The sequence below is a fragment of the Gossypium hirsutum genome, chromosome A05 (assembly GCF_007990345.1).
Source record: "Gossypium hirsutum isolate 1008001.06 chromosome A05, Gossypium_hirsutum_v2.1, whole genome shotgun sequence".
Lineage (NCBI taxonomy): Eukaryota > Viridiplantae > Streptophyta > Magnoliopsida > Malvales > Malvaceae > Gossypium > Gossypium hirsutum.
In genome coordinates, this window is record NC_053428.1 from 74944817 (window position 1) to 75016905 (window position 72089).

Genomic DNA, 72089 nt, shown 5'->3' on the forward strand with positions numbered 1-72089 from the left:
CGTTCTATGGCCGAGTATGAGGCCAAATTTTTGCGATTGAGCCGCTATGCGCGAGGTATGGTGGCAGCTGAGTATGAGCGGTGTGTCCACTTCGAGGATGGCCTCAGAGATGATTTGAGGGTTCTGATAGCTCCACAGAGGAAGCAATATTTTTTTGCCTTGGTTGAGAAGGCAAAGATTACTGAGGAGGTTAAGTGCGTTGAGCGCCAGAATCGCGACAGAGAGAGAGGTAGGAACAAGAGGGAGTAGGGGCCCTTGAGTTCCGTACAGAGGCCTAAAAAAAGGTCAGAACTGATGGACCGAGCAGAGTTGGGGATCCTATTACTACTAGTAGATAGCTGCCGTGTACTGATTGTGGTAGACTCCATCTGGGCGAGTGTTGGAAAAGAACTGGGGCTTGTTTGAGGTGCGTTCATTAGAGCACCGTATTAGAGGGTGTCCGCGGAGGTCTAATCAGATGTAAGCTCCGGTAACTGGTACTACCCCACCACCGAGAGCAGTTCAGCAACCATTGAGAGGCTGTGGGCAGATAGCATCGAGCTGAGATGCTAGTCATGCTGAGGGGAGGCAATCAGCTCTAGTTTATGCTGTTCATCGTCGTGAGGAGGTAGATGCTCCGGATGTCATCACGGGTACGTTTTTTATTTATGATGTGCCATATACTACATTGATAGATATAGGATCCACTCATTCGTATACAGCCTTAGTTGAGAGCACTACGAGTGAGGTTACTGTACTGAATTCGTTGGGGTAGTCGATAAGGGTTGACAAACTATTTAGGGATGTCCCTCTAGAGGTCCAAGGGACTATCTTTCTGGCTGATCTGATGGAACTTCATTTTGGAGAGTTCAATTTAATACTGGGAATGGACTGGCTGGTTAAACACCAAGTGAACTTGGATTGTGCCACTAAACAGGTTGTACTGAGAACTGAGGAGGACAACAAGGTAGTTGTAATTGGGGAACGTTGGAATTACTTATCAAATATGATTTCTGCATTAAGGGCTGAAAGGTTGGTTTGTAAGGGATGTAAAGCGTATTTGGCCTACATCAGTATTTCAGATTCTGGGAATTCTTCAGTTAAGGATATCAGAACGGTTAAAGACTTTCCAGACATGTTTTTCGAAGAGTTACCGGGGTTACCTCCTAACAGAGAAGTGGAGTTTGAGATTGAGCTTCTTCCTGGTACAGCTCCTGTGTCCATCGCTCCCTATAGAATGGCACCGAAAGAGCTTGTGGAGCTTAAAGCTCAAATTCAAGAATTACTCGATCGCGGATTCATTTGTCCTAGTGTATCTTCATGGGGAGCACCAGTTCTGTTTGTGAAAAAGAAGGATGGATCTATGCGTATGTGTATCGACTATCGGCAACTGAATAAGCTGGCCATCAAGAATAAGTACCCTCTACCGAGGATAGGCGATCTGTTTGACTAGTTTCGAGGTGCTTCAATTTTCTCTAACATTGATCTTCGATCAGGGTATCACTAGTTGAGAGTTAAGGAGGCTGATGTGCATAAGATATCATTTAGGACTCGATACAAACATTATGAGCTCTTAGTAATACCATTTGGACTGACGAATGCACCAGTAGGTTTTATGGATCTGATGAACCAAGTGTTCCAGCCCTATGTGGAACGGTTTGTGGTGGCATTTATTGATGATATACTGGTGTATTCAAAGACTGAGGATGAGCATGATGAACATCTCAGAGTGGTTTTACAGATTCTGCGAGAGAAATGACTGTACGCCAAGTTCAGTAAATGTGAGTTCTGGTTACGTAAAGTAACATTTCTGGAACATGTGTTTTCTGCTGAGGGGATTAGAGTTGATCCTCAAAAGATTGAAGCTGTCTTGGGTTGGAAGCAGCTTAAAATTGTATTTAAGATATGTAGTTTTTTGGAACTGGCAGGGTATTATCGGCGATTTGTGGAGGGGGTTTCACTGATTGCGGCACCTTTGACTAAGTTGCTATGCAAGATTGTGTCATTTAACTGGACTGATTCACAGCAAGAGAGCTTTGAGATGCTTAAGACTGTACTAACTAGGGCCCTTATTTTGATACAGCCAGAATCTGGAAAAGAGTTCGCTGTCTACAGCGATGCATCACATGTTGATTTGGGATGTGGCTGATGCAAGAGGGTAAGGTGGTAGCATATGCGTCTCGTCAGCTTAATACTCATGAGGTGAATTATCCGACGCATGACCTAGAGTTGGCCGCGGTGGTGTTCGCAGTGAAGGCATTACTTATACGGTGAAAAGTGTATTATCTACATTGATCACAAGAGCCTCAATATCTCCTCACTCAGAAATAGTTAATCTTAGGCAGCGTAGATGGATTGAGCTACTTAAGGACTACGATTTTATGATTGAATACCATCCTAGTAAGGCTAATGTGGTGGCTAATGCATTGAGCCGTAGGGCTGTGACTGATCTTAGGGCGATGTTTGCTCGCCTTAGTTTATTTGATTATGGTAGTCTGTTGGCCGAACTCCAGGTTAAACCAATGTGGATTTAGCAGATTAAGGGTAAACAGTTGGAGGATGAGTACTGGGTCTTCGATTTCGAAAGATTGAGAGTTGTAACACTTCAAAATTTTGAATTAAATAACAAAGGGGTACTCTATTTCCATGGGAGAGTCTGTGTACCGAAGGATACCGAGTTGAGGCAGTCTATACTGCGAAAGGCACATAGTAGCCCTTGGCTATGCATCCTGGCGGGAATAAGATGTATCGTGACCTTTGTGAGTTATACTGATGGTCAAGACTTAAACGGGAGGTTACCGATTTCGTGGATAAATCTCTGACATGCCAGCAGGTTAAGGCTAAGAATCAGTTACCTTCGGGGTTGCTTCAGCCAGTTAAGATTCCACTTTGGAAGTGGGAGCGAGTGACTATGGGCTTTGTTAGTGGGCTGCCCCTAATGTCAACTAAGAAGGATTCTGTATGGGTCATCGTGGATCGATTGACCAAGTTTACCCATTTCATACCGGTTCGTACAAACTACTCGCTGCAGAAGCTTGCTAAATTGTATGTGTTTGAGATAGTGAGACTGCATGAGGTACCGGTTTTGATAATATCTAATAGAAATCCTTGTTTCACATCTCGATTCTGGAAAAAGTTGCATAAAGCTCTAGGTACTAGATTGAACTTCAGTACTGCGTTCCATCTTCAAATGGACGGTCAGTCAGAGAGGGTGATTCAGATACTGGAGGATATGTTACGAAGTTGTGTAATTGATTTCTGTAGTAGCTGGGAGGAGTACTTGTCGCTTGCAGAGTTTGCTTATAATAACAGCTTCCAGTCGAGTATACAGATAGCACCTTGTAACACCTCTATCCCGTAACCGTCGCCAGAATAGGTAAGGGGCATTACCGGACTTGTAACTCATGTCAGAACAGTAAAATTTTAAACTTTTTTTGAAATAAAGATCATTCATTTAAATAAGTACTAAGCACAGCCAGAGATAAAATTTAAACTTCACTAAGTAAACATTCAAAAGATGCCATTTTCGCATGGCTTATATACATTAACCAAAAATATTCTTCCGCCACTAGTCTATTCTATACATGCCATAAAATAGTTCTAAACATAACAGTAACAAGCAGTGGATAGTGATAGTGTGACTAGTTGCTGACGATCCCCGAGCCTGTAGCTTCACAATGAGATCTATAAAACAGAGGAAACAGAGTAAACGGAGTAAGCATTACAATGCTTAGTAAGTTTTAAGCAGTGTCAACAGATAACAATCAAATTATAACATAGTTGTTCGTATTTTTATTTCACTCTTCCTTCGGGCATACCATCCCTTTACCGAATATGCACATCTCATCATATACAATAGGCAGATAAACTTTCACATAAAAGTGAGCTCATGTGACATAGATATATCGTATGATTTCACATAACCTCTCACACTGATCCGATGTCACATAATCATAGGAATAGTCTCATAGATTGCTCTCGTATGCATCACATAACTACCTTATGATTTAGTGCAAATCAAGCTCACATATAAACTTGGAGTACATACCTGTTTAACCTTTCGCATTGAATATATTTATAAGCAATTCTTATTACGAAGTCTTACCCGGACATAATCTCCACACGAAGTTATCGGGTCTTACCCGGACAAAATCCCCACACGTAGTCATCGGGTCTTTAGAGCTCGGATATAGTACGAGCACGAAGCTTACGGACATTAATCAGTGATAATATTCTCGCATAAAGCCTGCGGGGTTTTAACCCGGATATAGTACTGACACAAATGCCCTTCGGGACTTATCACATTTATACACTTTCACATCCATCACGTTGGCCACTCGGCCCTGTCACATATATACATTTTCACATTCATCACATCGGCCATTAGGCCTTATCACATATATACACTTTCACATTCATCACATCGGCCATTAGGCCTTATCACATATATACACTTTCACATTCATCACATCGACTATTAGGCCTTATCACATATATACACTTTCACATTCATCACATCAGCCATTAGGCCTTATCACATATATATACACTTTCACATTCATCACATCGGCCATTAGGCCTTATCACATATATATACACTTTCACATTCATCACATTGGCCATTAGGCCTTATCACATATATACACTTTCACATTCATCACATCGGCCATTAGGCCTTATCACATATATACACTTTCACATTCATCACATCGGCCATTAGGCCTTATCACATATATACACTTTCACATTCATCACATCAGCCATTAGGCCTTATCTCATATATGCATGTTCACATCCATCACATAGAATCCTAAATCAAAATATAGATTTTCATGTATTCACATCACAATTATCCAAATATACTTCACATACCACATATACTTTCACGTATACACACTGTCTTGGCTGAATCTACATCTATCATTTTCCAATATCACAATTTAGAATTGACGTATGGTTTTAATCAATAGCTTATGAGCAACTAAAACAAGTTTATCAAGGTTTACAACACAATCTCAAATTCAGCACAAGCTGTTTTTCCTGAGCAATAGTCACTAAATTATTTATAACTGGAGCTACAAAACTCCAAATCACTTTCCGTTAATTTTTCCTGAATATAGACTCGTATATCTTCCATCCATAAAATTTCCAGAATTTTAGGTTTGGCCAATCAATACCATATTTTTCTTAAAGTTTCCCCTATTTCACTGTTTGACTAATCTGACCACTCTTCACTACAAATCAAATTTCTCATTTTACAGAATTCAAAATGTGTTGTATTTGATTTCATTTGAAACTAGACTTATTAAGGAGTCTAAGCATATAAATTTTATCTTATAACCATTTTTTTACAATTTATAATGATTTTCTAAAAATAGAACAGAGGATTACAGTGTCATTCTGCGCTGTCTCACACAACTTTAAGTATCTCATTATCGGAAATTCCTTTGCTTACACGGTTTCTTTTATAAGAAACTAGACTCATTAAGATTTAATTTCATGTCTTATTCAGACTCTAATTCAAATCCATAAATTTATGGTGATTTTATAAAGTCACGTTACTGCTGCTGTCCTAAGCAGACTATTTCAAATTACCCTTAAATTCCCAAGCTCAAACACTTAAGAACTTACCATTTGAGCTTAGAACATATCATGGCCACATCATATCTTATTAAATCAACTCATCATGTCCTATTGTAATTGAATTTACTCAACGTTTAATCACTTAAAACTTACCTCGGATGTTGTTGAACGATTTCGGCGGCTATTCGATCATTTTTTCCTTTCCTTTATCCAACTTTGGTCCTCTAAGCTCTTGAGCTAATTCAAACAAATTTAACTTATTAAAGTCTCATTATGCTAGCTTATGGCCGAATATGACAATGAATTTGATAGGTCATATGGCCACCTTTAGCTCAAATACAAAATGGTCATACGCATTTTTAATCACATTAAGCAATTTAGTACAATTAATCAAACATTTCCTCATGTGCACCTTTAGGACCAAATACACACATCATTAACCTAATATCAATTAACTAAGCACTTAACAAATTCTCCTTGAGCCGATTGTCTAAGTCAAGATAGGATCATCATTATGCTTACCTATAGCCGAATGTACAACATCAATCTATGCATTCATTCGTGTGGCCGAACATGCATGTCTATGTTGAGGCCGATTGCATACTTAATACATTCTACAAGTATGGTCACTTGTATTGACCAAATACCATTTTGTTTCAAGTTCAAAACTTGGCTAATACACATATATGCACTATTAAAACATCCTCTCCATTCCATCAATTCAACACATGCATTACTCATTAATATACAAAATTATATTCGGCCTTAGCACACCTCTTGCTGGCCGAATTTTTTCTCCATCTAGCAACATTTTATGTACTATGCCGAACCAAAAAGATCAAACACCTAGCTTAATCATTTCCAAAACACTTAACCGGCCTTTGACCAAGACTTTAAACAAAGTCTATGTTCGGCTATCACACATATGGGCAATCACATAATCAAACACTAAACCTTAACTTCCAAGCCAAAACAACTAGCAAATTCAACACATCCAACATAAATTTCCATGCTAATGACATCAAAACAACTACTAAGAATTTCAAGCTCCTTGGCCAAATTTCAATCTTCCAAAATAACAAAAATTTGAACCATGAAATAGGTAGAATTCAAACTAACCGTTCAATTTATGCATGAATTTCCAAGAGTAGCATTGTACATACCTTAATCTAGCAATCTCCTTAGCCGAAAATTTTAACAACAAAAGGAAATTTCTTCTCCACCCTTTCCTAGCTACGGCAATGGAGGAATAAACCAACTTTGGTTTCTCCTCCCACTAACACATTATTTTTATTACCCATACTCTTTTATTCATCTTTAATTCATTTAATACATTTTTTTATTACATATTTCTCACCACTAATAAATATAATAATATTAAACCATGCATATAATGCCCATACTTATGAGCTTGGCCGGCCACTAGCATTAAAAGTGGCAAATTGGCATGCAAACCCACTTATTTGCATCATTCAATAATTAATCACTTAAAATAAGCCACACATATATTCAAAGCTTCTCACATAAGTCCTTTTTATTTAGAAACACATTCAAATTGACAAAAATCAAAGCATTCAAATTTCACACATGCATGATCACATATTTTAGACATAAAATATTATATTCAATTATTTCTGCAACTCGGTTTAGCGGTCCCGAAACCACTTCCCGACTAGGGTCAAATTAGGGGTGTCACACACCTTATGAGGCTCTGTATGGTCGTAAGTGTCGTACTCCTTTGTGCTGGACTGAACTAGGTGAGGGACTAGTATTGTGTCCTTAGTTGGTTTTCGAGACTGGGGATAAGGTTTGACTGATTAGGGACCGTCTAAAGGATGCTTCCAATAGGAAAAAGTCGTATGAAGACTTAAAGTAACGCGAGATTGAGTATTCTGTGGGAGACTTTGTGTTTCTTAAGGTCTCACCATAGAAGAAGGTACTGAGATTTAGTCGGATGGGCAAGCTGAGCCCTAGGTTTATTGGGTCATACTGCATACTAAAATGAGTGGGACCAGTTGCCTACTGGTTGGAGCTACCCCTAGAGTTAGATCGGATCCATAACGTGTTTCACGTCTCTATGTTGAGGCGCTATCGCTCTGATCCATCGCATATTGTTCCAGTTGAGGAGATTGAGGTTAGGTCAGACCTGACCTTCGAGTAGGAGCCGATACAGATATTGGATAGGGATGTAAAGGTTCTGAGGAGGAAGTTGATTCCTCTGGTTAAGGTTCTCTAGTGTAATCATAGCACTAAGGAGGCAACGTGGGAGCCTGAGGATACGATGCGTCAGCAGTACCCTCACCTATTCTAACCAGGTAAATTTCGAGGATGAAATTTTCTTTTAGGGGGTAGAGTTGTAATACTAAAAAATCCCATATATTTATTTTCGTATGTGTGACACAAATCTATATCTGCTTCAGTGATTAAGTGTTCTGGGTGTGTGTGAGAGGTCCCAAGTTCAAGCCTTGTCTTGGGGAAATTTTTGTATTTTTCTGAGTAAAGCCTTAACCTGGCTCAGTAGGCTTAAGTTTAATTGTTAAAAAGAATATATCAGAATAGGCTTGTTGGTTTGGTGGTTAAGATGTGTGTTGGTGTGATTTAGGTTTGGTGTTCGAATCTTTGTGTATGTGATAGAATTTATTTTTGCCTCAGTTGACTTTAATGGAGTGTGGTGGACGGTTGTTGGGGAATTTGAGGGGTAGTGGGAGTGTTTTGGGGCATTTGGGTAGTTTTGATAGTCTATCTGAATTCTATTTTCAAAAAAATTTTGTTTTCTCTTCCTTTGCAAGTTCCTGATGCCAACTTCATTTCATCCCTTTTCGGTTTTTTTCATTTCTCGTTTGGTGTCTTCCTGTTGGTTCACTCGATCGATCGTTTTTGCGGTTGTGGTTAATTTCATCCGGTAAGTAATCTTTTCATTCTTCTTCGGTTGGAATTGAGGCCTAGTGATGTTGGTTTATGGTAGTTGACAATGTATGCTGTGTTTAGGAGAAGAGCGAGGTGCTGGAGTCGTTTTATCGATGTTGTAACGATCGAATCTTTGCAACTTGTCTTAAGGTAAAGGTTTTAGTTGTTTCAAGTGGTTTGTCTATCACTTTTGATTTGGACTAATCTCATTCTAAGCACTTTTCTTAGGGTTCGTTTGGTCGATTATAGGTTCTAGAGTGCTCGGGAGTGATTACGCGTCAAAATCAAACCAGGTGTGTACTCGGAAGCACAAAAAATGAGGTTTCGATAAAAGCCAAAAACCATTCTGTTGATGCCTCACGGGTGTGTGGTCGCCCGTGTGGTAGGCCGTGTGACTGAACATAGGCGTGTGGTCAATGACCCAGGCCGTGCGCACATGTCACGACCGTGTGATGGCCAAGTAGGCTGTGTGTGAAACACGGGCTTAACCAATTTGGGCCGTATGGGCCACACGGGTGTGTGGGCCCACACGGACAGATCACTGGGGCGTGTAAGCCCAATTTACTTATTTGTTTGCTAAGGTTGAACAGGTCGCCCGAGACGACTGTGAATCTTCTGTGGGGTCGGTAAGCAATGCTTTGATCCCTAATTGGTTGAATGATGTATGCGTAACTGTTTACTGAGCATGATTATAATACCGTACTGATTATATGAATGACAATATGTGATAGCATGCCATAACTGTATGTTGCATTGCATAAGGATGGGATGATATATGTGGAGGAACTATATTGAAAAGCTTTAAGCCTAATATACTTGCAGCACAACTGCGACTTACTGATGGCTTCGAGCCTAATACTGGCAGCTCAGCTACAAACTACTGTCTAGTGCCGCATACGGTATTACTTGGAGTGTAGGGATGGGTGGGTTGATTATATCCCCATATGGAGTGTAGGGTTGGACGGAGATGGAGTGTAGAGGCTAACTGGGTAGGATCTGATATTGCATATTTGTGACTGTACTAATTATTTATACGGTAATGGGCCAAAGCCCTACTTCATGACTGATTCTGTATTGAAAAGGGCTTAAGCCTAGACTGTGTTTGGCTATTTGTATGCTTGGGATCACACTGAGTTTTCGTAAACTCACCCTTCTATTTTATCCGTAAAGGTAATCCTCAAACATAGGTGAATTGGTGCAGTGGAGGACTCAATGGTGGCCACATGACCCATTTGACTGTCACGTACTTATCTATGGCTTTAAACTTTATTTTGGTTAATTTTAATGTAAAATGGCCTCTACGGATTTTGAATTAAATTTGGGTTTATACTGTTTATGATTATGGCTACTAGTAGTAGGTAAAAATTCAGGTTTTCAAAAGAAATGCATGTTTTAACAAAATGCCGAAGAGGAAGCGAACTGTTTTTAAATGCTTCCGCAACGTATAATGTTTTGCAAACTAACGACTGAAATAAAATCACGGTTTTTGAATTAATGGAAGATAATGATGAATTCTAAACGGAAAAATGATTTTTAGCAAATGAGACTGATTCCATACATACTTCTATGTGACATCGCCAGATTCAGCCATAACGTCCAGACCGGGTTTTGGGTGTTACACACACACTTACACAATATAACATAGCACCAATCCAAGCATATACATGCAACCAAACATCCACAACCAAGACATCAACACATCATTCATGAAAGGCATCATTATATGAATATACTTATAACCAATATTAGCCCATTTCCAATGGCCTTATACAAAATGAACTTCTAACCAATATAAGCTAACACATTTTGCCAAATCAATCATGACACATAACAAAATGATCAAGTCCCCTATACATGTCATAACTCAAAATGTTTAATTCATTGACACCAAAATAATTTTTGATAATGTGAATAGATCTCCGACGGTCTTTGAACCCGAGCTAGCTTGGTGACACTATAAGACAAGGGAAAGAAAGTAGAGTAAGCTATATAGCTTAGTAAATTCATATGCAAATAATAAGCCTCTTAACCATACCTCAATCATACAATTTATATAATGTAGGATAACATAAATGTTACTAAAATCTAATAGTCATAACTTGCATCAATTACAACCTTACCACGAGTTCATCACTTACCAAGTTTATTACTTATGAGTTTTACGTACATACCTGTACCAACCTGTAATATAACCACATCCTTTCACATCTTTGGCATTCCCGTTGAACTCTTGGAATATTATCGGATACTCAAAAAATCTTACACATAAGTGCCACATATGTAGCCAAAGCTACCTCATATCTCATAACACATATAGGCTCGCTCTCGAGCTATTCACAGGCCCGCTCACACAAGCTGTCAGGTATTCGTAACATATGTCAGAATACCCAGCCACTGGTAGGACATACCAGACCAGCACCCAGATCACATAAAAACATATACACATAGGGTTCCTAGTGACATGTCACTCGTATCCTATTCTATTCCTAAGGTTCAACCGAGATTTTTGACTTGTTGAAACATTGTCGAATGTGTCCAAAGAGTAAATCACACAATTCATGCAATATTAAAGCATTTAAAACATAAATACAACATTGCATTATTTACATACGAACTTACCTCAGTACAAAATTAGTAGAATTGGACCTAATCGTCAAACACTTTGTTTTTCCCCCAATTTAGGTCTGAACCTCGTTTTTCTTGTTCTATAATAAAAAATTTAACTCATTTAATACTCACATTATTCAATTTGACCCAAAAATCATATTATGGAAAATTTATATTTTTGCCCCTAATGTTTCACATTTTTACAATTTAGTCCCTAGGCTCGTAAAATGAAATGTATTCAACTTCTTCAAAACCCAAGCCTAGCCGAACCATTTTCATACTCATACCAGCCCAAATTTTCCACCTAATCACACTTTTACTGCTCATTTTATAACTTTTACAAATAAGTCCTTTTTGACTTTTTACCGAAAATCACTTAGCAAAAGTTGTTTATCTTACAACTAACATGCATTTTCTACCATTAGACATCAAAATACATGCATGTCTAACATGGTTAAAATTTTAGACTTTGAAAATACTTCAAAATAGTCCTTGGAAAAGCTAGATTAGGTTACATGGATCTCAAAAACATAAAATTCATTAAAAACGATGCTAGAACGGACTTACAATCGAGCTTGGAAGCTTGAAAAATCCTATCTATGGTTTCTTTTTCAATATTTGACCATGGGGATGAAATTTGGAGAAGTTGGATACTTTTATTTTACTTAATTTGTCATTATTTACCAAATGACTAAAATGCCCCTAACTTAAAACATAAAAATTCTCCTACTGTCTAACTTAAAGTATAATGGTCTAATTACCATCTAAGGACCTTCCATTTAAAATTTCATTTCAATTAAACACCTCTAGCTTCTAGAACACACATTTTTCATCTATTACAATTTAGCCCTCTTAGTCAAATTGGACACCTTATTGATAAAATTTCTTAACGAATTTTTCACATAATCATTCAATCATACTGTAGACCTTAAAACAATATCACAATAAATATTTTTACTTTGGATTCGTGGTCCCAAAACCATTGTTCTGATTTGACCCTAAAATGAGTTATTACACTCGATCGTGTGTCTCACACGACCAAAGACACACTCGTGTCATAGGCCATGTGGACATTCGAAATGGGATCACATGCCTGTGTCCCAACCCGTGTCTAACCCCATGTAACTCTCTGACTTGGGTCACACATCCAACACACACGCCCATGTGACTAGGCCATGTACCTTAAAAATGACCACACACGCCCGTGTGCTAGGCCGTGCCAAACCTGTAGGGTATACTGACTTATGCCACACGACCAAGTCACATGCCCGTATGCTAGGTCGTGTGGAGCATACTGACTTGATTTCTATTTCAACACTAGGGGACACATGGCCGTGTAACCTGACCGTGTGTCACACATGGCTGAGACACATGCTCGTGTTTTTGCCCGTGTGGACAGAAATAGGCTATTTACCAAGCCATTTTGCCACCTAAATTTTTATACACCTACTCCAATCCAAATGGAACCAAAACAAGACATTAATAGGCATTAAATCAACCTCAACCAAGCATCATTTAAACCATTTCAACACCAACAAATACAAGGCACACTATATCACAATATGTCGTTCAATTTATACCAAATTATCACATTTTTAAATCATCAATATGGTTACATTTCAAACATGCATTATTTTACCTATAATTCAAACATACCAAATCTCATATCTCAACCATTTAGTATCCCTAATTACCAATTATCATCAAGCATCACATATCCATCAATAAACACATAACCAAAGCCATATGCACTTATGAATACACAACCAAATCAACCAAATTAAGCCAACTCTCATGGCTATATACAAAACCAAAACGTTAACATTTACAAGCCATTTCAAAAGACTAAATTCATTACCAAACTATATATCAAAATGACCATAATTCTATACATGCCATATACTCAAAATACTTAAGTTCAAAAGTATCAAAGTGATAGTTGGATAGTGTGATGAAGTCTTTGACAATTCCTGAATCCGAGCTAGCTTTGAATTCACTATAAAAAATAGAAAATTAAACAATGTAAGCTATAAAGCTTAGTAAGTTCGTATAGCATTAAATGTAATTAACCATAAATACACAATTCATACAATTGAATATAACATCATATATCTCATATTAGCTCACAAACCTTCCACTTGTTCAATCATAAGATTAAAATGTGAAACTCATGAGTTTCTTCGATTCAATGCTTGTACAGTTTATGTACATACTTGTGACATCTCGTATCAAACACATACTCATCCACCTCATTGATTTAGCTGTTGAACCATTCGGAATACTATTAGATACTCGGGGATCTCACACCCTAAGTGTCACAAATATATCCGAAGTTATCTCAATCTCGTATCACACATACTGCTCACACTATAGCTATCAATAGGTCTGTTCACACAAGCTGACGGTCATGACGAAGCTACACGGTGCTGCTCACACAAGCTAATGAGTATCCACAACACATGCCGGATAACTCAGCCACCGGTAGGGCGTACGGACCAGCACCCAAATCATATAATCCCTAATAACATATCATTCATATCCTAATCTATTCTTAAGGTTCAACCGGATTTCATATCTGTCGGATTGTCGTTGAACATGTCTGTAGAGTCGTACTCACAATTTATGCAATATCAAAACATTTAAAATACAATTATAGCAAAGCTTATTACATGCGAACTTACCTTGAATGTAAAAATGACAAGTTAAATTGATTAATCCGAAACCTTATTCTTTCATCGATCTAAATCCATATTTCGCCTTTTTTGATCTAAATATAATCAAAATTAACTTATTTAATAATCTCTCTATTCAATTTAATTCAAAAACACATTAAGAAAATTTTACATTTTTGACCCTAACGTTTGAACATTTTTACAATTTAGTCTTTATTTCATAAAATTATAAATTCATGCAATTCAACCAAAACCCATACTAGTAAAATTTCAATTAGGTCCCTAGTAGTTCATATTTTTCATTTATTTCACAATTTAATCCCTATTTGGACATTTTACTAAAAACCACTTAATAAATGTTGTTTATCTAAGAACAACCATGCATTTTCTACTATTAAAAATAAAAATACACATGATTCATCAATGAAAAAACTCTAAACCTTTAACAATTTTACAAAATAGTCCTTAGGCTAGCCAGATTAAGCTGTAACGATCTCAAAAACATAGAAACATCAAAAAGGGATTAAAATTACATACCTAATTGAATAAGATAAGTGTGTCGAACCCTAGCCCTAATTTTTCTCAAGAAAATTGGTTTTCTATTTTTTGTTTTATTTAATTAACATTTTAATTACCAATTACCAAATTAACCTTAATAATAAACTATTAAATCACCTAATTAATGGCCATACTTGTCCATTCATAACTACAATGAATTAATTACCACATAAGGACCTCCACTATTTAATTTCATAGCTATTAAATCTTTTTAGCTTATAGAACTCTAATTTTGCACTTTACTCGATTTAGTCCTTTTTATCAAATTAAGCACTCAAACGATAAAATTTCTTAACGAAATTTTCACAAAAATCATAATATCATGTTGTAAACATTAAAATAATAATAAAATAATTATTTCAATTTCGGATTTTTGGTCCCAAAATTATTTTTCTGATTTGACTAAAAACGGGCTGTTACAAGGGGCGTAGAAGTTAAATCGAGCTAATCTGAAGTTTTTGCTTTGCCTCGATCTAGGTCTGTACGCGGTTTATCTTGATCTAAAATGAAAATTTCAATCCATTTAATACTTTTTGTATTCAATTTAGTCCACATTTCATATTTATACAAAACTAGTATTTTACCCCTATCATTTTAACTTTTTCATAATTTAGTCCTTAAGCTTTTAACTTAAAATCCAACCATTTTAATCTAAATCCATGTTAATAAAACATACAAGGGACCTTAAAGCAACTCATATTTATCATCAATGAACAATAAAATCCTAGATTTTTTACCTTTAACAAATTAGTCCCTAATTCTGAATTTGTTAAAAAATCGTTTTGTAAAACTTGTTTATTTTTCAACAAAGATTCATAATCTACCATTTGACATCAAAAATCATTCAAGAACATTCATGGAAAGTCCCTCAACCTTTAAATGGTTTACAAATTGACCGTCGAGCTAGCTAGATTAAGTTAAAACAATCCCGAAAACATAAAAATCATTAAAAAAGGGGGCTTGAAAACTCACCATGCACTCCACCAAAGCTTGACTGAATGAAGCATTCATCCATGGAGTTTTTTCTCCTTTAGGGTCGATTTAGGGATGGAAAAAATAAAAGATGACACTTTGTTATTTTGTTTTAGTTTTAAGATTAATTACCTAATTACCATATTAACCTTTTAAAATCATTAAAATTTCAATAAAACCATGCCATGTACATACACTAATTCACTAAATGGTTTATTTACCATTCAAGTCCTTTAGTTTAAAGTTTCATAGCCATTTGACTCTTTTAACTGATAGAACTCAACTTTTACCATTTTTATGATTTAGTTCTTTTCACTTAATTAATCATTCAAACATTAAAATTTCTTAACAAAATTTTAATATGACCTTAAAAAAATCCAGTAAACATTAAAATAATAAAAAAATAATTTACTCGTCGAATTTGTGGTCCCGAAACCACTATTCCAATTTCACTGAAAACAAGCTATTACAGTTTAATCCTTGTCCATGAGAATGGAACGCATTTCATTACCAACCATTTACTTCTTCTAATAGCACTCGCGATGAGGAGAATAATCATTGTTACCAATAAGGAATACCTGATTTCTACTAAAACAAAATTTAACAATGTTGTTTTATGTGATAGGTATCAAAATAACTGTCACATTTGAACAACATTTTAGATTTGCATTATGTTTTTAATTATTTTGATATCCCATTTAATATTAGGAGATGTGAAGACTAACCAAGTATTCAAGAAGCCCCATAAAAAATAATTCAAAAAGTTAAATAAATATCTATATAGAATATGAATGCAGACATTATCTACTATTGAATATAGACCAACTTCAATGAAAATTTAAATTTAAATTATCAAGTTAAAATGTTGTATTTTTTTTTAATAATCTCATTATAGGTTTTGATCATATTTGTTTTATCTTCATTGTACTTGAACCCATGTCCTCCTGCATAAGTAACAATGTCCATGCCAATCAAATTAAGACTCAATTAGCTAAAATATCGTAATTTTAAAAGTAATAAGAATATGTTTGGACACTAAAATGTAATTGGATAAATCTAATTACTAAGAACTAATTATATTCAATTATAAGTAATTCTAATTTCTTAAATGTTTTTGGTTAACAAAGTATAATTATATTGTAATTTTCTATCATATTTGATAGTCTAAATTGTAATTATACAACTATAAAATTCTTAATTCTAAAAAATAACAATTATTATAAAAAGTATCAATAAAATTATAATGAAAAAATTTTCTCTAAACAAGTAACAAAATTAAAGTCAAATCATTGCACGTAATATGTCAGTCAAAAAGTATTCAACAATAAGATTACTGATAAAAATAATAAGAAAAATAAACATTTTATGCAATTTTATCTAATTAGGTTGTTAAATATATATTCCTTGTCATCAACCGTTGGTCATTGGTCAAGTCTAAATAGTTAATAATAAATTTATGTAATTTAGTTATATATTTAAAGGTAAAAGTATGTGTTTTTTTTATCTTGTTAATATAAGTATATGCTTTTTTTATCTTGTTAATAAAATAAGATATAATTATATTTTAAAAATAAAAAAATTTAAAATTAAATTATTATTACAATATAAAATGTTTTTTTTTAATTTGAATAATGTATTAGTGTTTTTAAAACGCCATATGATAAATGATTATTTGTAATTACTTAAGTATTACTCAAATTCTTATTCTTTCCTGAAAATTAAAGAGTATAATTATACTAAATTCAATAAAACTCCTAATGAACCCCATGTGATGGTTTGATAGTTAGGGCGTTCACCGTCTCAGGTATCGCCTGAGTTCAAGTCGTGCTAGTTGCGTTTGTTGTTCGGGCTTTGCCTTATTATTGTAATTCACCAAAAAAAATGAAATTCTTAATTACAATAATTACTTAAACCTATAATTATAAATAATTATAGATAATTTTTCAACCTCACCTTAAGTAATTACAATATATGATATGAAAATGTCAAAAAATTATAAAATTTAAATTATTAAATAAAAATGTATTAAGCATGGTTATTACAGCTAAAATTTTTTTTTTTAAAAAAGGAAATTGATATATTCTATTATATACATGCACGTATGAAAACTTCATATTTGTTAAAAAAATAAAAAAGACAGGAAGTAAAGAATAAAGAGAATGGGAGAGCAAAGAGAGAGTGTATTTTATTGATCAAACGGAATATTTACAATACTTCTCTAAAGTCTATATCTATAAACATAAGAAGTATAAATGAAATAGAACTCTACTTCTAATTATTAGAATTTAAAGTATATCAAAATTTATCTAGATCTTGATTGTAACAACCCAAAATTTATGATTAACGGAAAGTGTATTATCGAGTCTCTGTTTTTGGAAAATGGACTCTTAAATATTTATTAAAAATATTTACTAAGTTAATTGAGTGGTTAATTAGAGTTTAGTTTGGTGAATTAGCTTAAATTGAGGTTAATTAAGTATAAGGATTAAATTGAATAAAGTGTGAAAGTTTAATTATAGAATAGAGGAAATTCAAGGGACTAAATGAGAAATTAAGCCATGAGTGATAAATGTGTGGTAATAGTAAAATACATGTGGAATATTTATATACATATATATCAGTAATTATTATTGTTTACTTATTATTTAAGTAACTATTGTTATATTAATATTATTTTATATTAATTAAGTAAAGTAAATAAATAAATAAATCAAATTAATACAATTGTATGGTAATAAAAATGTACAAGTGTAATAAATATATACATACATTTACTTAGTATTTAAGAATAAATAAATATATTATATTATATTATATTATATTATATTATATTATAATAGTTTAATAATAAAAAGAAAGAAATAAAGAAACAAAAAAGAGACTAAAGAACAGAATAGCAAAACCGTAGCAGAGGAAAGAAAAAATGTAAAGAAAAAGAAGGAGAAATTGGGGTTTTAGAGTTTGAAGCTTAAGTGGTAAGTTAATTTAGTCACTTTTGTAATTTTGATAATTTTGGAATTCTAAAGCTAAATACTACTTGTTTTAAGTGGAAATTTTGAAAGTTATTAGATTTCTAGATATTGTTTAAGTTGAATAAATTGAAGAATTAGGGGTTAAATTGATAGAATTTCAAGTTAGAAGTGGAATAAGGATTAAATTGTAAAATAAATAATAAGTTTTGAATAGTAGGGACTAAATTGAAATAATTTCAAAATTAGGATTTTTATGATGAAATTTAGATAGTTATGTCTAAGTTTGGTTAAAAATTGAGTAGAAACAAAGTATGAATTGAGATAAAAAAAATAAGTGAATTTAGTTAAGATTAAAATTGAAATTAAAGTAGAAATTGAATAGAAATTGAATAAGAAATTTAAATATTAAATGTAAATTAGTATTATATTAATGATTATGAAAATTTTTTTAATTTTAGTAGCTAACGTTGTTCTGGAAAACTTTGGCTAAGGAAGGAAAAAACAAAGTCAACCAGGATTAGCTCGAAAATTACGGTTTGTATTTCTATAATCCGAACTTAATATTTAATTGTTGAAATTATTATTTAATATGCATGGTAAGTGCATTGAGATGATTATTTGGAATTGGAGTGAACCTTGATTGAAATTGAAAAGTGAATTTAATTATTGGTTGTTGTATTTTGATTAAATGTTATGATAAGCAATTAAGGTGAGAATTATTTGGATTGTGTTTTACAATTGAAATGGATTGATTTGGTATGTGATAAATTTATTGAATTTATATGGATATATGTGATTGATGTGGAAATTGAATATTGAATGTATGTTATATTGAAAATTAAATTGATTGGGAATGTGATGAAATAAATATGAATATGTGATTATTGTGGAATTTGAATATTTGTTATTGAAAAGTGAATTGAATTGTATTGAATTATGAATTTATGTGATTAATTAAAATCTGTATTGATTGGAAAAATTGAAAGTGAATTGAATACCCTATTAACTATATCGGGCTAAGTCGGATATAGTTGGCATGCCATAGGATTGGAAGTGTTCAGGGATATTTCAACCTTGAGTCGATGAGGCACTATAAGTGTCGTACTGTTACTTCGACTTCAAGTCGATGAGGCACCATGTGTGTTGTACTGTTACTAAACCGATGAGGTATTGAGTACTGTACTGTTACTATTTTCTTCAGTAAAGCTGATGAGGCATTGAGTGTCGTACTGGTGTATTGGTTGGATTTGTGTATCTGTCAATGTCCAAGTCATGTTAATAGGGGTAAATAAAAGTATTGAATGACTGATTTCTCTAAAGATTGATTGTTATTGAATAATAAAGATCAAATTGTTATCGAAAAATACTAACTGTTACTGAAATGAATAAGTACAGAAAACTGATTGAGAAGTGAATAGTCAAATATTATTTATTGATATTGAACAGTGAACTGAAGTATGAGTGAGATATATGAATTATGTATCTCTAAACTAGATATGAATGGAAAATATTATTGTCCAAATGAGTTGTGAACTTATTTTGAAAAGCTAATCGAGTTAGTAGATGAGAAAAATTGAGTAAGTTATAAAAGATTTATTTTTGTAGTGAACAAATATATAATTGTGATTGGCATATGATTTTAAGTGTATGTTATATTACTAAGTGCTCGGATTATAAAACTACCACTGAGTTCATACTCAACGTACGGTTTGTTTCCATGTGCAGGTTAGGTATGAAAGTGATCAACGACTCAGCATCCAAGCCAATCTCGAACTCAAAGTGATAAAGTACTCTCCTTTTTGGTAAATGACATGTACCTTGGATGTTAAAAGTGGTCATTTTGGAATGTTATTGTAAATAATGTTATAAATGATAATGGTTGATTATATAATATGTTAAAAGTTTGGAAATTGAGTTGTTTGTGGATTAAGATTTGTAGGGTGGTAAACTTAATTTGTAAGACTCATTTTGAGTCCACACGGCCTGGTACATGGGCGTGTGATCAAACCGTTGAGACACACGGCTTATACACGAGCACGTGCCCTGGCCGTGTGAAAACTGCACTAGATTCAAATTGAAAATAAATCCACATGGGCTAAGCACACGGGCGTGTGTCTTGGCCGTGTGAAACTAATTTGTTCATAAGTGATAAGTTAGAGAGTTACACGGGTAAAGGATACGGGAGTGTCCTGGCCGCTTGAATCACACAATATGTCAACACGGGCATAACATGGAGACACATGGGCGTGTCCCCTAAACCACACGGGTGTGTAGGTATTGTTCTTAAGAAAATTTTTTGAAATTTTACGAAAAATTTTATGAACTTTCGATCGGGTCCCAATTTGTTTCTAACTTCTATTTTAGGCTTCGAGGGCCAATTAAAGGGACAATAAGACAAATTACTGAAATATATAATAAATATTCTTGTATTATTCGTGTTTGAACTGTAGTGATCGGTAATGCTCCATAATCCTAATCTGGTGTCGGAAAAGGGTTAGGGGTGTTACATTGATGGACATCCATTTACTAAAATATTCATAACATTTTCCCTTGGATGTCTATTTGTAGATAATATGTCTCATTAAAACCTTACTAAGATAAAAAAACCCTGTGGTAAAAAATCCTAGTAAAGGAAAAAAAGTACACATATCTATAATACACATAATATGCTGCCTCATTAAAAACCTTACCAAGAAAACTTAATGGACAAAACTTCGGTTAAGGGAAAAAGAGTACACATATCTATAATACGTATAATATGCTGCCTCATTAAAAACCTTACCAAGAAAACCCAATGGGACAAAACCTCGGTTAAAGGAAAAAGAGTATAGTGCACATTTAGTCTCCCTCATGGAAACATCACGTACTTTCTCATATTCTACGTATTCAATCTTGAATACTAATTTTTCAAATGGTTATCTGAATGTATTTGCTAAACATTTCTATCACCATTCTTTTAAAATCATGAGTGAAGGAAATTTTGGGGGAAATATATTTTGAACTCTTCAAGAGTTTCAACAATAATCATAGCAAACTTTAATCATGATCCCTCTATAAAAATACAAATATGTATTTTGGATCATTTTATTATCCTCCTTCAACTACTATTCACCACATATGTTCAAATTATTGCAATTCATATAAATGAACAATTTTCCAAGAATTTCAATATGCTTCTAGCATTCTAAATCCTTTAAGTATTTTAATATAAACTTTACTATACAATGATTCATAAAAGGTTGTAATAACAACCATTAGAAGCAAGTTAAATCTTTTATGAACTGTCAGTTTACTGATATATCTAAATGTTATTGCATCCACCACAAAAGAATATTATATCTTTTTATAACCATTGCCAGTACTTAGCAAAAACTTCATATTTTATTTTGTTTTTGCAAAACTACTTCATTTGTACCCTTACTGGTTTTATACCTTTAGATATTTGGACTACTGGTCCAAAAACTCCACGGATTTAATTGTATTTGAGTTGCATCTTTCTATTTTGAACAATCTATTCTATATTTATATTTCTCAATAGATTTATTCAAGATTCTCCTTTTATTTCATTATTTCAACAATAATATTGCATGCAAAACCATTGTCGACCACTTTTATTATCGGTTTGACATTTTCTTAAATTGACATAACTTATTAATATCTCTTATTTTTACTATTTTAATCTTCAGTTTCAGGTACCTGAATCTCTTTTGGAGTTTACTTATTAATTATGTCTTGGGTCTCTTCTAGAGCACCCGCCTTCAATATATGACCATCTAGATTTATTATTTTGTTTTATAAGAATTTTCATATTTGGAACTTATAATTAGTTATCCTTATTGAATTTCTAGTTCAAATTACGCTCCCCCTAACTCATTACAAGTTATTATTTTTATCTCCCTAATGTCATGAAAACTATCGAATCAAAATAGTAATCACAAATCATGTCATAATTAAATCTCTAATACATTGAAAACATATAATAATACAATGAGACTCATAATTAATATATATTCTCAACTTTTTGTGGTGGAACAATTGGAACATATATGCACATACAAAAATTTAAAGATTAGAAATATTTAGCTCTTGACCAAAAATCAATTATAATGGGGAGTATTTATAACTTAATGGCTTGATGCGTAAGCACGTAAATCAACATAATCTCATGTTGAAATAGAAAGTTTAGTTCTCATAAGTAATGGTTTAAACATTAATCAAAGGCGTTCAATCAATAGTTTCTCTAAACCATTATGCGTATAAATAACAAACTTTTATAAAAGTTTTTCAAACTTAATCAATAAAAGATTGAGATATAAACTCATCAGTATTAGTAAGATGAATTATCTTAATTACATTATATGAAATAATTATTTAAATAAACAATCTTGCAAACGACAGGTTACAAGTTGATAACACATACGTGATTATTTTGTAGATGCATCTACCAAAATCATATAATATCAAAATCATTCTCATGGTAGATGAATGAACCCATATTCATTTTAGAAGTGTAAGACATTAAATCTCAACTTTAGCTAGTGAGTTTCTAAGAATCAATTTTCATTGAGAACAAACAACAAATTAGAATTCTTTAAATTAAAAAATCTTCTGGTTCTTTAATAAATATCCATATGAATTCTTAATTAATTTTTTCATCATATATGATCCAGGATGGTTTAACTAATCACACCAAATATTTTACTTTAGATGGAATTACCATATTTTATTGCTTATAAGTAGATCTTTCACAGTCAAATATTTTACTTTTAATCCTTTAATGGGGATGATGACAAAAGAAGATCATAAAGATAATCACAGTCAATTCAATTTAATAACAAGAGTAATCAATAACTCAATCCTCTCTTTTTTTTCATCCTTTCAAAATAGATATTTATAGCAATAGTGATTTATATGAAATATAATTTTTTATTCATTCACAATCTCAATATGAGATCCATTATAAATATCTTTTAAAACCAATGGATTAACCATCACAAGATATTAATATATTAGCTCTTCTAGAGCTTTCGACTAATTTTGTACTCCCAAATATTGAAATAATATCGGTTTTTGTTTTCTTTTGCATTCACTTTGGGGAATATAATAGATTTACTAGGATGAACTTATAAACGTCCCAAATTTCATAATCACCATCGCAAACACGTGTGGATTTCAAATCAAAATTTATCTATTCATGTTGTCATGATTAGTCTCGAATTATAATAAATATGACATAATAAATAAATCATAATAAAATATATCTGAAGATCTAAGTGGTTAAAGGTTTTAATGATTACCCATAGTGCGCAGGCTTCAATTGAAGACTAAAATTGCAATAGCTCTAGAAGGCAATCGACAAAAACTTGAGCAGTAGATCTGGAATGTCTGTATTATAAAATAAAAGAGAATCGTGCAGATAATGTGTTATAAAATAAAAAGACAGAAAGTAAAGGACAAAGAGGATGGGAGAGCAAAAAGAGAGCGTATTTTATTGATCAATCGAAATTTTTACAATGCTTCTCCAAAATCTATATTTACAGACATAAGAAGTATAAATGAAATAGAACTCTACTTCTAATGACTATTAGAATTTAAAATATATCAAAACTTATCTAGATCTTGATGGACATTCACTTAATAAAATATTTATAACAATATTTAGAATAGAAGTGTTTTTAAAAATAACATATAATAAAATTTTTAAAATTTAATTAAAGATTATTAATTGGTTTAGTGATGAAGAATTTGTTTATAAATTTATTAAAATTATTCTTTAAAATGTTAATTTTAATTTAATTTTATAGAAAAATAAAAAAAACTATCAAAATAATAATAATTTAATAAAAAGATATATTAATTATTTCCTAATTGAAATGATACCAAATTAATTAATCAAGTCCTTCTGATTTGAGATAACTAATGAAATCAATTTCCTTAACATTTTCTCTTATCTAAATAAAAATAAGTTAATGAAACGAAGAAATGATTTCTTTTCTATTACTTCAATCCAAATATAGGATTAATAAATATCAATTAATATTATATTTAAATCCAACTTTTAACACTAACGGGTCAGATCCAACCATCGACTAAGTCACAGCTATGGCTATAAACAACGATTTCCCGCTGGATATTTTGGCCGACTCGCTTAGCTTATCGTAGCAAAACAAGCTGTCGTTTTGCCTGAAACGCTTACTGTAACATCCACAGTGTTGTAAGGCTAGAATTAACCCTCAACTCAAAGCCAAATAACCCAGAAAACAAAAGAACAAAGGAGCAGTGCAAGTATTTCTCTTTCCAACATGGAGGTAATGAGTCCACTCAAACCCCATCCTAACTCTCCCTCCCCCACCAAGAAGTTGCTGCCTTTCGCTCTTTATGCTCTCCTCCCCATAGCTCTTCTTCGCTTCTACTTTCACCCTTTTCATCACCTCCCTCCCAACAATCCCACCATCCTCACCAAAGGTATTTTCAGCAACCAAAAGTACTTGTCAACCTTTTATCCTTAATTACCATGAGTTTTTAGTTATTGGGTGATATTAATGAACCAACTTTTTTTGTTCTTTTATAGAAGAAGAAATAGTTTATGAAACTCCATGTGACTACACCGACGGCAGATGGGTACACGACAAGATGGGGCCTCTGTACAATGGCACAACCTGTGGTACAATCAAGGACGGTCAAAATTGTATCTCTCATGGGAGACCTGACTTGGATTACCTTTATTGGAGATGGCGAGCAAGCCAATGCAAGCTCCCCAGGTTTAATCCCAATACTTTCTTGCATCTCTTAAGTAACAAGCACATAGCTTTTGTCGGAGATTCCATGGCTAGGAACCAACTGGAATCACTTCTTTGTATGCTAGCCACTGCCTCCAATCCTAACCTGGTTTATAGAGGTGGGGAGGATAACAAGTTTCGTACATGGCATTTTGCTTCTCATAACATTACTATATCAGTGTACTGGTCACCATTTCTAGTTAAAGGTGTTGAGAAATCAAAAGCTGGTCCAAATCATAATGAATTATATGTGGACACTGTTGATGAGAAGTGGGGTTCTGATTTGGACCATATAGATATGATTCTACTCTCGATAGGGCATTGGTTTCTTCATCCAGCAGTTTATTATGAGGGTGATTTAGTATTAGGTTGTCATTACTGCCCTGGACTAAATCACACTGAGATTGGATTTTACGATGTGATGAGGAAGGCCTTAAAGACTGCGCTTAAGACAATAATTGAGAGAAAAGGGGCTAATGGTAATAGAATTGATGTGTTCCTCGCCACGTTTTCACCTTCACATTTTGAAGGTGAATGGAATAAGGCTGGTGCTTGTCCAAAGACTAAACCTTTTAAGGAAGGAGAGAAGATGCTTGAAGGGATGGATGCAGATATGAGAGCAATTGAGGTTGAAGAAATAGAAGCTGTCAAGGTAAATGCTGAACAAATTGAAGGATTGAGGATTGAGATGTTGGATGTGACCAAATTATCGTTGATGAGACCGGACCGGATGGTCATCCGGGGCCTTACATGTATCCGTTTCCGTTTGCGAATGGGGTTCGAGAGCGCGTGCAGAACGATTGCGTGCATTGGTGTCTGCCTGGTCCTGTAGATACTTGGAATCAGATATTGTTGGAAGTTATCAGGAAATGGAGTATTCAATCCAGGAGAAAAGAGTGAGGCAATACAAATAGCAAGTGCTAACTTTTGATTTACTTGGTTGGTGCATGTGTTTTTCCCTTCAGAGTAAATAGATAATTGAAGAAAAATGTTGTTTGGGAAGAAATGTGTCGAGTGTAGTTGGTGAAAATGAGATTATTGCTTTTTGAGTGATATTTTTTTAAAAATTATATTAATATTCACTTTTTTTTCGCTTTATAAAAAGTTATAAAATAGTTACCATGTAACTATTAAAAAAAAAATTTCCGATCAATCAACTATAACAATTATAAAATAATCATTTAGCTATTTAATTTTATCTTTTTGGTCACCCAAGTGTCTTGAATTTTTGGGTGTTTCCGTTTTTTATTAACTAGTTGATAATTAAAAAAAAAATTAAATAATTGAGTGACTATTTTATAACTTTTTATAATTGAATGATCAAAAAAAAATCCATGATTGAGAGTGACTACTAATATGTTTTTATCTTTTTTTTAAATGAAATGTATGCAAATGATATCAATATGAAATGTATAGAGGTTTTTAAAGATGCTTGCGTGCTTTTACTTATTTTTACTCATTTTTTTGAAATTAATTTTAGATCTCGATCATTTTAATATAATTTATAATAACGTTAAGGTTTTAGATTTTGAGCGCCTAAAATTGAATCCTATATTTATGTAAATTTAATTAATTAATTGAGTTGAATTAATTATTGAATCTAGCACATAGGCATAGTTAAATGTAATTTTAAAAGTTGATTAATTTATTATTCAAACATGACACTCGCTCAACCAATAGGATGATCTTCAATGGTGAAAATTGAAATAAAAAATAAAGCAGGAATGCAGCTTTTCTTTTTGGTAGAAGGCTTTTATTTTATTAGGATAAGAATCGGTACGTCAAGGTATCCGATGAAAACTTTAGGTAGCTTGAGTTGGAAAATGGTGCTACAAGTTTCTTACTAGTCGTTGGAAAGTTGCTCAAATTATATCGAAGTATTCAACAACAAAAAAAAAAAAGTGTAGGTTTTGGTGAAACAAGTTTAGCTTTTATTATTCTGGCATTTAATTCATTTGGTAAATTGCATTGTTAGTCATTATAAAAATTTTTATTTTCATCACTTAATTAAAAGAAGTTACAATTTAGTCATTAAATTATTTGAAAATTTTTATTTAAGTCACTGTGCTATTAAGCCTTTTTTTAAGTTCCTCCAATGGGCTCCAAACGACGATTCAACAATCGGTATTGAAGATCAGTACTAGTGGTATTCTTGGGCAGGGCCAAGGCCCGATTCCAAATTTTTTTTCAAGTCCAAATTTGTTTCTAAGCTAGCCCAGCCTATTTAAAAGGCCATTTTACTATTAAAAAATTAAAAAAATATATTTTTATTTGATATTTGATATATTTTTATAATAAATTTAAGTTTTAAAAATATTTTTTTATTTAAATTGTATTCAGGTCGGGTTGAGCTGACTTAAGGTGTAAAAATCCTTTCCAAGTTTGTCCCAACTCGAGCTGGGTTTATTGGGTTGTGCGGGCTACTTGACCTTTGGACAAGTCTAATCAGTACCCATCAACGAATAGAATAACATATCTTAGATCCAAGTCGATATGAAAGTCAATATTGGAGATCGAAAAAAAAACTATTTGAATTTTGGTTTACTAGTCTGTAACATCCGAAGTTGTTTCATTAAAAAAATTTAAGTGTAAAAGAGAAGGAGAAAGAGAACGTTCGATTGGTGCAGGCAAAGCTACCAAAGAAAGCCATATACCATTGATTTTAACAGCCAAGTGACTTAAAAGAAAACTTTTGAATAGTTCAATGACCAAATTGTAACTTTTTTTAGTTAAGTAACCAAAACAAAAACTTACCATAATATAGTAACTAATGGTGTAGTTTACCTTAATTCTTTTTACTAATTGAAAATACCATAATTTAAAGGATAAACTATTTAGTTGGTCATCCTACTTTTTTGCCAATTGTCTTTGTTGTTACAATAATTTGTTGACTTAATCACCCATTCATTTTCTCACTAATGGAGGCTGATGTAGCATGACATGTAATGTCCATATAATTAGTCCTTGTTGGCTGGTATTTTTCATGTAATTATATAAATATTTTAAATCTGTTTTCTTCCCTTGGTTTTACAACAATGTAAAAGCCCTAACTCTAACCTTAAAAATTTTTTTTCGTAAGCTTTTGGGGATTGAGCTGGATAAATTGTTCCTTGAAACATCAAGAGATTCTAGCATCTTAATGTTGCCAATATGATTTAATATGTTTTCTCTCAAGGAATTCCTTGATAGATTCAATGATTGCAAGCTTGCAAGATTGGTTAGTTCTTTGGAAATGTTTTCAATGAGATTATTATTTGAAAGATCCATGGTGATATAACCAGTGAAAGAACGGTGCTAAATTAATGGACTCTCCATTTCATTACCAGTAATTCACTTCTTACGAACTCTCTATAAACGAAGTAATCAATAATTGCATCTGTGTCATCTAGCTTGGTAGCCATTACAATTAAATTTCGGAAACATTTTTGGTATTTCCCCTTGTAGATTGTTCACACGTAAGGTCCAAGATTTGCAGTGAAACAAGCTCACAATTTTGGCGTTAGGGCTTTTGCATTACGATAAATACATGGGAAAATGGATTTAAATTTTTTACATAATTACATGAAAATATCAGCCAGCAAGGACTGATTATATAAATATTATATGTCATGTCACATTAGCTTTTTAATTTGTGAGTAAATAGATAATTTATTGTAATGATAATGACTAAATTGAAAATCTTTTATCTAAGTGACCGAAATGAAAGAATCAATTAAGTAGTTTTAATTTGAGTGTATTAATTTCTGATTCACAAACATTTCAATTTTAATTTGGATATCTATATCCTCAATTCCTTTTTCCGAAAATTAAATTTTTTTTTTAATTTTAAAATGTTATTGTACTATTTTTTTAAATAAAAATATTCTTTACAATTTATAGTTTTAATGTTTATAATTACTTTTGTAATAAGATCCTTTCTACAATTAGAAGATGAGTTGTTGGGATGTTTTTATTTCCTATAAATATTCCTTTTACGGAAAGTTTTTTTTTTTTTTTTTGAAATCAGAACTGATACTTATATTGATAAGGGAAAGAAATAAATATATTAGGCTTAAAAAGACTAAACCTACACTTATTTGTATCCTATAGGACACCGAAACGGTGCTTTTAATATATGAGAATTAAATAAACCAACTAAAACAAAGCAATAAATTAAACCTATTCTTAACCACACAGAAATAGAAATGAAACGACTAAACTAGACAACCATAGACCTGAAAACTCAGTTTCCCTTTCATCAAACTTCGATCTCTCTGTATCAGCTACCCACAAAGACCGATAATCTCCCAGTATCAAAACTATTGAAGCCGTCTCCTCTGCCGGTCTCACGAGCTCATCGGACAAACAATCTGTCTCCTGTCCGGACTCTAGCTTACCCTCTCTCATTCCTCTCTGTTAACTCGCCTTTCTCCAGCCACCAATCTTTCCACCGCCTGCAGAACCTCCTCAATCCAGTATTGGGGGTTTACATACCGCCATCCCTCCATCGCCATCCCATGGGCCGCCTTATTAGCTTCCCTTGGTACGTGCTGAAATCTCGTTCTTCTAAATCTGGAAAATCCGAGTAAGTTATTTGGTAAAAGTAATATTATTTGCCTCAAATGATAGGTGATGAAACATTCTAGGGTATACAAAATTATAATTAAATATCTATTTATTTCATATTCTAAAATTAAATTTGTGATCATTGTTTGAGATGCACCACCAATTCTAAATTATTTCCTACATTTCATCTTTTAAATTCAAACATTTAAAAGTTTTGAATATATTATTCAAATTTTTTTAACCTACTCATTTACATTAAAATAATTAATATCTTTCTTTTTTTTCTTTTGAATTTTGTTCCTCCAATTAGGTTCATCAACTACTTCAATTACAGATATAGTATGGGTCATACAAATAATATAAATTAATATAGATACTATTTCAATTTACTTTGGGTTAAGTATTAATTATTTTTTTGTTAAATTATAAAACATACTTCAAATCTCTGTATTTTGTGTATATATTTTTATTTTTAAGAATTCAATCTTTTTTATTTTCAGATTTAAAAAAAAATTCTTAAGAGTCACATCAATATTTTAATCAAAATGAAGTATTTAAGTTAATCAATGACATTGTAAAAATTGAACTGCCAAGTAATGTCAAAATTTTGAAGAATAAAGATTAAAATTTAAATTTTAGTATAGTATAGAGACTAAAATTGAAGTTTAACTATTGTTACATAATCTTAAATTTGAGTATAGCATAGAGAAACTTAAAATTTGATTATTTTTCAAATTAAAAAAAAAACTCAACCAATAGAAAATATAGGTGATATAAATAACTAAAAGAAAATATAATTATAATTTTTTCTCCATGGGTAGGTTACAATATAATCAAAGTATGGTTATAAATATATATCAGAACAATTATAATATTGAATTAAACTAATATCAACACAAATAAATTAATCAGAATAATCTAGATTAATGATTCGAGATAGGTTGAGTAATATTTAATTTTATAAAACAATTGAATTATTAAATTTATTGATTTCTAATTCAATTGATTGATGTAATTCGATTCAACAATATGACTTTTTTTACAATTTCTTTTTATTGTTACTGTAAAAAGGAATAGTAGAAATAAAAAAATATGACGTACAATAACATTGTTAGTTGGGCGTATAGCCTATGTAATAATTAATTCGTTTCATGTGTCTAGAAAAATTTTAATTAGGTTATTAGATATTGAAAAAAAAAAATTTGAGCAAGCGTGAATCAAAGACCTCATTCAAGAAATTTTTTTTTTAAGTATAGATATAGATATCTACATCCTACTCAATCTAAAAAGCAATGCAAATTCTCTATTTTTAATGTTTATATATATATATATTATCAATTTGGAAATTTTTAATTAAATTTATTCTTTATTTTTTATAATAGTTAAATTTAACAATTAATCTTTTAAAAAAGGACGAAATATTATTTTTTAATGAAAATATTAATTAAAATATTAAATTTTTAAACATGATAGCCTACGTACAATTAGAGGTGTGCATGGGCTGGGCGGCTCAGCCCGGCCCAAAGGCCCACTTGAAAAATGGGAGAGTTTGGGTAAAAACATAGGCCCGAAAAATAGGCATGGACAAAAAACGAGGCCCGTTTTTGGTCCCGGGTAAGATTTTTTTCGCCCCGGCCTTACCCAGCTCGGCCCGATTTTAATATTAAATTATTTTTAAATTTTTTTATTTTTAATTTTAAGTAACTTTAATACTTTGACTTTACTCTTTTTTTGTTGTTTTTAATGTTATTTTGATATTGTAAAACTTTTGTAATTAATATTAATTGGTTCTTAATTTAGTTCTAATTTGTTTCAATTTTTCAATTTTAATATAATTACTTTTTATTATATTTTTAATTTATGTATTATTTTAAAAATTATTTTAGTCTCATTTTTTATTTGTTTTTTGTTTTAATATTTGTTTTTATATTTTTAAATGTATTTGATTTATTATATTTTAAATTTTTTTATTTAATAAAAAAAGGAAAAAAATTAATATGGTCGGGCCGGGCTCGGGCCTACTATTTTTTCCCGGGTCAGGCTTGGACAAATTTCTAGGCCCATATTTCTGGCCGGGCCGGGCCCGGACCTTGAAAACTAGCAGAAATTTTTTATGGGCCCGACCGAACCCGGCCCGGCCCGGCCCATGCACAACTCTACATACAATTCACATGTAATTTATGTTTTTTTTAAAGAATTATGAATTATTTATATATTTTTTGAAATTTTTGAAAATTTATAATTTTTAAATTATTTGTTATATAACATATACAACAAATAATGTCATGTTAATATGAAGTGTACGTAAACCACCACGCAGATTGTCACATCAATATCGTTAAACAATTAATTTTTTAGCCATCATTTTTGTTAAAAAAAAATGTTTAAGGGTGTAAAAAGTCTTTAAACTTTTTCAAAATAAGCAATTAAGCCCCTTTTTTTTGCTCTCATTTGGGTACTTAAACTTTCAAAATGCATCAAAAAGATCCTCAAACCTTTTCAAAAAAAGCAATTAAGCCCCTATCTTTTTTTCACTCAATTGGGACTTAAACTTTCAAAATTCATCAAAAAGACCCTCAAACTTAAAAAAAGAAAAAATTAAGCCCATGCTTTTATTAAGAATTAGAAAAAAAATTAAAATCAATAAAAGCTATAAATACTATTAAATTTTAATAAAAAATTTAAATATTATAAATTTATTAAAATTTTTAAAAAAATAAAAATTTGTAAAATTTTATAAAAATCTTAAAAAATTATAAAATATATAGAATTATAAAAAAATTATAAAATTTTATAAAGTCGTAAGAAAATTATACAAAATGTAAAGAAATATAAATTTCACAAAAAAATTTATAAAAATTATCGTACGAAAAAAACATTTTATAATTTTTCTATAACTTTTATTGATTTTTATTTTTATTTTATCATTTTCTCCACATGTCACGGTGTGTTGTGACATGTGATGACTTTAATTGAAAAAAATTAGGGGTCGTTAATTTTTTTATGATTTTTATAAAATTTTAATATTTTTTATTTGTTTGACGATTTTTATAAAAAAATTCTAATTCTTAATAATTTTTTTTCTAATTTTTAATAAGAGCAGAGGCTTAATTATTTATTTGAAAAATTTTGAGGGTCTTTTTGATATATTTTGAAAGTTCAAGTACTCAATTGAGTAATAAAAAAACAATTAAGCCTTTGCTTTTTTTAATAAAGAAGTTTGAAGGTCTTTCTAATGCATTTTGAAAATTTAAGTGTTCAATTGAGTACAAAAAAAAAGACTTAATTATTTTTTTATTAATTATTTTCACACCCTTAACCTAAAAAAAACAAATTGATTCTTTTACCAAAGTTAGAGTCAAAGGCGAATTTGAAGAAGGCAGGCAAGGGCCATGTCCCATCCCCCCTCCCTCCTCAAATATTTGAATGCCTAAAAGATGATAAAATTAAAATTTAATTTACAATAAAATTGTACTTTGACTCAAAAGAAAAAGTTATGTTTATCCCTTTAAAAAATGAAAATTATGTTTTAATTTCTAAAAAAATTATTATTTAATTTTGGCCCCTTCTAAAAATATTTCTAAATATTTCTAAATTTGCCCTGGTTGGATATAAAATTTAGTTAAAAAAATAAGGGCCAAATTAATAAAAAAATATATAAAATTTTTAGCTAATAATTATATTTTAATATTATATTTAATTTATATATATAAATTATGTAATAAAGGTAAATATTATATAATTAAAAAAGAATTAAAATTATTTTATTTACACCAAATGTCAATCCATTTTATAAATTAAAATTTTGATTTATTTTGCAAGCTTAAAGTTTTTATTCAAGTTGGATTAAAAAATTTAATATAAGGGTTAATTGTTTGGTCTGTTATTATAAATTTAATTTAAGGTAAACTCGTTAAAATTTAATATAAGACAATATTCAATAATTTTTACTTTTCATTCTATAATTAAATAAAAAATCATGACGAAATTATTTGAATTATTTTATTTTTTATTTATATTTTATATATATATTTTTTGTTCTATAAGAACGCGGGGTGAATTCTTTACATGGGTACAAACTAATGATAACGGTATGGGGACAAAGGATTTTCAAGAGTAATATATTTCTTGGGAGATTGTTTTAAAAGAATTCAATAAATGCAAAACAATCTTTAAACATGCCCCAACATATATTTGGCAAGGTTGTGGTAAAAGTTATAGTCGCAACAAGTAGAACAACTATAATAAAACTAATCATACAAGAATTGTTTGTGTAGTTCGGACTTACCTTTAAGCCTGTAGAACCTTGATTAGACAATCAATTCATTAAAATTGACATGATACAAAGAACTTGATGATTTAAGCCTAATCCCTTTACTTAAGTTGCAACCTCACCTCTGTTCACATTAGTTTGATTCTCACACTTAATTATTTTAATCACCTAGTAAGTGTCTTATAACATATCATTCAAAATGATTAATTCTCTTCTCAAAAAAAACTTCTCCAATGAACACATTTTTCACTATCAATATCTTCTTTAATCTATCTTTACAAGTCGATGAGTTCTTTGTTTAACATAGATGTTTTCCAAGTCATCATTATCCCTTATCACTAATTCAAAGGCAAAACTCGTCCTTCATTGAAAAATGTCATTCTATCTACTTTATATTTATTCCGCGATAACGACCAAGATTGCAAAAACTGTAAGACTCTTCTTTTCTTTAGCTTTCATAATCTTTGATCACGACACAACTCTCTTGACATTGTATAAATATGATCACATTTAAGGTTAATAATTGTAAATAGGTAAAGAATACCTTATATATGTCGAATTTCCAAATTATTCCAAGGAAACTAAATAGATTGAATTTGTCCCTTATCACAATTATTGTCACTGTAGGTGAACAAATTTTCATCTAAAATCTTTTCAAAACCGTTTTATATAAAATTCATGAGACATAATATCTTTTTAAACCTATCTTTATAAATTTTTCTACTAATGACATAAAAAATATCACCTGAAGCATATATCTTAAAGTTAAGTAAGAAAACATTTATTTCATTTAGTGAAGCTAAATTACTACTATAAAAGGCTATCATCATCATATAAGTCCAAAAGTTGAAACGTACTCCCATGGACCTTATGGCATACACAAAAATCAACAATACATTTAGCAAAATCAAATGATGTTAGAATACTGTAAAATTTTATTTACTAATGATGGGATGCTTATTTTATTTCATATATATTGAAAAGTAGCATTTTATTAAAAAAAAACCACAATCTCAATACAAATAACTCCAAAACCTAAAATTGAAGCCCGTAAGACAATACAAGACATAAACACACCCAGGCAATACAAACATACTATCACATATCACAAAACACTATAACACACACAAAATAAGCATAAGAACTAACAAATTCAAACAAAGATCCTTTCCTTAAACACTATAACGCTAATTACATTCTTTATTGTTTACACTTTGCGATGTGCCTACTTACAATTAAATATTCTATCAGTTGCATTACTTATTGAAGTTTCAAAACTCATGTGACTACTAATATAATTTATTCTTGACTACCTAGTGTACCTATTGCACTTTTAACATTTATATATGATTATTAGTATGTTTTGGATTTTCTTTTAAAGTTAAGTTGTTTATATAGAATAATTGTGATGTTGACACTTATGATTAAGGCTTATTAATGTATAATACTTGTGATGTTAACAAATATTAGTTTATGGTTAATTACAAGCTAATGGAATTGTGTATAATCATGTTTCATTATGGTGAGGCATTTTTGGTAAGGGTCGAAATTTAGTAAATGATAGTGAGGTTGTCGAAGAAATTTATGTGATGCCCTAATTTATTGAGTACTTTTGAGTTGTTAAGCATATGCAAGGATGTTAGGTATCACAACATATCTAATAAATTTTATTTAATACTTGGTAGACATCAAAGGGAAGGGTTATTGTCATTCTATGGTGACCGAAAAACCTTAAACATGATGAGGTATATGGTAGATCGTGGTGTTCTAATGCTTATATAGAACATGAGATAAATGTGCCTGAATTTTGTATACACATTTAAATAAATGCATTAGTGTTGATTCTCTTGGGGTAGATGTCTGGGATGTTAAGATCAAGTCTGTAAGGAGAAAGGTAGTAAGGTAGAGTCTGTGAGGGCCCAGGTTGAGGCTATAAGGGCTGAGTCATTAATGGATGAGGTAGAAAGGGAAGACCATGTGAACGGTGAGGAAGATTCTACGAGGGCCCAATCTAAATGTTGAAAGTTGGCAACATACCAGCAGCATGCAAGTGTCTAAGCAAAAATGAAGCAGCATGCATGCAGCATGCAAATGTCCATAGTGTATTTCGGTCATTGAACTTTTGTAACATGTGACATATGTTTGATTTGATTGTAACTTTTTGGATTAGATAAGGTTAGCAATGTACTTAGTAGCTTTTTAGTAGGTTTTAGATTATCATTAAACTGATTTTACAGCTTGTTTACTTGCACAAGAAAAGTTTATTTTCTTCCAATGTAATATAACCATATATGTACAAGTTATTTTTGCTTAACGAAGTATGAGAAATAAGTCAACTTCTTTTCTCCTTCAACATCCGATTCTTGCTTCTGTTTTTCATCTTTCAACACAAATTTTAGTTGTTTTTTATTCTTGTTTTTGACTTAAAACTAAACAAATGGTATCAAGAGCCTATCATCTTTGAGGGCCTTTTCTGTGTGTTGATTTGTGTTGATTCTCTAAGTGACTTGTGCTTGAAAGAAAAGAAACAGAAGCTATCTTTGTTGGCTTGTTCAGTTGTTGCAAAATGATGAGTTTTTCACCACCTCCACCACCTGTCTTTGTTGGTGAGAACTACAACATTTGGGCTATGAAAATGAAAACATATCTACAGGCTTATGATTTGTGGAGTGTTGTTCTAGCTGACACAAAGCCACCACCTTTGAGAGCTAATCCGACCATAGCTCAAATTAGGCAACATAATGAAGACACTGCAAAAAAAGTATAAGGCTATTTCATATCTTCAAAATGGAATTTCATATGTGATCTTCACAAGGAAAATGACTTGTGATACTCCAAAGTAGGCCTCGGACAGACTCAAGGAAGAGTTTCAAAGGTCAGACAAGACCAGACAATAGCAGTTGATTAATTTGAGAAGGGACTTCGAGAATCTGAGGATGAAGGAGTCTAAAACCATCAAGTAGTATGCTGACAGAATTATGGCCACAGCCAACAACATAAGACTACTTGGAGATGAGTTTAGTGACAAGAGATAGTTGAAAAGGTCATTACTACTCTACCGAAGAAGTATGAGTCAAAAATTTCTTCTTTGGAAGACTCGAGGGACTTATCAGCTATACCCTTGACAGAGTTGATAAATACTCTCTATGCACAAGAGCAAAGAAGACAAAATAGAATGGAGGAGCATTTTAAGGGAGCCTTTCAAGCCGAAATCAAATAGAGCTCAAGTTATAAGGGCAAGAAGCCTTTGCTAGAAAATAAAGAGAAATGGAAGAAGGATGCTGCTAAAAAGAAGTTTCCACCATGCACTCACTGTAAGAAGTCCACTCATTTGGAAAAATACTGCTGGTACAGGCCTGACATTCAGTGTAGAACTGCAAGTAACTTAGCCACATTGAGAAAGTTTGCAAGAACAAGGCAAAAACACAACCACAGCAACAAAATCAAGCTCAAGCTGTTGAGGATGTTCAAGCTTAGGATGAGCATATTTTCACTACCTCTTGTTTTGCAAGTTCGAGCAAAGTTAGGATAAATTGGCTGATTGACAGTGGCTGGACTCATTACATGGCTTCAAACAAAGGCATGTTTAGGGAGCTAGACACCAGCTTTGTGTCCAAAGTCAGAATTGAAAATGGTGAGTTCATCGAGGCCAAATGCAAGGGCAAGGCTGTAGTTTACACTCAGTCAGGTAACAAAACCATTTCAGAAGTTCTTTTTGTACCTGACATTGACTAGAATTTGCTCAATGTTGGTTAGTTTTTGAAGAAGAGGTACTCTCTTATATTTGAAAATAAGACTTGTGTAATCAAAGATCCTTCTGATCAAGTGCTAGTGATAGTAGCCATGTATGATAGATCCTTCATTTTAGATGTGAATCAACTAGAGGCACAGGCACATACATATCTGAATGATGAATCATGTTTGTAGTACAAGAGGATAGGGCATGTGAACTATAAGTCACTAAGTCTACTGCACAAGATGAGTATAGTTGAAGACATGTCCAAGATCGAACCTAGGAAAAATGTGTGTGAAGTCTGTCAGTTTGGCAAGTAGACCAGACTGCATTTTCCTGTTAACCAAGCTTGGAGAGCTCAAGAAAGGCTTCAACTAGTCCATACAGACATTTTTGGACCTATGAAGACTTCCTCTTTTAGAAGATTTGTGATGAAGCTGAAATTCAGCACTAATTGACCACCATCTATACACCACAACAGAACGGTGTTTGTGAGAGGAAGAAAAATTCTGTTCTCAATATGGCCAAGTGCCATTGTTTGAAGCCAAGATGCCTAACAATTTTTGGGCTGATGCTGTAAATACCTTTGTATATTTGCTAAACAGGATGCCAACTAATGCAGTCAAAGGCAAAACACCTTTTGAAGCCTGGTTTGGACAAAGACAAACTGTCTCACATATGAAAGTGTTTGGGTACTTATATTGTACAATAGTGCCAGCTGAGAAGAGAACTAATCTGGAAAGGAGATCCATGCCTAGAGTCTTTGTTGGCTACAGCAATGTGAAGAAAGGTTATAGGGTCTTTGATACATCTACTAAGAGGATTGTTGTGAGCAGGGATGTGAAATTGAATGAAAGAAGTTGTTGGAAATGGGATGGAACAAATGCAAGTTTGTTTGAGCTAGACCAGTATGATCTTGATCTGTAGCATGCTGAAATTGAAGCTGAAACTAAGGATAATTTTGATGATGCACCTGTCAGAGGCACTAGAACCTTAATGGAAATCTATGAGAGGTGTGGTATGACCATTATTGAGCCTTCTTACTTTGATAAAGCTGTAAGAGATGGCTGTTGGAAAGAAGCTATTGAGGCTGAATTAAGGATGATCCACAAAAATAACACATGGGAGCTAGTTGATAGATTAGCAAACAGAAAGGTCTTGGTGTGAAATGGGTGTTTAGGACCACACACAATGCAAATAGGTCACTGAACAAGCACAAAGCTAGGTTGGTTGTGAAGGGGTACAGTCAGCAGCATGACATTGATTTCTTTAAAACCTTTGCACCAGTTGCAAGGTAGGACACAATAAGGCTGTTGTTTGCTTTAGATGCTCAGAAGTAGTGGAAAGTGCATCAGCTGGATGTTAGATCAACTTTTCTAAATGGATTTATCAAGGAAGAGATCTTTGTTGAACAACCTGATGGATTTAAGGTCCTTGGTGAAGAGCACAAAGTCTATAAGTTTAAGAAGGCTTTGTATTACCTAAAACAGGCTCTAAGGGCTTGGTATGACAGAATTGATGCCTACTTATCAAGGCTGAGGTTTAAGAAAAGTATTAGTGAGCCTACACTTTATGTGAAGAAGGATGAGAAAAAAAACCTTGTTAATTGTGTCTTTGTATGTAGATGACTTATTGGTTACTGGTTGGAGGAGCGAGCTGGTTGAAGAATTCAAAAAGCAGATGCAAGATGTTTTTGAGGTGACTGATTTAGGCTTGATGAGCTACTTCCTTGGTATGGAAGTGAATCAGAATGAGCATGGTATTTTTATAAGCCAGTAAGCTTTTGCATTGAAGGTTCTAAGCAAGTTTTGCATGACAAACTTCAAGCCTGCTAGCACTTCTGTGGCATTAGGAGAAAAACTCTCAAGCAACAGTGATCATGATCATGTGGATGAGAAAAGCTACAGAATTCTGGTTGGTTGCCTGCTCTATTTGACAGCAACAAGGCCAAACACCATGTATATAGTTTGTAACAACCAGTTTTTAGTCAAATCGGAATAATGGTTTTAGGACCACAAATCTGAAGTCAAAATATTTATTTTATTATTATTTTAATGTCTACAGCATAATAATGTGATTGTGTGAAAATTTTATTAAGAAATTTTATCGTTTGGTTGGTCAATTTGATAAAAAATGACTAAATCGCGTAAAGCGTAAAACTTGAGTTCTAATAGCTAAAGGTGTCTAATAGCTATAGAACCTTAAAGTTAAGGCCCTTATATTGTAATTAGACCATTTTTTTGTGAATGGTCATTTATGGAGACATATTAAGGTGTTTTAAATGGTTTTATTAAGGTTATAATTGTAATTTGGTAATTTATCTTAAAATAAATAAAACAAAACCAAATTAATTGTTTGTATCATCTTCTCCACTGATTTTTGGAAGAGAAAAATCACCATTTTAGGGCTATTATTCGGCTAAGGCATTTTTGCTCAATTAAGGTATGATTGTTGTCTCGTTTTTTATGATTTCTACATTTTTGAGATCGTTGTAGCTAGGTCTAGCTAGCCCAAGGACTAATTTGTAAAATTGTTAAAGATTTTAAATGATTCCATTGATGAATACATGTATATTTTGAAGTTTCCTGATAGATTATGAATGGTTGTTGATAGTTAAACAAGTTTTGTTAAGTGATTTTTAGTGAAAATGCAAAATAGGGATTAAATTGTGAAATGTGTAAAGTTAGTGGTTAAAATGAGAAATAAATGAAAAATATGAGTTTCTAGGGGCATAATAGTAATTCAGCTAGCATGGATATATTTTAAATTTCATTAATTTGTGAGTTTATGAAATAAGGACTAAATTGTGAAAAATGTGAAATATTAGAGGAAAAAGTGTAAATATGTTTTAAAGTGTGTTTTGGACTAAATTGAATGAATAGATGATTGAATAAGTCAATTTTGAATATATTTACATTAATAAAGGAGAAATATGGGCTTAGTTTGGGGAAAGAATAAAGTTACGAAATAGTTGACTCGATTCGCCGTTTTAGCATCCGAGGTAAGTTCGTATGTTATAATTTCATTTCAAATGTATTCTATATGCTTTGATACAACATAAATTGCGATTATGTGACTACGGATAAGTTTGGAAATGATTCGACAATAATTCGACAATTGGAATCCCAGTTAAACCTTAGGAATAGTTTAGGATACTAGTGACATGTCATTAGGGGATACAGTGAGTTAGCTTCGGGCCATGATATGGCACTTCGGGTGTGAGATAAACCGATTTGGATTTGGGCCATGCATATCGGCTGATTTGGCTTCGGGCCATGATATCAGTATTTCGAAGATAAGTTACCTTAATTTGGCTACGGGCCATGGTATAGGTACTTATCGTGTGAGACCCTTGAGTATCCAACTTCTATTCCGAATGGTTCAATGGGTAAATGAAAGATGATAATGTGTATGAGATTAGTACGAGATGATACAGGTATGTGCATAAACCATATTAGCTTTGAATCGAAGAAATGGTGAAGAAAAAATATAGTTTAGTGAATGAGTTATTGAAAGGTTTGTTAGTTGATGTAAATTCTTATACTTATGATCAACGGTTGAATTATGTGTTATGATTATATCAAATTTATGTCATACGAGCTTACTAAGCTTTATAGCTTACTTCGTTTATTTTTCTATGTTTTATAGTAAATTCAAAGCTAGCCCAGATTCGGGGATCGTCGGAGACGTCGTCACACTATCCACCTATTTCTCAGTACCTATGAACTTGGTATTTTAAATATATGGCATGTATATGGATTTTGGTCATTTTGGTTATGACTTGATAATGATTTTGGCCAAATGAATTGGCTTGTAAATGTATATGTTTTGGCATGTATAAATAGCCATGAGTGATGGCTTATTTTGGTATATTTGGTATGTTTGAGTCATGGACATATATGTCTTATGAATTGTGTTGGTTGATGGTTGTGTGATGATTGATGATAATAGGTATTATGAATGTTAAATTACTGATTTGTGGATGTTGGTATACTTGTGAAATTAGGCCAAATAATACATATTTGAGTTTGGTCATTTTGATGTTTGAAGTAGTTGATATTTGATATGAACTAAATGACAAATTGGAATATTATGTGTCTTGTATATTGTTGGCATTGAAATGATATTTGGTTGAGGTGGATTTAATGCCTATTATGCTTTAAGTTGATGCTTTGAATTGTGGTGTAGGTGTATGATAATTTGGGTGGCAAAATGGCTTGGTAAATAACCTATTTTTGTCTACACAAGCAGAGACACGGGCGTGTGTCTCAGCCGTGTGTGTCACACAGTCAAGTACATGCATGTCACCTGGTGTTGATATTGAAATCAAGTCAGTATGCTCCACACGGCTTCACACACGGGCGTGTGACTTGGCCATGTAGCATAAGTCAATATACCCTACAGGTTTGGCACGGCCTAGCACATGGCCTGACACACAGGTGTGTGTGACCATTTTTAGGGCACACAGGCTAGCCACACAAGCATGTGTGTTGCCCGTGTGACCCAAGTCAGAGAGTTACACGGGGTTGGACACAGGCTGGGACACGTCCATGTGCTCCTATTTCGAATGTCTATACGGCCTGTGACATGGGCGTGTCTGGTGGCCCTGTGAGACACACGGCTTGGCCATACGGACGTGTGTCCCCTGTTTTGAGAAAAATTTTCAAAGTTCATAAAAGTTTCTTAAGTTATCGGTTTAGTCCTAAACCACCCCAATGTATGTTTAGATCCTCGTAGGCTCGTATTAAGGACAAATTGATTGAGATTGAATGACGATTGTATGATTTGATTAATGTATGTGAAAAGTATGTTTAAATGTGTTGTAAGTCCGGTAATGCTTCGTAACCCTATTCTAACGTTGAATACAGGTGAGGGGTGTAACACAGTTAGCCTTCTATTGAGGTTCATGCATTGTTGCAATATAGGTCATTTCAAGGCTACTAAAAGAGTCTTAAGGTATGTCAAAGAAACCTTAGGCTATGATGTGAAGTTTGAGAGAGCTGAAGAATTGAAGCTGGTTGGCTATTTAGATAGTGATTAGGCTGGTTTAGTTGATGATGTGAAGAGCACATCGAGCTAATTCTTCACTCTAGGTTCAGGTGTTTTTAGTTGGAGTTCTAAGAAGCAACAGACAGTAGCTCATTCCACTGCAGAGGAAAAGTATATTGCAACTGCTACTACTATTAATCAAGTCATTTGGCTTAGGAAACTTTTAAATGACTTAAATGTTGATAAAGTGGAAGCAACAGAGATCAAAGTTGACAATCAGTCAGCTATTGCAATTTCTAAGAATCTTGTTTTTCATGGCAATACCAAGCATTTCAAGATCAAGTATCATTTTGTGAAGGAGGCAGAACTGTCAAAGGAAATCAACTTGATCCATTGCTACTCGGAGGTTCAGCTCGCAAACATTTTGACCAAGCCATTGGCTGTCACAAGATTCGAGTATTTGAAAAAGAAAATTAGAGTCTACTGCTTTGTCGCCAATGAGAAGTGTTGAAAGTTGGCAACATACCAGCAGCATGCAAGTGTCCAAGCAAAAATGAAGCAGTATGCATGCAACATGCAATGTTCATGGTGTATTTCGGTCATTGAACTTTTGTAACATGTGACATATGTTTGATTTGATTGTAACTTTTTGTACTAGCTAAGGTTAGCAATGTACTTAGCTATTTTTTATAAGGTTTTAGGTTATCATTAAGCTAGTTTTAGAGCTTGTTTACTTGCACAAGAAAAGTTTATTTTCTTTTAATGTAATAGAACTATATATGTACAAGTTATTTTTGCTTAATAAAGTATGAGAGATAAGTCAGCTTCTTTTCTCCTTCAACATTCGATTCTTACTTCTGTTTTTCATCTTTCAACACAAAATTTAATTGTTTTTTATTTTTGTTTTTGACTTAAAACTCAACACTAAGGCCCATTCTGAGGCAGTTGCTCTTGAGACTGTTGGGGATGAGCTATCTGAGGAAATCAAGTAGTTTGATAACTATGGGAATATAGGTAGTGATCAGAGAGAAAATATTTGATGGTTGTACCAGGAGAAAGAGTTGGTATCCATCGTATGATCCTATTACAACTAGCCCTTACATTGAGATAATATATTATTTGAAAACTTGAAGCAATTCAAAAAAGTTGAGACATTACTATCAATCAAAACTAACAGGGCGATTGTTTGGGCAAAGAATAAACCAAAGATGGGCAAAGGAAAATGTCAAGAAAAATGATCCTTTAGTGATTTATGGGAAATATGATAAACAATTGAAATCTTTTCAAGTGAAGACTTTCAAAGATGTTTACAATTGCAACAAGGTGTTTCAAAACCAAGGCTGATAATGTGAACCTACAACAAAAAGAAGTTACTGGACAGTTGCTCAGATACCACCTTAAACATGCCTAAAATTGTATGAAATAGTATGCACATAAGAGGAGAAATGAGAGAATTTTCCAAGTAGGTGACTAGGTGTATTTGAGACTTCAACCTTATAGGCAGCATTCCTTGAGGAAAGGGTCAAGAATCAAAAGTTCTTTCCTAACTTTTATGGGATATTTTTGATTAACGCTAAGGTTGGTGATGTAGCCTATACCTTGCAATTGCCCCTTAGCTCGAAGATCCACCTAACTTTCCACGTTTCCCAGATCAAATGCCATGTTGGTCATCAACTTGTCACTACCACATTGCCACCCACTGTACCTGAAGGTATGTTGTTAAAGGAGCCATCTCAACTAGGCAGTTACTAAGGTCTTGGTCGAGTGTGCAAACTCACTTCTAGAAGATGCTATTTGAGAGGTTCTGTCACTCCTCAAGCAACACTATCCAACCTGTGATCCTTGAGGTCAAGGATCCTTTGATTAAGGGAGTATTGTTAAGGGATGATTTAATAAGCTTAAATGGATTTTAAACTTTTGTTTATTTTTTCATGTTTTAAGTTTAGTATAAAACGTAACGTTTAAAGGGGGATTTAATGAAATGAATCATTTTGATTCGGTAGTGCAAAACATTGTGTTTTACTTAGCCTTGTAATTGTTTCTTTCCTTTTGTTCCACATGGCAATTCTTCTTCTCAAATATAATAGAATCAGATGGAAGGAGGAAGGCATGTTTTCAATCATCGATCTAATCAGTGAAATTCATCTCTTTTTTCTTTTCTCTATTATGTTTCTTCTATATTCTTTCTTGTTTTTCTTTTATAGAAATTATCCCATAATACGAGCTATGAAATCTTAAATGAGGCCCCCAAAAGGGTTTATTAAAATGAGAGGAGGGCATAAAAAAACAAGTAAGAAAAGGGAGAGAGACGACCAACCATCAACAGCAGGTGGTTAGTAGTCAAAAGCAAGCAAAGAAAGAGGGAGCTTTGAGTGGTGCTTAGGGTTTTCGGAAGGAAACTTACTTCCACCTCATTGGTCTTTTACAAGTTAGTGTTTTGATAATTCCCATCTACAATCTGGATGATCTTATGGGACATGTTCGTTATAGACAAGTCCTTTTATCTTTGTAATGTCACCTACTATCTCCTTTTAGTTAGGAAAAGGAATTGAAGGCTAGAGAATACGATGATGTAAATTGAAGATTTTGTAAATGTGAGAGAAAAAAAAAGAGATTGTAAAAAGTTTGAAATTGATCTTATATAGTGATATATGAGATTGAAAAGGTGAAGGTTTGGTGTATAAAGGGAGAGAGATAGAGAGTAAAAGTAAGATTTATTACTATTGATTTTTTTTTCAAATTAAAAATAAAAATAATTTTTAGTTTTAATTGTTGGATTCCAACTGTAGTTGTTTTTTATTGTTTGGGTCAAACGATATAAAAATTTAATGACTTTAATTTTTTTTATAATTTGGATCTAACGATTATAATTTAAAAGAAAAAAAAGAACATAAGTAAAGCGGACTATGCAATCTACAGGGCGCATTTTAGAGTTATTTAGATCACAGTCAGTAAAGTTGTGCTATTTAACTAAATAAAAATAAATTTTTTTGTTAATTTCTTTTTTTAAAAAAAACTTTTTGATACTGGAAAAACACGACTTCATGTACAATATTCTATTATTATTATTATTATTATTATTATTATTATTATCTTTCTTCATCTTTAGTCACTTTAACATAACTATTTTTAGAAGAAGAAAAAAAACACCATTTTTTTAAGGAAAAAAATTATTTATTATTTAAATATATTTTTATAGATCCATGATAGATGTGTTATTTTTAAAGGTAATAGATGTTTTTGTAAGCATATTAATTCAAAGATATACGATTATATATTTATTTCTTAGAAATATCAAATAATATGAGGAAATTGTAGAGAAAGCTAAGCCATAAACTCTCTTTTAATACTTATCGGGTAAAAGAAAAAATAAAGAAAATTTTTCATTATTTTTGGTGCCTCTTATGCTTTTTCAAAAATAAGTTTTGACATCAGAAATCAATTTATTTTTATATACTTATAAAATTTGTTATATCCATAAAAAAAATGTTTATATATTAATAAATTCAACAAAAATTGATATAAGACAAAAAAAAAATCTGACAGTCTTTTATAATTTTTCTACTCTCAAAATTCTTAATGGCACTCCAGGGGCGAAGCCAGAAAATTTTTTTAGGGGGAGCCGGATAAAATTTTAATTTTTTATAGTTTATATTTTTATAATTTGTAAAAGATTAAATTAAATTTTTATAATTTTAGGAGGTCAAAGTGCAGTTTTACCTTTATTAATTTAAAATTTTTAAAAAATTTCAAGAGTCTAAAATAAAATTTTCCATTTTAGGGGGGCTGGGGCCCATGCTAGCCCCCCCGGCTACGCCCCGGTATCCCTCATATTTTCTTTATACTTCTTTAGGATTTTTGTAAACTTTTATAATTTTTGGTACTATTTTTTGTACTCATAATTTTTTATATCATTAATAATTTTTGGTACAAGTGAAATTTTTTATATATACTAATAAATTAAATATATAAAACAAATGTTTCTAAACCCAACTAATATTTGATACTCATAATTTTAGTATGCTCTCGAAATTATGTTTTTGGCATGATAAATCAATATTTGGAATAAAAAAAATTATTACTTTCGCATATTAAGAAATTTTGTTAGTAGGATGAACCATATTTGATATCTAAAAATTATTATTTTTACATACTACAAAATTTATTCACGCGTGAGGATGAATTTATATAGAGAGGTGAAGTCAGAAAATTTTTTTAAAGAATAAAATTAAATTGTATATTTTTATAATAATAAAAATATAATTTTAATATTTTAATATTTATATCTTTATAATTTAAAAAAAATAAATTAAAGGAATAAAATATAATTTTACTATTACATAAATAAAATCTTATAATTTATAAAAGAGGCTGGTTGGGCCCTGCGAACCCCTAGCACTGTTTACATATATTAAAAATTAGTTATTTTTTTGTATTTAATCGAGTGCATTTAATCACTTCAATGTATTTATTATTTTAGAATTTTTAACTTTTGAAGGGTATATTGGTTTGTATTTTATTTATTTAATAGTCAAAATTTGTTCATTTATCCTTATATAAATAAGTTTATTAGTATGTAAAATAAATATTTTTATAGAAAATATACCATTAGTTCTTCTTAACAAAATTTATCAGTATGCAAAAATAATATTTCTCATATCAAAAATTGATTTTCTAGATCAAAACTTAATTTTGAAAGCAAGAGTTTAATTAAAAATTATGAGGAAATATAAAAAAAAATACGAAGAAGTACCAAATATTATGAGGAATACTAAATATTGATTCCTCTTAACATCTTTTGCTTTATTTATTAATTTTTAATTATTTTGTATTTATTAGTATATATAATAAATTTTATTAAGATGCAAAAATAATATCTTTTTACCATCAAAAATTAATTTCTCATGCCACAACCTGAAAGCAATAACAATTTAAGAGAACATATAAAAAATTTTGAATTACTAAAAACTTAATGAGAAATTACCATAAATTTCTGTGAGAGTAGCAAAAATTGAGCAAGTATCAAAACTTAGGAGAGAATAAAAAATATCAAACTACTATTCCTTTCGAATCAAGATATATTTCATATGGTTAATTTTTGCTATTAGTTCATGTATTTTATAAAAATTATAGATTTAGTCATTATATTTTAATTTGATTAATTTTAGTTCTTGTACTTTTTCAAAATTTAAAATTTTAACCCTGACTCAAATAATAGTAGTTAAATGCATTTGATTCAATTTAATTATTAGTCCTTTACTATGCTTGTAGATTTAGTCCATATTCTCTAATTTGATTATTCTAAAATCATATATTCTTCGAACCTTGAAATTCCAGTCATGACAGAAAGATGAAAATAATAGTCGTTAATCCATTAATTAGATTTCCAGTGAGTAATATGTGGGAATAATAAGATGATATAGTATTATACATAAATGATGTGTTTGCAGCATAAGAATTTAAAAAATAGCAAAACTTAATTAATTTAACAATTATCATTTAGCGCAGGCCAAAATTTTATAAATTTAAAAAATAAGAATTAAAAATGACCAAATTAAAGTACAAAGATTAAATTCAAAATTTTCGTAAAGCGCAGGGACTAATAGCAGAATTTAGCCCTTCCATGTTTGTTTTTACTAAGCATAAATTTGTTTTCGAAGCGTGTGACTATTAATTTAAACCAAAGGATTAAATAAACTAATTCAAAATCTATAAGGTTTTTTTTTTTTTTTAATTAAGCAAACCAATAAAATCGTAAATACATCAATCAAACCTGCTTTTAAACCAAAGCTATCCTATTTCTATGGCAGCAGCGGCAGCAGCACTTTCGCCGTTTCTTTACTTAGATCCTAACCAACGTCAACACTTCCATATCCACCTTAATCCCACCAAAACTCCTCCCTTTCTCTCATCTAGGAACCCTCTTCTTTCTCTCCAAAGACTCCACCAATGCAATTGCAGATGTTCTTTCCCTTCTTCCTCCCCCAACTCTGTCACTCCATCTCAGTACTCCTTTCTCGATGACCCATTTAGGGGAAGCCGTTTTTTGTCCAATGAGGAGCTTGAAAAGCTCAAAGCTTTGGAGTCTTTTGTTTACCTCATAGAATTGGAATCTGGGTCGTTGTGGGTTCGGGTAATGAGGAACGAGGAGATGGATTTGACTGCTGGGTTGTTAGCTGAGTCATTCGCAGAGTCAATGTTGATGCCTTTGGGATATGGGCCTTTGTTGAGGTTTTTGGTGAAACAGTATTTGATTGAGAGAAGAGCTGTGATGCCACATGCGGTGACTCTTGTTGGGTTTTATAGAGACAAAGGTGGAGAAAAAGGAAATGGACTTGCTGGGACCGTTGAAGTTTGCTTTGATAAAAGAGGTGCTAATGCTTCTCCTCCTACACCTATACCTCCCAAGAATTCACCATATATCTGTAACATGACTGTTACAAAGCAGCTTAGAAGGTAATAGTTATTTCCTTATTTGTTGGATATTAGTGGAATCTAATAATGGCTTGTTAAATTGTATTGTGATTGGCTTTTGTGTGATCAAGACTTTCTATAGGTTGACGACTAAATAAGAGAATGTAAGAATTGTAATGTTAAAAGTCATCTGATGGGTAATAAGTAATAACTAAGATATTTGTTCTCATTCCAAGTTGAGTTTTCATTACATTAATACTAGTGCTACAAACTTAGCAGAGTCAAGATCACTAGCAGGTTAATTACTAAGTGGAAAACTTAGAATATGTAATGTTTAAGCCATTTTAGGAATAAGAAGCTGTTCCTGTAGTCAATATGCTCTCATTCTAGGTTGAGTTCTTCCTTTGTCAGCTTTTTCTTCCTCTGATATTTCATTGATGGAAATATATTTGGAAAAGCTTTTCCTTGGCTTTAAAATTAGGACCTATGTTTGGTTAATTCGGGTGAGTATCATTTATGATATGTGTTTGAAATGTTTATATTATAGTCTTTTTAAGATTTATATGGTTAGAGGATTATATTCTCTTATACCTACCACTCGGGCCTAACATGTGAAGATTCAAAAGACTCCACGTGGGCAACATAGAGGGTCCTGCACCCTTCCGATCACCCGAGTTGTCTTCAGATGATCCACCAACCGGACTTAATGAAGACCACCCGCTAAATACGGAAAGCGCCTCCCTACCTAATTAGCTACCTGTTCGCTATAGATCAGTAATCCACTTCTCAGTATGAACATTCTCCCAGTAAACACACTCTTCAACAACTTATGGAGAGCACCTTAGTGTAACAACTTCGCATTGCCTGAATGAATAACATAATGGATCCCACTATGAATAACATAATGAATAACATATTTCATGATGACGACCTCCTCCATAATGGCTTGCCACATTACACTAGCAAACAAGAGGAGGTATCCTATAAATACCCTCTCAAACGATGAGAAAGGGAGCTTTTCAATCCTTGAGCATTTATCTTCCTCAACTTTCTCCCCAGCTTTCTCTTTGTCCTCTTGTCTTTTCTAGCTCTCCGCCTCTTAAGGTGAACCGGCCTCTTCAACACCATCACATTCCCTTCTTTATCCTCCTCCTTGTTGTACATTGTATCAACATATTCTATAATTATTTCTTGGACATGGTTTCTTAGAGAAAATAAAGAAGTTTGGAGAGGGACATTTTACCCGTAGTACATATTCAAACTTTGCTAAATCTGGAAATAACATCTGATTGAATAATGTTTTAAGAATGTCAGAAGGGTAGTTCAGATGTTATCCATTGAAATTTGTGATGAAATTTCGTGGTTATAGACTGAAATTATATGCAACTGGATCCTTCAAATTTAACTCTTGCTGATTTTCTTGTTAAGTCTAAAAGCATTGCTCAATGCTTGATTTTTTTTCTTTTAACTAAGAATCCATATTAATGTGAGCATTCAGAGTTTTCTGATTTGAGTCTTGTGGGTTGGGCACTCAACACGTCCAGTGTTATCCCGATGTTGCCGAGAGTTTTAGCTTGTTCACAAATTGGAAGCGTCTCAAAATGCCTAAACGGGCGAAACCATATAAACCGAAGAGTTTGCAACCTCTTGACTTGTAGCATATAAGTCTTTGCCATGGTTTCTCATTCAAGCACTCCCACTTTGTGTAAACATAGGACTTTTAGCAAAGTCGGGAGACAAATCCCGAAGCATTATTTTTTACATGTAATTAAACAGATGCATTCTTTACAACTAAATTCTTGGGTTCTGCTTTTGGATCATACAGGAGGGGCATTGGTTGGCATCTTCTCAAGGCAAGTGAGGAACTATTATCTCAAATGGCTTCAACAAATGAGGTATTTTTGCATTGCAGAATGATTGATGAGGCTGCATTCAACATGTACATAAAAGCAGGATACAGTGTTGTTCAGACAGATAGTGTCTTAATCTTGTTGACATTACAGAGACGAAAGCACTTGATGTGCAAGAAACTTCCCGTTTATAACAGTTTATACGAATCAGACATGTCGGAGTCTGGTGAGGAACTTCTCTCATAAATAGATTTAGTTGAGAAATTAGTTTAATTTTGTAATATTTTGAGCTTCATGCTGTTCAAGGCACATCTACAAACCATATGGTCAAAATGCTCCCTCATCTCTTGTTATTATCATTGTTGTACGACGGTAAATTTTTGCTTCTTGGATTGTATGTGAAGATGGCTTCATTCTTATATCATGTTTGCTGAGTTATCTCTTAGTAAAATGGGGTTCTTCAATTATGCTACTCAGACTCGAATGCCAAATATGGATGTCTCCAACACTTCACATTTTTCTTTTTGAAGTTTTCAATGTTTTCGGAGGGTTTTAAAAATTTATTGTTCAAATATGGTAATGGGCACAAGGAAAAAAGTGTTTTGGTTAGGTAGAAAAGCAGAGGAAGTAAAAAAGTTAAAAAAATAAATTCTGTTTGGTAAGAAAGAAAAGCGAAAAAAAAAAAAGATGATCTTTTTTAATGAGGAGAGGAGAAAAAAAGAAAGAAAGTGATGTGAAAGTTAATTCAAAATTATGTAATTTTTTTAAATATTTTATTTTTTATTTTTTAATTTTATCAAATAATGGATAAAGAGAAAATTATTATTTTTTATATTTTTATATTTCCTACCAAGCATACCTATAATATATATACACATTACATCTTTCTATTTTTCTCTCTTCAATTTTTAATATATTAGCAAAGCCTTAAATGTATCACTTTTTGTCGAAACATATTAGATATAAATCTCAAAAACATATATAAACTTTGGTATAGCATTATTTAACTTTTGCATATTATATACAAAATATTTATATTTATCTAATATAAAAATAAAGTGAAATGTTTATTTCTTTAAATATATAAAATTAAAATTTTCATATATACATTTAAACCACAAAATTTTAAACATATAATTAAACCAAATCAAAATTTTAAACATATAATTAAACCAAATCAAAGTTGTAATGAATAGTTTTAAGATTTATCCCAATATATTACCTTAGCCAAACTTTTAATTCACACATTTTCTTTCACCTGCTCAGTTCACATGAAATTTATATGTTTGCATATTTTTGAGATTGAACTAGTGAACCGGACAGGTGTAAAATAATTGTTTTTCGTTTTAGGGTTTCCCATGTCATATTGGAAATTAAAATAAAAATTAAAATGCTAATGGATTTCTAGATTTGCATACTGCTTCTCTTATGTTCTTTTATGTTCAATTAGAGAATCTTAATATCAATAATTTAATGAGATATAATGTGGTGGTTACTCAACTCATCCCTTAATCATGTGGCCAAGGATTCGATCTTCACTCATGAGGATAAAGTACATTTCATGGCTAGCCGTTTACCTCATCAGAGAGAACTTGCAACGAGAAGATTAATCACTACTGTCGGCAGTGGATACCCTAATTACAACCAAAAAAAAAAAAGAAAATATATCAATAATTTCTTACACTTAGTCTGCCTCTTGAGAGAGAGAAAGGTGGCCATTAATCGTATCTCAATATCCATGTCCAAATATTAAACAAAACAAAAAGTTTATCTAGTCATATTGTTTCTATTACACTTCTTCCTCCCTTCAAATGCAGGGAAAACAATTACAATACCAACTAAAACTTCAAAAATAACATACCGGGCAATTGCCAAGACTTTACACTACTCAACATAATCATATGATAGAAAAACTGAAAAAGTAAAAGGGAAAACATACAAATTATTAGCATGTTGATGGAGAAACTATATTTCAAAAGAATATTTCTATTCAGTTCCTATGGCATGAACAAAGGCAGCTTGAGATATAGGCCAACCAATATCCAGTGGCCAGGCTTGTGACACAAACATGGTCTTTCTTAGGAAAATGGTTGGCCATGTTATTTTAAAATGAAGCTTGCCTGAATGGGCTCTATCGGCAAAAAAATCAAATCCTATTATTTAAAGCAAGCTAAATACTCAGAATTACCAGAAGACGACATTATGGCAGCTTGTAATTTTACAATTCCCCTTATGGAAACATTCAATATAAGATACCTGTTTTTGATTGACTGTAAAGAAAACTCCTACGGTTCTCCGGTATTATTTGACAATAAAGCAACTTTTTGACTGCTTGATTCTGACATCATCCCCTGAGTTTGCACGTCTAACTTCCCTTCTTTTGCTTTTCCCCACATCACTGAGTAAAACCCAGTAACAATGACAATTGCACCAACTAAACTGTAACACGTTTGAAACAAAAATTAACAACTTAGATGTCTTAACTTCCTTTTGTAAGTGATGAGGAAGTTTTTCACAAGACAAAGAACATGAAAAATGTGAAAAAGAAATATTAGAATCCGATATCGGTCCCACAACTGAAAAGAGTGCTCTAAACAAGACCAAGATGTAAAGCAGCTGCAGTGGCAGTAAATAAACAATACAAACAGCAAAACTACTAAAATAACAATGATAGTGAGTGATGAATGCGTCACCTTCCAAGAAAGAATGTATCCCCTAAGAAGATAACACCAATGACTACTGAAACAACAATTCCCAAAGGCTTGAACATGGAAACAAAAACAGGACCTGTCCGATGCATACACCAGGTAGAAACCCCAAGTTGGAATGCAGAGCCAAACACAGCCTACAATTCCCACATTACAGCCCTTGATTAACTAGGCGTAAATTAGGATAAGCATGCAGTTGAACTGCAACATTGTGTAGTAACGAATATTTCGGACCCTGACCACTTACTGAGTATATAACAGCGACCAATCTCACATCAGGTTTAAAGCTCCAAGCACTAAGATCTCCTCCCATGATCAAACAGATTATTCCCGATTGAAGGGTGACAAAGAAGCAATAATAGAAGACAACAAAAAGCTCAGCTGGGAATTTCTTAAGAACTGATGCCTGAAAGTTAAGGAGCACAAATCATTTCCTTTATCTTCAAGTAAGAAATCACAATGAAACCTGCTTCAACTTTCTGCACAGATACAAAGAAGAGGATTGGACCTGTACAATAAGCCAGGCAGAAGCAAACACACAATCAGCTGCAAGGAGAAATCCTCCAATGACCCAATTAGACTGCTGCCCTAGAAGTAGATGAGGTGAGCTTGAATGTGAGGGTGCCATCAAAAGTGAGGGGCCTTTATAGAAAGTAACAATGAATGCCCCAGCAATTGACACTATGGTTCCCAGTGATTTGGCTTGGCTAGTGCTACTTCTCAAATTCAGTGTTTCCATCCTGAAATCACCAAATTCATCAATTTAAATCTATCTACAACATATATTTTACATATCTACTGTTACATTAGAACAAAACTGCACTTCAATATTTTGTGCACCACAAGTATGAAAAATGCTAGTCAATTAAGTTCATTCACAGCTCAAGCATTGACATAATTAGAGATAAAAGAACAGAAAACTGATTGGATGGAAACAGGAAGCCCAATGACATCAATTGTAGAAGTATAGTATTCTTCTCAAACATCTTCCAATCTTTTTCAGAAAAAAAAAAAAAACCTCCACAACAATCAACCTGGAACTTCCAGATATCTACACCGCGTTATCACATTATCACCTGGATTCAACTTATACAAATAAGAATGCAATTTCAAACAATACTTAACGCAAGGTCTACATTGATCATATCAGTTGCTGGCTAAAAGGAATTCACATTAGTCCTCAACAGGATCTCAAAATGAGAACGAAAAGCAGGGAAAACCATCATCAGGAGGAACCTGAGTTGTAAGAAGCTTATAAAGGAGATGAATTTATAACTATTTGTGCAAGGAGATCAAACAAATTTGTCACTTAAATAAGTTCCCAATTTCCCACTTCAGTACGAGTAAGAGCAGGCAACCTCCTAGGGACTGCAATCTGTTTCCTCTAAGCAACCATATTTCTTAAATACAAAAACAATCCCAAGAGAATTTATGAGGTATAGAAAAAAACAAAATGGCTGCAGACATATTACTTCAAACTCAGTTCCAACCATTGGCCCTTTTACAGACTGGAATACCAGGATTGCCCGAAAGGGTATGCTCAATTTTTCTGTCAAACCTATGTATAAATATGTGTTGGATACAAGTGGTACTTCAGGGGAAGTAAAAAGTAAATAGATTAAATAGCCTTACATTCCATCATCCACGTATACTTTATCCTTTAGTTATCAGATTGATCAGAGTATTACACACAACAATAGGAGAACAGATAATAACCTGAAAGCAACAGCAAGGATGAAGGTGAGACCTGGGATGAGATTAAGCATGGCAGTTGCCAGAGTAGGCGAGCTATAATATATCCCAGCATACCCAGAAATCTGGGCAAAGCAACTGCATACCAAATACCATGTAAAATATGAATTAAAGCCCTGAAATCCATAGTTATGTAACTGAAAACCCACATCATAATTTCAATTAATCTTACATACCCAAGAAGGCCAAGCAAGAAAAACCAACAAAGAATAGAGAAAGTGAGTGGAGGAAGGTGTGATCTGCAGGGAAAACGGAAAATCAAAGGAGAAAGTGAAATGGGAATTATGGAGAGAGAGAGAGAGAACGAACGGTACCTGTGGAAGAGAAAAGAAGCAGGGAGGAGAATGAGAGAGGCAAGAGCATTGGAATAGAAAACAAAGACGAAGTTGGGCATCCCATGGGACATTGCTGCTTTGCCCATTATCATGAGTCCAACTTGAGCAACCTCTGCCATTACCATCCCTACAATAGGCAAACCGATCATCTCCTTCCCCATTCTTCAGACCCAATTTCAGTTCTTGCGATCAACTTCTGTGCCACCTCCTTCCTAGGACTGAATTTTAAGTAGTTGGACTTTGGAGCAAATAGGTGGACACTTTCATTTCAATTTTAGTTATTAATATCAATTTTAAAGTCCTTTTATATTTAAAATACATACGCAGCCATAGCTAACAACAAGGAGTTATAGACGACAAGCAACGAGTCCAAGTCGCTGCTGACATAGCTCCTTTCGTCATTGCCTCCTTACCCAATACCTAGATTCTTGTGTAAGTATAAATAATGATTTAAATATTATACTGCAACAGAAAAGATGTAACAAGTTATTGCATGTCGAGTACTCAAACCATAATTAAGGAGTCGAATTTAGCCATATAAAAAATTGAAAATAGTTAAAATCTTTTAAGTAGTTGAAAATTTCATTAGATGAAATATTTTTAGTTTTTGATTTTTCAGTGCGTAGAGACCTTAAGCTTAGTTGGTATTTATAGTGGTGGTTCATGCAAAAAATCACCAACTACATGTGTCACTATTACACAAACAAAAATATGAAAGTAGTGGGCAGCAAAAAATGGGGTTATTCCCACAAACCGAAAGGCAATTCCAACATTTTCCCACTTGGTCTGTAGTGCCCATGAATACTTGAAGTCGAAACATAATGCATGAATCATGACGATATTTTCTCTTGAAATTTGAGTAGTGTCTTCCATGTATCACAATATATCATGTCTCAACGTTTTAGCTTAATTTCTTAATGAATAAACCCAATGTTTATTCCAGATCTAAACTTTAGTAACATTTCTCGAAATAATAAAATTAATGTACACACAAAATATGAGAAATATCAAATTTAATAGAGTTTCTTTATAATCGTTCTTATAACGAAAATTTACAATGTGAGAACAAGTCCCATAGTGACAACATGATCCTTAAATTTGTATAGTGACATGCCTTTAGTCAAAAGATCACCTAACATCTGCTCAGTGTTAATGTGCTCAATAACCACTTTCTTTTATTTAACACGTTCCCTTATGGCTAAATACTTAATGTCGATATGTTTACTTTGACTTCCACTTTTGTTGTTCACAGCCATAAAGACAACAACTGAATTGTCACAATATATCATCAACGGCCCAGAAATCGAATCCACAAGTCTAAACCTAGAAATGAAACTCTTTAACCATACTCTATGTGAGGTAGCCTCAAAACATGAAACGAACCCAATCTCCATAGTGGAAGTAGCAACTAAGGTCTACTTGATACTCCTCCAAGATATAGCTCCGTCGGGAAACATAAATATGTAACCTAATGTTAATATACGTGAATCAACACAGTTGACAAAGTATGAATCGGAGTAGCCAATTACCTTTAAATTGTCTGATCATTTGTACGTAAGCATGTGGCCCTTTGTCCCTTTAAAATATCTCAAAACTTTTTTTGCAGCTCTCCAGTGGTCAATACCTAGATTACTCTGATATCTTACCAACATTCCAACTACAAATGCAATATTAAGTCTTATACAGATTTGAACATACATCAGGCTTCCAACAATAGAAGCATGTGGAATGTTTTTCATTTGCTTCATCTCAAATTCATTTTTCGGGCACTGGTTCAAATTGAACTTATCAGAGCAACACTCGGTGAACATTCTTTCATGCGAAATCTTTCTAAAACTTTTCTTGATATAGGTTTCTTAAGGTAGACCTAAGATACTGTGATGTCTATCACAACGAATCTTAATGCCAATGACATAAGATGCATTACCCATATCTTTCATATCAAAATTTTCAATAAGATATTGTTTCACCTCATGTTGCATACCTCTATCATTTGTTGCATGTAAAATATCGTCCACATATAGAATAAGGAAACATATTTTACTCCCGCTAACCTTCTAGTATATGCATTGATCCACGATATTTTCAACAAAAACAAACGAAGAGATAACTTTTTGGATTTTTAAATACCACTGTTGTGAGGCTTGTTTCAATCTATATATGGACTTCTTTAGCTTGCACATCAAGTGTTCACCATCACTGAAGGAGAATTCTGCAGGTTGTTTCATGTATACCTCTTCCTTTAGGTCACTATTAAGAAAGATGATTTTCACATCTATTTGTTCTAGCTCAAGGTCAAAATGAGCTATTAGTGCTAACACAATGTGCAAGGAATCTTGCTTAGATACAGGACTAAAAGTCTCAGTATAATCGATTTCTTTTTGCTGAGTGAATCTTTTCACAATGAGTCCAATTTAATGTTTTCTATGTTGCCCATTAAGTTTCTTTTTGTTTTGAAGAATCTTTTACATCTAATGGTTTTTACCCTTTTAGGCAACAACATAAGATCCCCAACATCGTTACTTTTCATGGAATTCATCTATTCTTTAAGAACTTGATCTACTAGAGTGTTTTTAATAGCTTGTGGATTTTCATTGATTGGTTGTTAACACTTGGTTGAGCTTGAAGGGTGTTTTGTATGCTAACTAATCTCTCACCTGAAGTGGAAGGTTAACCTATGGGAATCGTGTCCCTAGATAGATTGTTTCCATTGATTGAGTCATTCTCAAGAAATTTTGCATTTCTCGATTCCACAATTTTAGTGCTATGAGATGGACAATAGAATTTGTATCATTTGGAACTTTTGGCATATCCAATAAAATACCAATTAATGGTCCCTAGGTCTAGTTTCTTTTCTTGTGGGTTATAAACTCTTACTTTAGATGGGCATCCCCATACATGTATATGTCGTAAACTCAGTTTCCAACTTTTGAACAACTCAAAAGGTGTATTTGGGACAACCTTGGTTGGAACTCGGTTTAATATATACATAGTCATTTTAAGAACTTCAATCCGTAAGGACTTAGGTAGCTTAAAGCTACTAAGCATACTCTGCATCATGTCCAATTAAAGTCCAATTTCTTGTTTCCACAACACCATTTTGATTAGGTGAGCCTAGCATAGTGTATTGCAAACTATATCGTTATCTTGAAGAAATTTTGCAAATGGACCAAGTGCTTGTCCATCCTCAGTGTATCTACCATAATGCTCACCACCATTATCAGTTCTCACAATCTTGATTTGCTTACCACATTATTTCTCTACTTCAGCCTTGAAAACTTTAAAGGCTTCTAATGTTTTGCTCTTATGATGAAGCATGTAGAGATACATGTATTGTGATTAATCTTCTATGAAAGTGATGAAATATTTTTGACCTTGTACATCAATATTTAAGCAACATATATTAGAATGGATGACTTCTGATATGGCCGAACTCCTTTTGGCACCTTTCTTTGACTTGTTAGTCTGCTTGCCCTTAATGCAGTCTATACAAATATTGAAATCAACAAAATCTAGAGTACTGAGCACCCCATCATTTAGTAATCTCTTAATCCTTTCAATGGAGATGTGTCCTAATCTCTGATGCCATAAAATAGAGGAATTTTCATTTATAACATAAGATTTAGTACTAGATTGAATGTACATAACATTATGAGTGACATTATTTTGTAAATTAAGAGAATAAAGACCATCAGATAAAACACCCATATTTATAAAATAAACTAAAACCAGTGTTTGAAAACCTAAAACAATACCCAAAAGGTGCAAGTTGAAATAGAAACAAATTCTAGAAAAACTAGGAATATAAAAAGTCTATTCTAAAATTAAAATAATATCACTCCTAAGCACTAATTTGCACATTCCAATTACTTCCACATGCGAGTCCATCTTATTTCTTGAATAGATATGTCACTTAACTCCCACTGATTCCCTCAGGTTTCTTAACCATTGTAAGGAATTTGAGATATGGATTGTAGAACCAGAATCAATCCATGTGTTATAAATAACATGATCGGCTGTTTAACGTCACAACAATAATGTGCAAGCAGAGACTGTTGATGCAAGTATAGTAGACAGATATGAGTCTGTCGGATATTGATCCCACGAGGATGGTTGTCTTTTGTCTATCAATGTCAGTGCAATAAATAAATAGAAATGAGATAAATTGTGAGAGTAGTTGTCGAAGCAATAACTTGAAAACAATAAGATAAAATATGATAATGATAAACTGGGATCCCCAATGTGAATATTCAACAGAATACTAAGTGCTCACAAGGTATAAAATGATAGGTGATTGTCGATGCATTAAATTGCAATAAATATCTTTCCAAGCTTAACTTCTATATTTAATCTAAGACTTAAACATGCACATTAACCACACCGTCCGATGATGGCAATGGAACACTATTAAGAACAAGTGGATTAAATTCCTCTAATCTTCAAGCAACTTCCGTTGTCATGCTTGTTAGCTTGAACTGTAGTTGCACTTTTCCAGTGTCAGTGAACGTAATAACATTTTCATGCTAAAAACATTCAAACCCAAAGATTAAACAGTAGAAGCAAGATTGAGTAAAATAACATTTAACCTATAAATCATGTGTACTTCCGTTCAAACATGAAATAGAAAGTAATCACCATCGTTTAGAAAAGAAATATAAAAGAACAAATGGAGACTATTATTCTTAGACAATCTTGACTTGAATCTCTCCATTCCCTCTTGTGTCACACTCAAGGCTTCTATTCAGAAGTTGATCTGCATCCCTTTCACGTCGGTTCACCCGTAAGAGACTTAAGCTGCCATAGCCAAAAAGCTTTAAAAGATAGATTGAAGAAGATAATACCCCTCTTTTTTTTTCTTTTCACGTGAATATTTATATTCTTCCAAATAACATAGTTGTCTTTTCATCATAATCATGCCTTTGTACGTACAAGTTGGTTATACCAGACTGGACAACTCACACATTTTTGTTCTTATCCACACAGCTGTTAGGTGCGGCGACAATTCTATGTGCAATTTGGGAATACTCATGCAATGACATCAGTACCAAACATGACAAAATTAAGGATAAATAAGCCAAAATCTATTGGGTTATAAAATGTAATTTACTGAACTGAAAATGCTAAAATATTTGCTAAATATAACTAAATGGGGACAAATTAACCAATAAGTAGAGAGAAAACATATGTTCTTTCTATTACTATCACACACCCCCAAACTTGAGTTTTTACTTGTCCTCAAGTAAAACAGAAGCTAGCAAGGCTACACAAGAATTCACTAAGGCAAATGATCATTCTAGAAACTTGAATCACCTAAAATCCTAATGAATGAGTCACATTTATATGACAGAATATTGCATCGACAATACATGAATATGAATGAATAAGATTGCAACTTCATCAAAACCAACATCATGCTTTAAATCCTAAATTCTATCACCAGTACAACATTTATTGTACAATACTAAATATATAGGAATATCATAAATATATGTTTGTTTGTTTTTTGTGAATAAGGTATATCATTGCATTACTGTACCCTTGTTCTTGAGAAGTAATGATGGAGTGTAACAAACCCCCAGGGAGTACGTAATTGCATTGAAACACACTCATGTAGCTACAGCCTTTGGCCAGATTCATTTTCCAAGCTTGCATTGGAGTGTTCCCTCTTTAACATTTCACAATACACCCACTTTGGAGTGTCTCTTATTCATAACTATATATATATAAGCAATTGTAAAAGGCAGATTGTAACACTCCTAACCCATGTCCGTCACCGAAAGGGGTTACGAGGCATTACAGGAAAAGATACAATTATCATACATTCTCTAATACATTTAGGTCATATTAAAAAAAAACATACATTTAATCTCAATAAAACAAATCATGAACCATGGTTATAAACGTATAAAATAATCTGCATTAACATAATTTCCAAAGAAATTAATAAAAAAAAATCTATTACTAAGGTTTTATGAACTTAGTACATAAATATAACATGGACCATTTTGCATGCTTATTGTCTAAATCGTTATAAAAATAATAATCATAACCAAGGTGACTAAAGCCTAAATTAATAACCATCATATTATGTCACATGATCATATAAAACCTTTTATGAAAACAAACAAATGTGTAATTTAGGCCGAATATGTCATGAGCATTAATATACCTTCATAGTATCATTACTCATCATTTCACAAATGCTCAAGACAATTTATCAAATTTGCATATAGACATTTTATCAACTTGTAACAAAAGTTACTATTCATCTGATCATTTTCTTAAGCTTAACCGGATGCAAATAATGCTTAATACTTATGATTAACTAATATTCACTTCCATTTCTATTCAATCATTCCATGCGCATAAACATTTCAAAGAATCAATTCAAGACATCAATCATAATTTTGCCTTTCATATTAATACCATAAATGCATATACATGCATAATACATAACAACTATTTGACCTTCACTTAAACTGATCAAACATGTTTTTTTTTTATTATTTATTGCTCATCATGCAATGTCGCAATGGTCATATCCAAGACTAAATCCATGGCCACATATTCGGCTAAATATTTAAACTTACATATAACTTAAAATTTTCTCATTTCTCCTATATATCAACATCGAATTCATCCAAAACCAATTCATAGATTCATGTCTTAACAAACATATCAACCAATTTTACATATACTATATATATACAAGTCATAGTCAAATCACCCAAAACCAAAAAATTTTATAATCATTACTTCCATCTAATTTATGCACCAAAATTAATATAAAAATTTATCCATCCACATCAAGCATATTTCACATCTATATATATATCATAGCCGAATATGCCAACCATAATTAATATATCAACCACATCATTTAATCTAAACATGAAAAGATATTTGGCAAAATTAACAAGCCATTTTTGCATGGCTTATAATACATATATACCAAAATCAAACATGTCCAAAGGATAGTATAGCCTATACATGCCATAATTTGAGTTTAGCTTATAAGGTACCAAAATAGTAGACAGTGTGATGAACTTTGCTGATGGTCCCCGAGCTCGTAGCTTGATCCAAAATCTATAAAACAGAAATACAACTTAATTTAACTAAACCAAATTATATTATCATAACACAGTTAGGTCCAAACGCATATAAATTCATAGTATATATATACATATATATATTCATTATAAATATCACCTAACCGAATGTCTATATAGTCAAACTAACATATTAGCATTTAATTTTCTAAAGCCAAATAATCATTACAAATTTAATTCACATACACTCAATTACATAAGCTCACGTGTTACCATATAATTTCTTATACATGCATTGATTATGTGACCGAATACATAAATTCCCATATATATAATTAATACTCATTCCAATAATTTTCACAAGGTTGAATACCCATAGCTAGTTCACAAGTAATCCTTATTTGCAGTACACACAATTTGTAATGAGTATCAATTTACACACTTACCTTATTTTAAATAAACCTCAAGCTAATTCATACCTGGTCATTTAGCTCGTTTTACACACTCGAATACAACTTATCTTTGCCCGATGAACCATTCGGAATTGGATAGGACATTCGGATATTCACATAAATCGTACAATGCTAACGTCCCAGACGTGGTATTACATGTAACCACATATCGATGTCACTGTCCCAGACAGGGTCTTACTCATAAACACATATCAGAATCACATATCGGTGCCATGGTCTTACTCGCACACATATATCAGAATCCTATGTCATGACATATGTATCCTAGCTATTCCTAGAGTTCATACGGGGCTTTCGGACGTCGTAACTTGGTTGAATTGAACTCGGAAGTGTAGTAGTCAAATTTAATCATTTTCGGCCATAGCATATTAAAATTCTACATTTTATAAAAGTATATAAATATAACATTTAATTACCAAATAAACACGTCTTTTTGCTTATAAACTTACCTCGGACAACGAAAAACTGGTACGGATCGACTAGTCGACAACTTTTGACTTTCCCCGGTCCAAATCCAATTTCTTTAGTTCTTGATCTAAAGATATTCAAATTAAGCTCATTCAAACATATTTTCATTCAATTTAGTCCAAAAACACATAAATAGTAAAATTACCATTTTACCCCTGACATTTACAATTTTTACAATTTAATCCCTATTGCACAAAACACAAAATACACCAAATTTCTCTATACTTATGTTGGGCCGAATTTTACCCACTCTCAAACAAGTCCATATATTTAATTTATTTCACATTTTAGTCCCTCAAATTATTATATTTTCAATTTAGTCCTAATTACTCAAAATCATCAAAAACTCCAATACAAAATATGTTAATCTAAAACATATCTTTCATTTTTCATCATCAAACAACAAAAATCACAAGCTATCAACCATGGCACAAATAAAAATATTCATCAAAATAAAAAATTCAAGCATGGGTTTTGTAATACTCGAAGCAACGATCTCAAAAGCGTAAAAATTATAAAAAACTGAGCTAGTTTCATACCTTGATTGAGCTCCAAAACCACCCGAACCCTAGCTTCCTTTCTTTTCTTTTTCTTTTGTTTATATTCGGCAAGGTGATGAAATAATAAAAGATTGTTTTAGTTATCTTATAATATAACATATATACAAATATTTTATTATTATATGTTTTACATTTTTTTAACCTTATTTTAATATTATTCATACTCCACTTGTAACGCCCCTAACCCGAATCCGTCACCGGAATAGAGTTACGGAGCATTACCGGAGTTACCAATTCATTTATCAGATATTTCATTAATCCGATATCTTTTCTTTTCCACGTTCAAGTCTCGTATTCAATTCATCCGGATCTTTTTAAAGAAATTTGATCGTCGTTTTCATTTATTTTATGTTATAATACATTCAACTAATGCTCTAAACAAAATTATCATTTTACCCCTAAACTTTTAATTAATGATGATTTCATCCTTAGGTTAAAATAAAATAAAATTATTACAATTTAATCCTTATTTCTAGCCGTTATTCTCACACAAATTGATAACAACCTATGAATTCTATAAAATGTCAGAATTTTCCATAATTTCAACACTTTTCAATTTAATCCTTAAAACATGTTTTTCCCTGATCTTGAGCTAAATTAATAATTTCATTCAATTTTTTAATTTAAATAATAAAATAATTCATTTCATGCAAATTGGTCATTTCAAACTTTTTTTTTACAAAATTGCCCATAAAATTTTACTTTTATTCAATTTAGTCCATGAGCCTAAAACATACAAATTAGCCATGCTAGCTGAATATTCATACATATTTTCCTCCTCCTCCTCTCCATTCCACATCCTTAATTTATATAACATGCAACAAGTAACATTATCAATAATTTCACTATTTACTTATGTATATTCAAAACTGTCCATTTGCGTCATAGTCACTAAATTATTTATATCTTAAGCTACAGAACTCGAAATTAAGATCCGATAATTTTCCCTGAAACTAGACTTACTTAGCTTATGATCATAAAATTTTCAGAATTTTTGGTTTATCCAATAAGTACAGTTTATTCTTTAAAGTTGCCCATGTTCTGCTGTCTGACAGTTCCGACCCTTCTTCACTAAGAATTAATTATCTCATCGTACGAGATTCAGATGATATTCCCGCTTATTTCTATTAAAAATAGACTATTTAAGGATTTTAAAAATATAAATTTAATCCCTTAATTATTTTTATCCAATTTTTGATGATTTTCCAAAGTCAGAACAGGGGAACCCGAAATCATTCTGACATTGTCTCACAAAACTTATTATATCTCATGATTTACAATTCCATTGCTTACACCGTTTCTTCTATAAGAAACTCGACTCAATAATATTTAATTTCATATTTTATTCATCCTCTAATTAAATTTATACAATTTTTGGAGATTTTTCAAAGTTAGACTATTGCTGCTGTCCAAAACTGTTTTAGTGCAAAATGTTGATTTTCATTTTGCCCCAAATTTCACAGTTCATACAATTCAATCCTTACTTAATTAACCCCTCAATTAAACTAATTTTCTCAATTAATACTTTTCCTAGACATTATAAGTTATTTCATAACTATTGAAATTCAGAATTTCCACATAAAACTCTAACTTCAAACTCTTTTACAATTTAGGTCCCAAACATTCACTTTCTATTCAATTCTTTCAATAAAATCAGCATATAAACAATTTAAAGCTCTAATTCTATATCAAATCATCATATGCTTCCAGCACATATTTATAGAAACTTTCAATTTCTTTCATAGAATCAAGAACTAATGAATTCAACAAATGGACCTAGTTGTAAAAGTCACAAAAACACAAAAATTTCAAGAAATAATCAAGAATTGAACTTACTTGCAGTAAAAATATGAAAAACCAGCTTAAGGTAACTCTTCCATGGTGTTTTTGCTGATGAGAATGTAGAAAAATAAAGAGAAATCTAGATAATTCCACTTTAGTCCTAGCTTTATTAAGTAAATTTTGTAATTTTCCAATTTTGCCCTTATTTTCTTGGTGATTTCGTGCTCTTGCCGTCCAGCCCAAATAGACCTTGAGTCTATTTGCCTTTTAAACCTTCTTTCTTTTATCATTTAAGCTATTTAATCATTTCCTATAATTTTGAATTTGATACAATTTAGTCTTTTTTGTTCAATTAGCTACCAGTACTTTAAAATTTCTTGACAAAACTTTAATACTAACTTATTAACACTCCATAAATATTTATAAAAATATTTATGGCTCGATTTAAAATTCCCGAGGTCTCGATACCTCGTTTTCAATTCTAATTATTTTAATATATATTTTTTGTACATTTCACTATTTCAAAATTTTTCCTAACTTCACATTTAACTTATACTCACTAAATTAATAATATTTCCTACTCATTTGTCAGATTTAGTGATCTTGAATCACTGTTCCGACACCACTGAAAATTAGGCTGTTACACCACTAACAATGACCGAATGTGTCCATCTAAAATTCAAGAGTATAATTGCATCATAAATACCCCGCAATAAAAGAACAAAGCAATTAGACACTTCATAAATTAGCATACAAAATTTTCACTTTATGCGATTGAGTCTTTTTATTAAATCGGACACTCAAACGACAAAATTAAATCACGAAGATTTCATAGATATAAATTCACATAAAATAAACACATAATATAATTTTTAAATATTTTTTGACTCGAATTTGTGGTCCCAAAACCACCGTTTCGATGAGGGTCTAAATCGGGCTGTTACAACTCTCCCCCCTTAGGGATTTTCGTCCCCTAAAATCTTACCGGTAAATAGGTTTGGATAACGTTCTCTCATTGTATCTTCTGGCTCCCATGTTGCTTCCTCAATTCCATGCTTATGCCATAATACTTTAACTAACGAAATCTTTTTATTCCGTAACTCTTTAGTTTCACGAGTCAAAATACGAATTGGTTCTTCTTCGTAGGTCATATCAGGCTGAATTTCAATCTCAAACGGACTGATAACATGAGAAGGATCAGATCGGTACCTCCGAAGCATCAAAACGTGGAATACATTGTGGATCTTTTCTAACTCAGGTGGCAAAAATAATCTGTAAGCAACTGGCCCAATACGTTCTATTACCTCATACGACCCAATAAATCTAAGACTCAATTTGCCTTTACGACCGAATCTGAGTATTTTCTTCCATGGTGAGACTTTCAAGAAAACTTTATCTCCAATTTGAAACTCTATATCTTTACGTTTCAAGTCCGCATAATATTTCTGATGATCTGACGCTGCTTTCAAACTTTCACGGATCACTTTCACTTTCTGTTCAGTTTCTCTAATCAAGTCAACCCCGTGTATCTTATTTTCACTAAGCTCAGTCCAGTACAATGGCGTACGACATTTTCGACCATACAAAGCTTCATAAGGTGCCATTTTGATACTCGATTGATATCTATTATTGTACACAAATTCAATCAGAGGCAAGTATCGTTCCCACGTACTTTCGAACTCGAGAATGCAACATCTCAACATATCCTCAAGTATCTGTATGATTCGCTCAGACTGGCCATCTGTTTGCGGATGGAAAATAGTATTAAAATGTAATTTCGTACCTAGTGCATCTTGCAATTTTTCCAAAACCGCGATGTAAATCTCGGATCTCTATCCGAAACAATAGACACATGCACACCATGTAGTCTCACAATCTGAGAAACATAAAATTCATCCAGCTTATCAAGTGAGTAGTCTGTACGTATTGGGACAAAATGAGCTGACTTGGTCAATCTATCAACAACAACCCAGATTGCATCTTTCTTGCTCGGTGTCAACGGTAAACCAGATACAAAATCCATTGTAACTCTATCCCATTTCCACTCAGGTATCATGATCGGCTAAAGTAACCCTGAAGGTATCTGATGCTCGACTTTTACTTGTTAACAGACCAAACATCTTGCAACAAAGTCAGAGATGTCTCGTTTTATGCCAGGCCACCAATAGAGCTGTTTCAGATCATTATACATCTTTGTACTACCTGGGTGAATAGATAACCGACTGCTATGAGCTTCATTCAAAATCATCTGAATCAATTCTAAATTCTCTGGGACGCATATTCGATCTCTAAACCTCAAACAGTCATCAGCATCAACTTTGAACTCTAAATCAACATCTGTCTCACACTAAGCTCGTTTCACAACCAATTCATTATCAACTTTCTGGGCATCACATATTTGTTGAACAAACAATGGTCTAGCTTTCAATTCAGCCACTATCGAACCATCATCAGACATAGCCAAATGCATACTCATTGCACGTGAAGCAAACAATGATTTTTAGCTTAAAACATCAGCAACAACGTTAGCCTTTCCTGGGTGATAGTCAATTACAAGCTCGTAGTCTTTTAGTAGTTCTAACTATCGGTGTTGTCTCAAATTCAGATCTTTCTGAGTCATCAAGTATTTCAGGCTTTTATGATTAGAATAAACATGACATTTATCACCAAACAGATAGTGACGCCAAATTTTCACCGTAAACACAATGGCTGCCAGTTTCAGGTCGTGTGTCGGATAATTTTTTTCATGTGGCTTCAACTGTCTCGAGGCATAAGCTATCACTCTGTCTTCCTGCATCAGAACACAACCCAAACCATTTAGTGATGCATCACTATAAATAACAAATTCTTTACCCGATTCTGGCTAAACTAGCATTGAAGCTTTTATCAAAAGGGCTTTCAGCTGATCGAAGCTTTTCTGGCACTTCTCTAACCACTCAAACTTAACATCTTTTTTCAATAGCTTTATCATCGGGGCTGCAATCATTGAGAAACGTTTCACGAACCGTCTATAATAATCAACAAGTCCTAGAAAGCTTTGGACTTCAGAAACATTCTTCGGAGGTTTCCAATCTAGTATATCTAAAATTTTGCTCGGATCAACCTGAATGCCAGATGCTGATACCACATGACCTAGAAAACTGACTTCACTTAACCAGACCTTACATTTACTGAATTTTGCATACAACTGCTTATCTCACAAAGTCTGCAACACAAGTCTCAAATGTTCGGCATGTTCAGCTTCTTCACGAGAGTAGATCAAAATGTCATCTATAAACACAACCACAAACCGGTCCAGGTATGGTTTGAAGATCCGATTCATCAAATCCATGAAAATAGCAGGTGCATTAGTGAGTCCGAAAGGCATAATCAAAAACTCATAGTGTCCGTACCTCGTTCTGAAAGTAGTTTTTGGCACATCTGAATCTTTAACTCGCAACTGATAGTAGCCTGATCTAAAATCTATCTTCGAAAATACCGTGGCCCCTTTCAGTTGATCAAACAGATCATCAATCCGTGGCAACTGATACTTATTCTTTATAGTGACCTTATTAAGCTGTCTGTAATCGATACACATTTTTATAGTTCCATCTTTCTTTTTCACAAGCAACACAGGTGCACCCCACGGAGAGAAACTCGGTCGCGCGAAACCTTTATCTGTCAGTTTTTGCAACTGAGCTTTCAATTCTTTTAATTCTGTAGGTTCCATTCTGTAAGGAGCTATGGATATCGGAGTCGTCCTAGGCATTAACTCAATACCAAACTCTATTTCCTGAATAGGCGGCAAACCTGGTAATTCTTCTGGAAACACATCTGGATACTCACATATAACAAGTACTGATTCAATGTTTCTTTTAGCCGCTTTACTGTCGAGCACATAGGAAAAATAATCTTCACACTCTTTGCTCACATATTTCTGAGCTAACATCAAAGAAATCAATGCTGGTAACCCATACAAATCACTAGATTCAATCCGGATAATTTCATCATTCTAGCTCTGTAGATCAATGGTCTTTCTTTTGCAGTTCACAACAGCATCATGTAAAGTCAACCAATCCATACCCAGAATTATATCGAACTCATCAAATGGCTGCAACATCAAATCAGCAGGAAAGCACAGATCTCGAACCATCAAGGGACAATTCTTACACACTTTATCAACCATAACACACTGGCCCAAGGGGTTTGACACTCTAATCACAAACTCAGTAGACTCAATAGGTAGAGTCTTGCTGAATACTAATGTCTCACATACATATGAATGAGTAGAACCAGGATCAATCAATGCAATTACATCAGTATCATAAAGAGTAAAGGTACCAGTAATAACATTTGGGGATGAAGCCTCCTCTCGTGTACGTATAGCATAAGCTCTGGTAGGTGCACGAGACTCAGATCTGATTTCCATATCTTTAGCCCCTCTCTGACTACCACTCGTATTACTAGCATTTCTGGGTGGTCTACCTCGAGCTGCAGTGTTACCCGATCTTGTATTCTGCACTGGATTTTCCTCGGCTAACATTGGGCAATCTCGAATATAATGATCTGTCGATCCGCATTTAAAACAGGCTCGATCATGCAACCTGCAACTGCCGGGATGTCGTTTACCACAATGCTTACACTTGGGTTGATTTGATATGACATTACCCACACTGCTTCTGAGGTAGCTTTCGAGCTCACTGGTGGTCTACTCTGATCTCGTCTGGAGTAACTTGAAGTAGCTTTAGAACTGTTAAAATCATCTCGAAACTTCTTTGATACCGACTGGAATGACTTACCGGATGTTTTTTTGCGTGCATCTCTAGCTTCAAAGTCAGCTTTTATTTTCTCTTTCCCGAGCTCTTTAGCTTTGCAGGCTCGCTCAACTAGTACCACAAACTCTTTTATCTTGCCAACTAACAGTTTGATATCTTTATTCAGCCCATCTTCAAATCTTTTGCACATTATGGCTTCAGTAGAAACACACTCTCGGGCATACCGACTGAGTCTCATGAACTTTCGTTCGTATTCTGTCACTGTCATCTTACCCTGTTTCAGCTCCAGAAATTCTCTACGCTTCTGGTCCATAAATCTCTGACTGATATATTTCTTACGAAACTAATCTCTGACTGATATATTTCTTACGAAACTAAGTCTAAAAGAATTCCCAGGTCACCTACTCTCTCGAAACTACTGATACTAGGGTATTCCACCAGTGGTAAGCTATATCTTGAAGTAGGGATATAACACATTTTAAACATTCATCTGGAGTGCAGGACAACTCATCAAACACAGATGGTATTATGAAGCCAGAACTCAGCCCGCTCAGCATCATCATCATCAGTGGCTTTAAACTCTTCAGCTCCATGTTTCCTGATTTTATCAATAGGTGGTCTATTCATTCGCAATGGATCACTTACTTGAGGTACAGCAGGCACGGAAGATTGATTAGTCGGGGGTGGAGGTTGTTGTACAGCTGGGTTAGTCTGGGTATATCGAGTGAACTAGTAATTCATCATTTGATAGAAGGCTTGTTTAGCCTCACTTTCTGGATTACTCAAACTCAGTCGAGAATCAGCCTGCGCTGTCCCTTGTGCGGGAGCAGGCGCAACACTCTCGACATCATCAGTTATAGCTCTGTCGGGATCCATTCACTATATGAAAACACATTCCAAATGTCAGAAGTCATCACACTATCACAGTATATTATTATGGCATGTATAGCTAGACTCACATGCGCTATATTAGTCCTAGAACCGATTAAACCGTAACTCTGATACTAATAAAATATAACACTCCTAACCCATGTCTGTCACTGGAAGGGGTTACGATGCATTATCGAAAAAGATACAACTATCATACATTCTCTAATACATTTAGGTCATATTAAAAAAAAACATACATTTAATCTCAATAAAATAAATCATGAACCATGGTTATAAACGTATAAAATAATTTGCATTAACATAATTTCCAAAGAAATTAAAAAAAAATCTATTACTAAGGTTTTATGAACTTTGTACATAAATATAACATGGACCATTTTGCATGCTTATTGTCTAAATCATTATAAAAAAAATCATAACCAAGGTGACTAAAGCCTAAATTAATAACCATCATATTATGTCACATGCTCATATAAATGCTTTT

The 72089-nt window shown here is 32.6% G+C and overlaps 2 protein-coding genes, 1 long non-coding RNA gene and 1 pseudogene across 5 annotated transcripts; 3 read left to right on the forward strand and 1 right to left on the reverse strand.

Moving 5' to 3' along the window:
* The first annotated feature begins 24375 nt into the window (after positions 1–24375).
* LOC107960569 (protein ALTERED XYLOGLUCAN 4-like) lies at positions 24376–26082 on the forward strand (annotated as a pseudogene).
* A 3087-nt stretch (positions 26083–29169) lies between these two features.
* LOC121229551 (uncharacterized) lies at positions 29170–41555 on the forward strand. The gene is made up of 2 exons (XR_005927305.1): positions 29170–29551; positions 41229–41555. It is a non-coding gene; the product is annotated as an uncharacterized lncRNA (long non-coding RNA).
* Positions 41556–48273: 6718 nt separating this feature from the next.
* Positions 48274–51252, forward strand: LOC107957329 (uncharacterized). Its single transcript, XM_016892833.2, has 2 exons — positions 48274–49025; positions 50809–51252. The coding sequence occupies exons 1-2, from the start codon at positions 48373–48375 to the stop codon at positions 51077–51079; spliced, it is 924 nt and encodes a 307-aa protein (XP_016748322.1). The 5' UTR covers positions 48274–48372; the 3' UTR covers positions 51080–51252.
* A 960-nt stretch (positions 51253–52212) lies between these two features.
* On the reverse strand, positions 52213–56050 carry LOC107957330 (WAT1-related protein At3g28050). Of its 3 annotated transcripts, XM_016892835.2 has the most exons (8): positions 55608–56050; positions 55470–55532; positions 55258–55371; positions 54050–54281; positions 53789–53947; positions 53527–53678; positions 53090–53272; positions 52213–52467 (listed from the first exon to the last, which is right to left on the reverse strand). In XM_016892835.2, the coding sequence occupies exons 1-7, from the start codon at positions 55787–55789 to the stop codon at positions 53119–53121; spliced, it is 1056 nt and encodes a 351-aa protein (XP_016748324.1). In that variant the 5' UTR covers positions 55790–56050; the 3' UTR covers positions 52213–52467; positions 53090–53118. The 3 variants fall into 3 exon arrangements, with proteins under 3 accessions (XP_016748324.1, XP_040970090.1, XP_040970089.1); XM_041114156.1 differs by lacking the exon at positions 55470–55532 and having other exon boundaries at positions 55608–55944; XM_041114155.1 differs by lacking the exon at positions 52213–52467 and having other exon boundaries at positions 52546–53272; positions 55608–55944.
* Positions 56051–72089: the final 16039 nt, after the last annotated feature.

Bases quoted from the DNA above. Each gene is read 5' to 3' on its own strand.
- LOC107957329 (XM_016892833.2), top strand. From the start codon at position 48,373: ATGGCAGCAGCGGCAGCAGCACTTTCGCCGTTTCTTTACTTAGATCCT. The intron at 49,026-50,808 runs GTAATAGTTATT...TGGATCATACAG, and splicing joins GTTACAAAGCAGCTTAGAAG to GAGGGGCATTGGTTGGCATC.
- LOC107957330 (XM_016892835.2), bottom strand. From the start codon at position 55,789: ATGGGGAAGGAGATGATCGGTTTGCCTATTGTAGGGATGGTAATGGCA. The intron at 53,679-53,788 runs GTAAGTGGTCAG...TGGGAATTGTAG, and splicing joins TGGTCGCTGTTATATACTCA to GCTGTGTTTGGCTCTGCATT. The intron at 53,273-53,526 runs GTGACGCATTCA...AACGTGTTACAG, and splicing joins GATACATTCTTTCTTGGAAG to TTTAGTTGGTGCAATTGTCA.